Below are 72,089 nucleotides of genomic sequence, written 5' to 3' on the forward strand. Positions count from 1 at the left end.
CATGTGTAATTGGTGGGGGAGGGTATGAGACTTGTTTGGGTGGTGGAGCTTGAGAAGTATGTGAAGTGGCGCCATGGCATTGTTGGTAGAGGGGAAAGGCTGGAGATGAGTTCATAGTGAGAGGCTCCGGAGGTTGGGCTGATGGTGGGATATAAGCAGGGTTGTCGGGATAAACCGGTGGTGGATGCCCCTTCGCCCAGGCTTGGTACATTTCAGCCATCTGTTGCTTCAGCTTATACATTTCTTCCCTCATCGCATTAACGACCAAGTCTTCCACTTCTTTCGAAGGGTCGACAATACTTGTTTTCGGTTCCTGGTTGGCCATATACAGCCTGTCTTTCTATCGGGTGTTGTACGAGTGAGTTGTGAGAATGCCAATCAACTAACCACCTGCCTGGACTCAATGTATCAACAACAACATTGTTAGCGATTAGGTTTTAACAGATTGGCAACCGCATATTGGGCATGAATGCACCTAAACAACAAACTGACTCTATTATGTATTTGATCGGTTGCATGCGTCATCCCGGTCTTTTCTTAATTTCGATTGCAAACTTCCCCCTTTTCTTTCTTTTTCTTTTCCTTCCTTTCATTCTCTCTTGATTTTTATTTTCTCTCTTTTCTTTCTTGTTTTTCCGCTCTCTCTCCTTTCTTTTCTTTTTCTTTACTCTCTTGTTTTTCCTCTTATTTTCTTTCTCTCTCTTTTATTTGGTTATGGTCGAATCCTAGGGAGATTGCCTACGTATCATGACCCCGCATGAATCAGACCAAGCGTAGTTCTTGGGGATAAGTGTGAAATAAAGTAAAAAAACATTTTGGGATTTTCGGTTTTCATATATATATATAAAAAATGCTATTACAAAGACTGAAACTAACAGACTCGAAAGAAACTGACAGACTCTGATGAAAGAACGAGATACAAACTCAAAAAACAAACAACCCACATAGAAATACAGACTCCAGAACAACTGGCAGACTTTAATGGAAAGAAAATACAGACTCAAGAAATCACGAATACACCAGTGCCTCAATTGTCCCTGGGACTCGCGGGGCATCATTCGGCCTTTCTGCAGGCCGACTCGCTAAATCCCCCTGAAGGTGGTAGAGATCTTCCATTACCCGGCGAACAAAAATCATCACAGTAGCGAAGAACATAGATCTAGTCATATCCTCACAGCTACTGCACTTCATTGCGATATAGTTGGCGACCCTTTTGACTTGATCTCTTATGACGCCCTTCTCTTGCAACAAATTCCCAATTTGTTCGGTTCTGGCTTCCAAAGTTCGTTCGGCTACCTGGTTGTGCTCTTGGAGTTGTTGCAAGTCTCTTTCTAGCCGTGCCATTAAGGCGTAACAATGTTCTCTTTCAGCCTTAAAATTTTTGGCTTGTTTAGCCATTTCACCCTCGAGGTTGTCAATTGCCTTTTCCTAACCTGTGACCCCTTTCTCATATTTTTCTTTCATCTATTGAACGAAAGCTGCACGCCCTTCGGTGCTTTTAGCCAACCTAGCCCGTGCTTTTGCTAGTTCAGACTCAGCTTTCTACAGGTCATCTTCATAGTCACGTACCTTTTGAGTAAGGTTATAAATGAGCCTTTCATCTTTCCTGCTTCGGCCTGGGTTCTCGGCTTCAATTTTCAACTGTCGAACCTGAGCTTTGAGGGCTTCATTTTCCCGCACCAATCTTCTCCTTTCACCTTCGGCCTCTTGTGCCTGCAAATCATTGTTGAAGGTGACATTTCTCAACTCTTCTCGTAGACCATGGATGATGGCCTTATATTCCTTTTACTTCTCCCCCAAGCTAACCTCTCTTGAATTTTATCATCAAAGGCTAGAACATGAGGCCTTTTGGCGAGCCTTTCGGGCTCTGGCTCATCGTTTACATAAGACATTTTCTCAAACCAAGCAACATAATTTGGATCTACTTCCCCTTTGGCGATGTCTGGTACCTGGGTGCCATTTTTTAGATACCGACAGCTATTCCAATCCTGCCGAACTATAGCCTCGGGAAATGCAGCTTCTGGATGTAACTCTATGACCTAGGTGCGTAGATCTTCATCTTTAGGCACAATCTGATACCTTCCCAATTGCCTCAAGACCCTCTGCGGTGCATATGGCTGAATACTCCTTATGCCCATTAACCTCAGGTAGCCTTTGGTAGCAGTCATATAGATGTCTTCTGTCCTTGGGAGCCATCCTATTGTCCACTCGACCTGACTTGCGTTAAGAACTTTCAAGTGAGAGATCCATGCTTCAAACCCTTCTGGTGCGTTATAATCTTTTATCCTCTCCTCGTAACTAGTGATGAAGTTATTCGGGCTCGAACCATAACTCATGAATCTGGGATGATGGCGAAGGTGCTCGATCAACCACATTTGCAGAAGGATGCTGCAACCTTCAAAAAATTGAGCCCCTGCTTTGCATAGAGTCAATGGCCGATAAATATCCGCCAGCACCAACGAGGCAAGTGTATGATCTTCCTTGGTAGTGAGGATTTGTGCAATTCTAGCCATACGAATATCCACCGTCCCTTTCTCATTTGGAAAAACCATGATCCCCCAGAATGCCACAATAAATGCGAACCAGCGATGAATTTGCCAAAGGCCCTTGTTTTGTTTGTTGCTCAGACCCTTTTCATGCGTTTCAAAACCAGAAGAATGCCCAAACCTGAAGTATAAGAAATGGAAAACACAACACCCATTGCTCACACGTTCCTTATTCGTCTGTTTACTAATATTCAGGAGGTCAAAGAACTTGTGCACCGATGGAGCCCTTGGAAATATAAGTTGTTGCTTCCTCAAATCCCGTCCGAATTCAATGTACCTGGCTATCTCCTCCAAAGTAGGGGTGATCTCAAAATCCAAGAAATGAAAGACATTGTGGACAGGATCCCAGAAAGTTACCAAAGCTTTGATCAGATCTTCCCGTGGTTTGATCTCAAAGATGTCTATAAGAGCACCCAAGTGTTTTTTCACCCATTTCTGACCATCTTCGTCTAGATCATTCCACCACATACGCAAGTGTAGCCGAGCCTGTTCCCTGACCACTTCTAGCGGTTCCTGGATGGTATTCATTTGTTCCTGTGGAAGATTAAGGTTAGGGTTGACTCGAGTGGACCTTTTTGTAAACAGTTTTTGAAGAAGAAAAGAAAAGGAAAAAAAAAGAAGAAAAAAGAACCATAATTTCTTCCCCTATATGCCAACTTTAGCCAAGTGGCTGTTTTTTGCAAATGCGGCCCCTTCCCAATTTCACACGAATTTTGAGGCCGGGGGAAATTAATTTATGACCCTTCACAAGCTTGTCCGTTTTTTTACGAAAATATCCTTTCGACAATTGAAGAATACTCTGAGGCTATCTCGGCAAGAACGGTTCAAGACATTGCCAAAGCTGGATCGGCTTATTTTGACCAAAAATCAAGATTGCATTCACTCGACCACCAACTCTCTTTCTTGTTTTTCTTTCTCTTTTTTTTTTCAAAAATAAGGCCGAACCCTATGTAGGTTGCCTACATATCTCACATCCGGTGAGAATCAGACCTGCGTAGTTTGGTCAGTTTTGACACCTTCGAAAGAACACAGTGTTTGACTCTTTTGAAATAACTCTTTTTTGAAATATTTTGGGTAGAGTTTCAGGACACTTTTCAAATACAGGGATGTTAGAACCGGGTTTTATTTCCTTCCCTATATCACTCTTGGGTTTCCCTTTTTTTTTGCTTTATTTTCCCTGGCCGGTCAGCTTGCAAGCCAAAACAAATAAATGTTCACATAGCACGTAGAATGCATCAGGATGGTCTATTATTTCGGGCATACCTGTCCTGGACGGACCCAACCCCTGTGTTGAGCCCCCAAGTCAAATGCACATGATGCAAACAAACATTCCTACTAGGGATCCAGCATGAGGCTGTATTTTTTTAGGTTTAAATCCTGGGGTTTTGGTCTAGACTTGGGGTACCCAGCGGACAACTGGGGCCGAAGAGGGGGCGACGTACCGGGAGCAGTGAAGTCTACCCGGCCTTGTCGCTTGCCTAGCCTCATTCTATTTGGTATAATTTCTACGGAAAAAGCGGGCTACGCGAACGTATGCACCATTTCTAGAAGACTCAGATGGGTGGCGTAAGAAGACAGTTATATACAATTCAAATAATATTAAAGCGGTAAACAGATAGCATTTAGCACAAAAGATTCCTAGAATACAATAATATTAACAATAAAGCCAAACAAAATCATATTAACAAGCTCGAATTCTTGAACCCTGAACCAGAGATTCTGGGTTCGATCCTTAGTAGAGTCGCCAGAGCTGTCACACCTCCTTTTTACTACACCCCGTAAAGGATATAAATACAAGGGAGTTTTTCCAATTAAAGGACAATCGAAACAGGATTTGTTTATTTAAAGATTCAGAGTCGCCACTCGGGAGATTTATGGTGTCCCAAGTCACCGGTTGAATCCCGAATTGAGGAAAAGCTTGACTCTATTTAACAGTCCGTGAACCAGAAATCCGGGTAAGGAATGTTAACTCGGGAGAAGGTGTTAGGCATTTCCGAGTTCCGTGGTTCTAGCACGGTCGCTTTGATCATACTTGGCTTACTAAAATTGTTTAATTACTGATTTTAAAACCTAGGTGCATTTACCTTTTACCGCTTTTTAATTAAGAAAATTATCTTGAAACGAGTCATGCGTACGTGTACCCATTTATTTGGCACGTCAAAAGTTATGTCACGCGAACGTGTCCACAATTAATAATGCTTATTATTATTAAGAAAAATTTGGCCGAAGTTGCACGAACGCATACTCCAAATTAGTTTTAGAATCGTAATTATGTTACGCAAACGTATACACAATTACGGTGGTATATTAAACGGGCCTAAAACTAACTATGAACATTGGTTATTTTACGTCTATATTATGAAATTAACACGAGGGCCATTTGTTACGAAGTTTCTAATTATGGCTTGCCTCAAATTCCCTTTTCAAGACTCTAATTAATTAAACACTAAAGTACTACAAAATCCCTTCCAATCAACAAGGCTTTATTAAACCATTTTATTAGCGGAAGGGCCTGAATTAAACAGGCCCAAACTTCTGAGCAACGAGCCTGTTTTAACGTAGGGAGACTCTTTTGACTTAAGAGAATCCGATAATGTTCAGGCCCAAAGGCCCAAATATTTTGGCAACGCCGGCTGCAAGCATGGACTTCAGGATCGAATCCCTGAAGCCAAACCTAACAGTGATCTCTCATAATCTTTTCAACCATTGAGGAGGGGAGAAAAACGAGTTGGGGGCATGAATAAGAACCTGATACAACAATCAACAATAATCCCCTTTTAAACTAAACTAAGGTATAAACTATATGGAAACATCAATTGGTTACAGTTAAAACCAAGCAATCTATACATACATAGCCAAAATTTAAGCATCCTTCCAAATGACTAAAGAAAATTCAAACCCCTGAGCACGGCTGGAAAACTTAACACATGAATTATAACAAGAAAACAAAGGTATAAACAACAGAAGCTAATAGAATTTAACATTCAAACAAGACTTCTATTCAAATTCCAATTCGAACATCCAAACTATATACAAATTCAGTCTGGTTCCAACTTGTGGCACTTCATTTGTTAGCAAAGGGTATGAAGAAATACCTGAGAGCACAAATAAGAGAGGGGTAAGAAGATCAGCAAAGAGCAGTAACAAGAACAAGGGTCAGCAGCAAAAACCAACCAATAGAATCAACCAGCAGCTCCAAAATCAAATTTCAAACCCAAAATTGAAGTAAACGACCAGAAATTAGTTCAATCCAAACAATGGACCATAAAAACTTCAACCAAGCTGATTTTAATTCATTTCTAAGGTTAACTAGTCAGGACTTGTTGCATCACGAGGAAAATTGCAGAAATTGGCAGAAAAACTCAATGAAACAGTATTTTCTTAAGTTTTGCCGTCTAGAAATTTTAAGGATTTTTTAGCCCTTCAAATCTTGCCTTGAAAGGCAAGAATGCTACTTCTTATAGGCCCAGCCAATAGGGCAGCCCCCAGAACTTCTTATTTACCCTTTACCCCCTTTTTTGTTCTTGTTTTAGCTTAAGGGTCCTTAATGTACAATCTAGAATTTCAGAATAGCCCCAACCCCAGCTTCCTAGAAGCTTCCTAGTTAGTTAGAACAAGATTCCTTACCCGAATTCCTTAAATTACCCTTCAAGTTCCTTGTTTTTACTTTGAGAACCAAATGGGTCATATTGACCCAATAGCTCAACAGACATGGGCTCAGATTCAAACCAAATAGAATTCCTTTAACATGAGGTCTGAGACTGACCTCAGATCCCAAAGACGAAACCCAAATATATTCAGAAAACTTGACAACCAAACAAATCAACTAATTAACGATCACAAACAGACGGGGAACTAATTAAGCTAACTAATTAAGCTCAGTGACCAAACCAAAAATTCTAACAGGACAATCAACTAATAAATCAGAAAACGAATTAAAAGAGAGGAAAGGAACAGAAGTAACACATAGACGATTTTGAAAACAAAGATGAACGGGACTTACCAGCTAGACTTGAAATCAAAAACTGAGGCACTGGTTCGACCCAACACAGTGGCAAACATTTGTTCTTGGTGAGGAACAAACGATTGTCATTATTTTGTGTCAAACCGACTTGAAACAACCGAAAAATTCATGAAAATGCTTGCATGACTGATTCCGGCCTTAGGCTCTCATGGCTCGACTCTTCGATTTGATATTCGAGGAGTTCCAGAGATGTTTGAAGAAATCTGAGTGAGGATTTGGGATGAGGGAGAGAGGACGGTGCTAGGGTGTTAATTTGGGGTTGAACAGAGGTGGCGCCGCCACCGGAGAGAACAAGGGCGGCGACTAGGGTTTTGGAGTTTTGAGGGATTCCGGTAGGATTCGAAAGGAGCTGATGGTGGATTCATGATGAGGAAGGGGAAGGGGAGCTCTGGTGTGAATTTGGACCCGATTGGATGAATTAGGGTTTCGGTCATTCCCTTCGATTGTAGATTCAAGAAGTTTGGCTGGGATTCAAGGGAAGGGGTTTGGAGATTTGGAAAGAGGAGAAAGAGGGGAACTAATGGTGTAAAATTGGGGTTGATTGGAGCTCCGCCACCGGCGGAGGCGAATTCCGGCAGGCGGCGCACGACGGAGACGACGGGGTGTTCTCTGAGGGTGTGGAGACGATGAGTAGGGGGGCGTTCGGACAATTTTATACCTAGGAGTCCTAGATTCCCAACCGTCGGATCTTACAAACCTTGACGGCTGGGATTGATTCTAAGCCAAATGGGGTCGTTTCAGGGAAAGGGTGTCCGGACCGGGTTTCGGCTGGTCTGGGCCTGGACTAAGGGTATTTTGGGTGGGTGTGGATTTGGGCTTGGGGTAAATTTGGCCCAGAGTTGGATTTGCTCTTATTCCCCTTTCGTTTTTATTTTCTAATTTCTTTTAAAATCAAATTTAAAATTTAAAAATTAAAATAAGACCCAAATTAATTCCTAACCAAATTGTCCTATAAAATTGAATTAACTAACTCTAAATAATGTTCACCACCCCTAATTAAATGCCAAATTAAAGAAAACTAACAAAAATTCGAAAAATTATAATTAAAGTGCGAAAAATGAACTATTTTGTGATTTTCATATTTTATAAAACAAACTAATTTACGAGTTAATCTAAAAAAATATAAAATTAAATCCTAAATGTAGTGCGTGATATTTTTGCATTTTCATGAATTAAATAAAATAAACATGCACAGACAAATGCAAATAATTAACAGAAAATGCCACAAAATCCAACAAAATTGCAAACACTGAAAGAAATTATTTTGTTTTGAATTTGCTGGAATAATTCATATAGGGCAAAAATCACGTGCTCACAAGTTGGTGGATAAATTTATTGCAAAGGTTTTCTTGCCGGGACACATGGCAGCATTGAGGGATGAGATCTTAGCTTTCAAGCAGGAGCCCACCGAACCATTACATGAGATTTGGGAGCGATATAGAACCATGGTAAAGGAATGTCCCAACAATGATATGACTGAGGCAATGATACAACAGACTTTCTGCCGGGGCATTAACACAACAAATCAGTGCATAGTGAACCAACTTGCCGGGGGTAATTTCATGAAACTGTCTTATGATGATGCTTGTGATATTCTTGACGAGATGGCTGACACGTCCTTCACTTGGCAAAGTAGAGCCAATGTGCCACAGGGTGACCCCACGGTCACTCACTTGCACAAAGAGCAACATGATCATAGGTAGGCTATAGTAGAGCTGACAACAACAACGAACCAGCTAGCAAAGGCACAATTACAACAGGTTCAAAATCCACACCAATTAAATGCTATGGAGTGTATTAACATGCTAGTGAACAAAAGAAGACAAAGAGGTCAACAGAACCAAGGGAGTTCGGATCAATTTGACAATAATTGTGGTGGATTCCAAGATGATGGTTATGATGGGAAGAATGAAGAAGTGCAATATGTGAACAATTATCAGGGCCAAAGGGGAAATTCTTCCAACCAACAACAATGGAGACCCCAAGGCAATTGGGGCAATCAACAACAACAAGGGAATAGTAAACAATTAGGGTAATTGGAATGAAAACAACAACAACTAGGGTGGTAACAACAATCAGGGTGGTTGGAACAATGGGAACCAAGGAAATCGGGGGCAAGGCTTTCAAAGGCCCCCAATGTATCAACAACCGAACAATCCACCCCCATTTCCATCCCAAGGTCCTAGTTCTTCTAACAATGAAATGGGGATAATTGAAATGATGTTTGAATAGATGATGAAAAAGAATGCGGACTCTGATGCTTAGTTGGCTTCCACAATACTTCAATCAGGAACATGGAGGTTCAATTAGGCCAAATCTCACAATCCTTGAATACTCTCCCTAAGGGGGCTCTACCAAGTGATACGGTAGTTAATCTGAAGGGTGAGAACAATCATGTTATGGCGGTAACTACAAGAAGTGGATGAGGCGGTGATGTGAATGCCTCCAAGCAAAAAGAAATTTTGAGTGATGAAGTTGAGTTGCAAGAAGATGAGATTCCTTTGGTGGTTGAAAAATGTGATTGATGAGAACGTGAATGAGGAAGTGAGGATTGATATCCAAGATGCCGAGGTGGAAACTCAGAATGATGTGAACCCGTCTAGGGAACACGTACTAGACATGCCAGAAATGGTTGTGCCTAAAGTTAAGGCTCCTTTGCCAAGGACACCTCCACCTTATCCTCAAAGGTTTGCGAAGCAGAAAAATGAGAATCAGTTTAAAAAGTTTATTGACATGATGAAGAGCTTATCCATTAATGTGCCTTTAGTGGAGGCTCTATAGCAAATGCGGGGTTATGTTAAATTCATGAAGGACTTGGTGACAAAGAAAAAGATCCATGGATTGCGAAACTATCAAGATGACCCACCAAGTTAGTGCAATAGTGCAATCAATGTCCCCGAAGCTAGAAGATCCCGGTGCTTTCACCATTCCTTGCACTATTAGGAGTGCAGACTTTGCAAAAGCTCTATGTGATTTGGGGGCAAGTATCAACTTGATGCCCTACTCAGTTTTCAAGACTTTGGGTATTGGGCAACCGAGGCCGACTTCCATGAGATTGCAAATGGCAGATAGAACTATGAAGAGACCAATGGGTATTATTGATGATGTCCTTGTCCGGGTGGACAAATTTATCTTGCCAGCTAATTTTGTGATCTTGGATTATGAGGTAGATTATTAGGTTCCAATCATATTGGGAAGACCTTTTCTTACTACCGGGAAGGCCTTAGTTGATACAGAAGCAGGGGAACTCACTTTCCGAGTGGGTGATGAGAAAGTGGTCTTTCATGTGTGCAAGTCAATGAAGTAGCCCAACAGTTCTGAAGTGTGCTCTTTTGTGGACCTTTGTGATAATTGATGATACTAGTGCAATGATCAATGTGGAGGACCCTCTAGAGGTAGTATTGTTGAATCTTGATGTAAATGACGATTAAGGCCGAGTGGAGAGTGTGAATGCTTTACATGGAATGGGCTCTTACTCTTATGAGCCTAGGAAACTCTCATTGGATCTTGAAAATAGGAAGACTCCACCAACAAAACCTTCAATCTAGGAATCTCCGGTGTTGGAGTTGAATTCGTTGCCTCCACACCTCAGGTATGAGTTCGTAGGCCCTAGTTTAACTTTGCCAGTTATTCTTTCCTCTTGTCTTACTAACATGCAGGTTGATGCCACATTGGCGGTGCTCCAAAAGAGGAAGAAGGCAATTGGATTGACCTTAGCTGATATTCGAGGGGTAAGCCCCACATTCTGTATGCACAAGATTATTCTGGAAGATGATGCAAATCCCTCCTTGGAACAACAAAGGAGGTTGAACAACGCAATGCAAGAAGTTGTGAAAAAGGAGGTGATCAAGTGGTTGAATGCCGGGGTTGTGTACCCCATCTCTGATAGCTCTTGGACTTCGCCGGTGCAATGTGTGCCGAAGAAGGGTGGTATGACCGTGGTTACAAATTCACAAAATGAGTTGATTCCAACAAGGACTGTCACCGGGTGGAGGGTATGCATAGACAACCGCAAGTTGAATAAAGTGATCTATAAGGATCACTTTCCATTGCCTTTTCTTGATCAGATGTTAGATCGACTTGCTGGGCATGTCTTCTACTGTTTCTTGGATGGGTATTTTAGGTACAACCAAATCTTGATTGCTCCGGAAGATCAGGAGAAGACCACCTTCACTTGTCCATATGGCACCTTTGCCTTTTCTAGGATGCACTTTTAGGTTGTGTAATGCACCAGCTACATTTCAGCGGTGTATGATGGCCATTTTCACCGATATGTGGAAGATATTTTGGAGGTGATGACTTTAGTGTTGTGGGTGACTCGTTTGATGAATGCTTGAAAAATCTTGATAGAGTACTGGCCCATTGTGAAGAAACCTATCTTGTTCTTAATTGGGAGAAACGCCACTTCATGGTTAAGGAGGGCATAGTTCTTGGGCATAAAATTTCAAAGCATGGTATAGAGGTAGACAAAGCAAAAAATGATGTGATTTCAAAGCTCCCTCCCCCTACTTCTGTCAAGGGAGTTCGAAGTTTTCTTGGGCAGGCAAGGTTCTACCAGAGATTTATCAAAGACTTTTCGAAGGTAGTGAATCCCTTATGCAAGTTATTGAAAAAAGATGCCAAGTTCGTGTTCGATGAGAGATGTATACAAGCCTTTGGACTTCTCAAGCACAAGTTGACTACCACTCCTATTTTTACCGCACCCAATTGGAGCTTGCCTTTTGAGCTCATGTATGATGTGAGCGATGTTGCATTTGGGGCCATTTTGGGTCAAAGAGTGAATAAAATGTTTCATCCAGTGTACTACGCGAGCAAGACCATGAATGATGCTCAAGTGAACTACACGGTGACTGAGAAAGAGCTTTTGGCTATTGTGTTCGTAATGGAGAAATTTCGGCCATATCTTATGGGTGCCAAGATCATAGTTCATACCGATCATGCCACACTCCGGTACTTGATGATGAAGAAGGATTCCAAAGCTACACTGATGCGATGAGTCTTGTTACTTCAAGAGTTTGATTTTGAGATTGTGAACCGGAAGGGTAGTGAAAACCAAGTGGCGGACCACTTGTCATGCTTGGAGGAGGAGGGGAGACCTCGTGATGCCCTAGAGATCAATGATTCATTTCCCGATGAGCAACTCCTTTCGGTGTTAGTGAATGGTATGACATGGTTTGCGGACATTACTAATTTTCTTATGACTGGTATAATCCCATGTGAGCTCTCTTCTAACCAAAGGAAGAAGCTCAAACGGGATAGTTTGGACTTCTATTGGGATGAGCCGTACTTGTTCAAGATCTATACATATGGTGTAATCCAAAGGTGTGTCCCAGAAGAGGAGCAATTGAGTATCTTAGAAGCTTGTCATTCCTCTCCCTATGGTGGCCATCATGGCGAGGCGAGGACCGCTTCAAAAGTTCTTAGTTGCCGATTTTATTAGCCAACTTTGTACAAAGATGCAAGTGAACTTGTGAAGAGATGCGGCAAATGTCAAAGAGCGGGTGGAATTTCGAAGAAAGATGAGATGCCTCTCAATACCATTCTTGAAGTTGATATTTTTGATGTATGGGGCATTGATTTTATGGGCTCGTTTGTTAGCTCATGTGGGAACACATACATTCTTGTGGCAGTTGACTATGTTTCAAAGCGGGTTAAAGCCGTGGCTTTACCCAACAATGAGGCCCGGAGTGTTGTTGCATTTCTCAAGAAGAGCAGTTTTACAAGGTTTGGCACTCCTCGTGCAATCATAAGTGATTAGGGGGTCTCATTTTTATAATAGAGCTTTTGACACTTTGCTTGCAAAGTATGGTGTCAATCACAAAGTTTCTACTCCTTATCATCCTAAGGCGAGTGGCCAAGCTGAAGTCTCAAACAGGGAAATGAAGAGTATATTGTCAAAGACGGTCAATGCAAATATGACTGATTGGTCAAAGAAGTTGGATGATGATCTATGGGCTTATAGGACTGCTTACAAGACTCTGATTGGTATGTCTCCGTACTAGTTGGTGTTTGGGAAAGCTTGCCATCTACCGGTTGAGTTAGAGCACAAGGCCATGTGGTCTTTGAGGAAGCTGAATCTTGAATGGGATGTGGCAGCGAATTTTCGTGTGGAGCAACTTAATGAACTTGATGAATTCCGATTCCATGCCTACTCCAGTTCGTCCTTGTACAAGGACAAGATGAAGTACCTTCATGATAAATATGCTCGTGGAAAGGAGTTCAAAGCGGGTGATTTGGTTCTCTTGTTCAATTCTCGGTTTCATCTGTTCCTGGGAAAGCTTCAGTCGAAATGGAGTGGACCTTTTAAAGTGGTGTTTGTGCCTCCGTTTGGTGCACTTGACTTGAATAACAAAAATGGGGAGGTTTTCAAAGTTAATGGGCACAGGGTCAAGCACTACCTGGGCAAGATTGATGACAGCCATGTGGTGTCACCACTCCATCTAAAGTGATTTGATGGTAACCTGCGTCGTGCTGCGACGTTAAATCAGGCGCTTCTTGGGAGGCAACCCATGTGTCTTTCTTTTTGTTTTTCTTTGATTTTCTTTGTAGTATAGGATTTGCTTTTGGACTAACTGGTTGTGAGATGTGTAGGATTGTTTTGATGCAGTGCATGACCAAGTTGAAAAAATGCACACTCTCTAAAATTTGCACTGCGGCCACATTGCATTTTGTGTGGCCGCATTGCATTTTGTGCGGCCGCAAAGGCCTTAGTGTAGGGGAAACAATTCAATGCGGTCTGCAGAGTGGATTGGTCAAAAAGGAGGAGTCTCTGAAGTTTGCCACCGCGGCCACAATGCATTTTGTGCGGTCCGCGATGGACCTGCGGCCGCGAAGCATTTCTTGCGGTCCGCAGTGGACAACTCCCCTAAACTTCTGATTTGTGAGTATTGCGGACCACTGTGCAATTTTGTGCGGTCCACAATGGGTAGGTGAAGTGGGCCCTAGGTCTTTTTCTATAAATAGGGCCTGATGCCTTTATTTTAAACTTTTCGCTCTTTTGCACACTGAATAGAAAAAAATCACTGTTCATCACTCCTACTTGCTCGAATTCAACTACTGAGTCTCATTAATCTACATTGCATCTCACTTCTGGTATTTTTAATCTTTACTTAGATTTTAAATGTGTTTTATTTTCTTTTAAATTGTTAATTCTTCGATTCTTCTCCCCTTTTTCTTTAATTTTTTAGCTTAGGGTTTTATAAGTTATTTAGATTAGGACTAATTAGTTAAAAAGTTGATTGAACACCTAGAGGATCAATATTAGGTGAAATTAGACTAAAAATGTTAATAAAAGTGAAACCCTAGGTTGGTGTTGCTGGGTATAACTCACCGCAGTCCGCGATGGATTTATTGCAGTTTGCATTGATTCTCCGCGGTCCGCAATGCCATTTTGTGCGGACCGCATTGGTGAAACTTCAGCAACTTGAGGATTGAGGACTGCGACCACTGTGGATTTTGTGCAAACCACAATACATTTTCTGCGGTCCGCGGTGGCCTTTATCAGAGAGTGGGTAGTGTGACCCCCACCTCAGTGTGGACTGAGGTGCATTTTGTTCGGTCCACGGTAGCTTCTTTGCAGCCGCACTTCATTTTGTGTGGTCTGCGATCTGTAATTCTGCTTTTCATTTTCAACTATCTACAATTTTATTCTGCAATGCTTCATCTGATACTGGGATACTAACAAGAACAGAATGTATTTTCCTTGCAGATAATGGTGAAATCACGAGGCGGTGGCAAAAAACAGAAAGGAAAAGGAGAGTCCTCCCAGGGTAGGGGACGTGGCATAATTAGATTGACCCCGCAAGCCATCAAAAACACCAGAAGGATCATAAGGGATGCTTATAGGGTATTTCCCATTCGGGGAGTGAGTATGTACCCTCCCGGGAGGCATTCGACTCAGTCTCAGTGCCAGAATATGTTCCTAACTGGACGAAGAGGAATAGATTGAGAGATACACCTCCGGGCTCTCCTACTGCCCAAACGTCAGTGCAAATTTCTTCTGAGTCATCTGAGCGCTCAGTTGCGTGTAGTGACAGTGCCTCCTCTACCTTACCTACTACTTCAATACCCGGTGAGGATCTCATAAAAAAGGAGAGGGTGAGCCCCAAATAGGAGGAGTAGAGAGAACTAGGAACCCCGGAAGCATGGCAAGATAGATTCGTGAGTGAAGTGGCCTATCAGAGAATGGTAGCCCGAGTGGAAGTTGATACCTGAACGAAAATTCATCACACGAGACCTTTTGCCTCCCAACCCCAATGTACTGAGCCAGTTTAGAGAGAGAGCAGGCTGGGACTATATCATAGGCCATGTGGAGGATGCCAATGAGAACTTAGTCAAGGAGTTCTACACCAATGTTGCCCACATGAAAAAGGGCACTACAGTGACTAAGGTGTGGAACTTGAAAGTAAAGTTTTATGGCAAAACGATCAATAACTACCTGGGCTCCCGAAGGAGGATGAGACATTGTACTTAGACAAGGTAGCTTTGGGAGAGGATGCCCGTGCGTAGTTAGCTAAGTACATGGAAATCCCAGGTAGCACCCCAACATGGTTGACAACGGGAGTAAACATTCTGAGGAGAACCCTGAACTTTGAAGAAAAAGGGTGGGAGACATTTGTTTGTAGCAGGCAAGACCCCACCACTCACGACAAATCTCTTCCTATCTCTCGGGCTATATTGGTGGCATCTATTATGGCGGGGTACCCGATCAACATCGGGAATGTGATGTCCAGGGTGATTACGCAGGTGGTGAACGAAGGTGATAGATCCTACCCTTTCCCAAATTTCCTGACCATGTATTTTGACGATCTAGATGTGGAAAAGAGAAGATTTGATGTGAAAGTGATAGCCAAGTCACCTTTCTCCTGGTACAGCACCAAGGGTCCTAACAACCCCAAGGACCCTAAGGTCAAAGCCACTACTTCTACCAGCCAGTCTGAAGAGCCAGTAGTAGTAGTGGCTCCTACTCAGCCTCCTTCAGCCACACCAGACATGGCCCTAGGACCCTACACTTCTACAGTTCCAGATATCACCTCTTCCGCATCATATCCTTTGACTGCCTACCGCTTGAGCCAGACCCTTGCCAGTATCAACAATTGGATACAGACAACTACTTCTAAGCTGTCTGTACTTTCTACTTTGGTGGCAGCCCAGTCTGCACCTCCTCAACCACAGGTCCCACAGTCAGTAGAGGACATTCTCAAGGAGCTTATGGACAACCAGAAGAAGATCCTAGAGAACCAGAAATTGATCATGGATGCTATTGATTCTCATGGAAAGGCATTGAAGGAGCTTGCTAAGGAGACAAAGAAAATGAGAAGGACTTGTGCTTCCAAGGAGTCGGTGAAGGAGTTGAGGGTGGAGGTAGAGAATTTGAACAATCACTTGCCTTTGGATCTCTTATTTCATGGCCCCGCCCCAGCAGCCCAGCCTGAGTCGGAGCAGGAGTCAGAGAGTCTAGCAAAGAGGAAGAGGGTGAGTCCCCGTACTGATGATGTTGTTATAGAGTTGGAGGACCCGCAGGGAGGTTCCTCTAGCCAGTCCCAGATTCCAGTACAGGCCTAGGACCCTGTGCAAACACAGGTGACAGGGATCCAGTCACAGGTTCCCGAGCAATCCGAGGACCCAAGGACCCAGACTCATGATTCTATGCAGACGGAGGGTCGATAGGGATTTTCTTATTCCTCTCTATATTTTCTTGTGCTTATTTTGGTTAGTTAGCATTGAGGACAATGCTAGCTTTCATTTGAGGGGTACCCCTTTTTGGATGATTTGGGTTGTATACATGACATTACTTTCTTTTTATGCTTTCTTTTTACTTTTGGTATGTACATAATTTTATCATCTTATTGCACCTTTCGTAATTTTACTTTTGGTCTGTATATAAAGTTAAGTTCTAATGTATATATTCATTCTCCTTTATGTATATTCATCTAAATCCTCTCTTGTAAATATTCATTCTACCATCCGCATTTTCTCTTTCATAGCTTCTTATTTCTTTTTTATAGCTTCTTATTTTGAGTTTTTGCGTTCAATAAGCCTTTGTGTGAACCGGGTGGCTCTTCCCGATGATGGATGACATGACAACCTTCTTAAAGGTTTGAGTCTGTTTTTTTTTGCTTTTTTGTGTAAATAGTAGCTAGTGAATAAGGGTACCTCAAGCAAAGCTTCACTTGGGCCTAACACATTTGCCTTTGATCCTATGGTAAAAAAATAAAGTGTTGTGTATAGGATGGTAAAAGTTGTGACCTTGAGACTTTTGTGTTGGCCGATAATCATCAAGTGATTTTTCGGGACCATTGTGTTGTTAAAATTTTAACTGAGGTTGTGGGCCCCTGACTCTGTCTCTTTAGCAATTCCATAGCTTGTCTGGTGAGAATTTGTATTGCAAGTCTAAGTCCCGAGCCATTGGTCTAGAACTTGCCCTGAATGTTTGTCTAGGCAAAATTCTAAGTGTAATTTGAATTGAGATGTGACTATAGGCTCTCCTTGATCCGAATGATATCTTGAAAACTTCCATTAGCCTACCAATGATAATATCCCTAGTTAACCCTTTTGAGCTATAAACCTTTTTCTTTAAAAAAGCTATGATACAAGCCTTTACCCGTTCTAAAAAGACCCTCTCTTGGCACCCTCTCTTTCCTTAGCACAAGGCAAAAACATAAGTTTGGGGGAGAGACGAGGGATGCAACAAAGTGTTAAAAGGTACAAAATGAAGAAAAGGAAAGGCAATAAAAAAGAAAGAAAATCAAAAAATCAAAAAGAATGAACAATCTAAAAGAAATGAAGGGATTCAATAAAAGAAAAGAGATGAAAGGTATGGAATGTTTAGAAAGGAGAAAAAGGTTTGAAAAGAATAAGAAAGAGTGACAGTGTGTCTCTCTAACCCCTAAGAAAGAAGCAAATGACTTAAAAAGTCAAGAGAATATGTGCCAAAATAAAGCAAGTGAAGTGCTAAAGGGAAGATGGAACCTACTTAGACCACACATTTCCTACCTTGAACCAAAAGCCTTTACTATATCTCCACAAAAGCCCTATATGATCTTGAGTTGAATGAAACTTACATTAGTGGTGACTCACATAAGCGGCAACCTTATGGTACTTAGAGCCTGACTTGTGACCTTTCTTTGAGAGAGATGAGTATGTTTCCGCTATCCTCGTTCTGAGTGCTACAATCTAAAAGTGAGGTTTGCTTAGGGAGAGTGGAGGAGTATGAGTTTGGGTTCCACAATGACCAAAGTAGTAGAAAGATTTTCCTTGGTGGGTTGAGTCAATTCTTGATGCTCTTGTGTCGCACTAAAACCATAGTGCTTAAAAGAGTGAATGTTGTTAATGATTCATTTGAATTGAGAGCAATTGTTAGTCCTAATTGATGCTAAATGAGGTCACTTTAGGTCAGCTAAATTTTCTTGGATTTACTCTTAAGGAGGTGGGTATTATTTTGTTTGCTTGAGGACAAGCAAAAGCTTAAGTTTGGGGGAGTTGATAACTAGGGATTATGGTTCATTTTACACTCCTTCTTACTTGAGTTTTGATTAAAATATATACAAAATAGTCCTAAAGGCTTACATGTTGTACTTGTTTGCAGGGTTTGTCAAAAAGGTGACAATTAGTCAAAACCAGCTCAAAAAGGAGTGAAACATGCACAAGTACCAAGAACAAGCCCAAGCACAGTGCAACAGATCCACTACGGCCGCATTCCATTTAGTGCGGCCCACAGTGAGGAGATTCAGAGAGGTGCATATTTTGGAAAATCAAGCATTGCTGCTGTCACACCTCCTTTTTACACACCCGAAGGTAGTATAAGGGAGTTTTTCCATTTTAAGTGACATTATTCGAAATGAGATTATTTTATTTATTTTATCCAGAGTCGCCACATGGGATGGTTTGCTTTCTGGTGTCCCAAGTCACCGGTTTATTTTAAAATCCCAAATCGAGGAAAATTCGACTTTCCTTTTGAAGTCTGCGAATTAAAAATTCTGAATAAGGAATTCTGTTAACCCGAGGGAAGATGTTAGGCACCCCCAGATTCCGTGGTTCTAGCACGGTCACTTAAAATATTACAATTGGCCTATTATCTGATTTTAATACATGTTTTAGCCTATGGTACATTTTTAAACTTATTAACCGCTTTTAATTAATTTTAGGAAAATTCAACGTTATCTAATACACGTCTTGAACCACGCCACATGAAATGCACTTGCGGTCCACGACACATTTTATTTAACGTTGTTGAGATTTGGATTTGGGTCACATGAAATGCATACCCGAGTTTAAGGAAATTAATTTAAATTACGCGCCAAAAGCAACTACGCACTTTCAAATTTGTGAGGGTCACGAAAAATTCGACTAAATGGCACACCTCGATTTTTAAAGGGTTAAAATTAATTAAATGAGGGCCATGCATTTTAGGCTTTTATTAGGCATGGCACACCTCAAATTATTCTATCAAAGTATTTCTAAACTTAGTTTTTGAGAGGCCATAGACTATCTGCGTTATATAATATGGCTCACCTCAATTAATTGAGGACCTAATTAATTAAACTCTAAATGAATTCGGGGTTTTACTCAAAACTAGCTAAAAGGCTTGCATAAAAGAAAGGTTAATTATTTAAACAAGGGGTTTTGGGCCAACACAAACAATTAGCGGGAAGACAGGGTTCAACAAAGCGAAATGGGTCCAAGTCCCATTCGTAGGCGCCTTCAGGTTTGGGCCCAAGAGTGAGCCCCATTTTCGGGACCCTAAAGTTAACGAGTGCAGGACTCAATATCGAGTCCCCATAGCGCACAAGCAATGACTGAAGTCACAGGGGATCAACGTAAATCCAAATGGCTATCAGTGGAACCAGTGTATATACAATCAGCTTTTAAATCAACCTCCAACTACTCAATGGATAATTATATAAGATTTTAGCAATGACATAATTTTGAAAATAATTGAAAGTCCAATTTTGAGAACTATACAGTATGCAACTTTAGCTTTCAAAGCCCCCAAGCTAACTTGAAGTAATGACATGGGAATTTAAACCTCAACTAAATCTCATATTAACAGAACTTGTAGGATTGACATTAAACAACCATGATTTTAACACATCAGCCTAACCACATAATAGTCAAACAACAGCAAATAATTCAACAGTGGTCAAGATGTTACTGCAAATACAACCCTAAACATTTCTTTCACTTATAGCCACTTGCAAACAAAACTGATAACTTAAACAGAAGAATCTAAACGTTTAAAGCTTCAGTCTCGTGCTATGACATCTTTTCATGATCAATGTACTTAATTAAAGCATTTCTAGGGCTAAATATTACAGCTATAAATGAGATTGAAGGGACAATAAATAAGGTTAAACAACAAATAACATCAGCTTTTCATATTTCCAAGTCCCAACTTCATATTACAATTAAGTAAAGTCCATGGTTCCAAAATATACCTGGAAAATGCCAAAGAAAAGCCAAGAGTGTGAGAGAGCAGAAACAGCAGTGACAGCAACAGGAAACCAAAAAAACAAAACCAGCTCAAAGCAACCAATGGAACAGTGATACACGGCAAACCAAAATCCAGACTTCAGAAACCAGAATCCAAATGATTCAAACCCAAACTCTTAAACCCAAATTCGAGCCATTTTACTCAGATGCAAGACTTTGATATTTTCAGTTGTTTTAAACTAAGCAATGAGGATTAGAAAACCAAAAACCAAGCAGAATTTTGAGCAGTTTTCCACTAAGAATTGCAGGAAAATTCAGTATTATTTCAGAATTCTCAAGACTTAGCTGTTTCAGTTTTTTCAAGATTTTTCTTCTCTCCCCTTTCTGCCTTGAGCTTGAAGAAAAGGATGCCTTTATAGGCAAGCTTTTTGGGCAGCACAATAAATTCAGTTATTGCACTTTAAACCTTTTGATATTTCCATTTTTGCTCAAATACCCTTAGCTTAAAAAGTCAGTTTTCAAAATAGTCCCAACCCCCACCTTCTAGGCAGCTTCCTATTCAGTTATTAAAGATTCCCTCACCTAGAATTCCTAGACTACCCCTTGAACCCCTGCTTTTTACTTTAGGGACCCAAATGGGTCAAATTGACCCAACAGTTTAAACCAAAAATGAACGGGCTGCCTTTCTTTTTGCAAATGGGTCAGAAACGACCTAAAGCCCAAGAAAGAAGCTAATCCAACTACATTCTGTAAGCAACAGAAAAACACAAACACTGAAATGATTTCAACAATTAAAATCTGAATCAACTGACTGATTAATGAACACAAATGGGCATAGAATTAACTAGGTTATTAAATCAAAATAAACCTAATTAAAATAAACTAATGATACTAAAATCAAAGGGGAAAATCAGAGGTTTAAACGTGCCACTAATAACACTAAGCAGACCAGGAATCAAAGAAAGCTTTAAAGATGTGAAAAGGGAACGCGTGGAACAAACGAACACAAATCAATCTAGGCCCAGAAACTTGGTCGAGTTTCAATTAAGGTGAAAACTTTACCGAAGGAAAGGAGAAGAAAAGAAGAGGAATAAAATGTAAAAATAAAACAAAAATGGACAGAAAGATGGAGAGAACTCACCGCCTAAACTTGAAATCACACTTGATATCCTGACTTACACGAAACTTATGCTAATCACTTGTTTTTTGTCAAGAACAAACGAACAACATCAGTTTTGTAGTGAATCAACCTTCTAATCGTGAAAAACAAAGGTCTGAGTCGATGCATGCCACCTGGTTCAACGGAAATTGATTTTGAACTTTTAGGGTTCGAACTTAGATTTAAGATTCGAGAGGTTCTGGCAAGATTTGAGGGAAAAGGAGTGAGGGTACGGAAAGAGGAAGATGTGAGGCTTTTGGGGTGTTGATTTGTGGCTGGTCAGAGGTGGCGCCACCGGCCTGAGGTGGTGGGGAAATGGGGCGGCGCTAGGGTTTATAGGGACATATCTCTGAAGATGGGAGAGTGAAGAGAGATGAGTTTGGGGGGGGGGTAGGGCATTAGGACAATTAAATAGTAATATGGACCCCAGTTCCGGACCGTTCGATCAAATAAGATCAACGGTCCCGATCGAAGGCTATTAAAATGGGGTCGTTTGGTCTCTGCGTGGGGCATACTGGGTTGGGGCAGAAATTGGGCTGGTTTTAATGGGTTTCAGGTATTAAAACAAATGGGCTTGGGGAAATTAAGTGGATTTGGCACAAATCAGACTTCCCTTTTTTGTTTTTCCTTTTTCTTTTCAATTTTCAAAAATTATTTTAATTCCTTTTCTTTTACAAAAATAAAAATAAAAACCTAACTTAATTCCTAACCCAAATTATCCAACCAAATTAAATTAATTAACTAAAATAATTAACACAAATAATTAAATAACAAATAAAAAGAAAACTACCAAAATTCGAACTCAAAAATTAAAAATGCAAAAAAGAGTTATTTTTTGTGATTATTTCCATTTTTGTAAAACATACTAATTTACTAATTATTCTAAAAATGTAAAATTAAATCATAAATTAAAATGCAATGTATTTTTATATTTTTATGATTTAAATAAAATTAAACATGCACACAAAATGCAAACAAACAGAAAAATTCTATAATAATTCTTAAATAACAAATAATTAAAGGGAAAAATCTAATTTTAGGAGTTCTGTAGGAGTAGTTCATGTGAGGCAAAAATCACGTGCTCACAGCTGCCCCTCTTTGCTCGGAGACACGAAGGGTTTTCGGGCAAAGATAAAAATGAGCAATTATGAGGGATTTTTCCCGTTTGACACTCCATGAGAAGCATTTTGAAAAGAATCTGACCGAACCTTGCTTCAAAGGTTTCCTATATATCCTTGGCTATAAAGGAATCAGGTCAGTGTAGTTCTGGAAGTTTTGGTAGCTGGGACTACCGGGAAGCTGCAATTTCACTGTTGCTGCTGCTGCTGCTACTTGCTGAATTCCTTATTACACCAAAAATAAAAAGCTAAACTATCTAAGCCTATCAACTACGAGTTACAAGATTCCTATCTATAAACCTCTTGAATCTTGATCTTGAGTCTTGGCTGGTTCTTGCTGTGGACTCCGATCTGAATCTTGATGCTCGTCAGCTATAGGTACTGGTTCTTTCTTCAGCTTTGGATCAAGGCGGGACATGCAAAGCTTGTGACTTCAATCATATCTTGAGCAGTCTGCATCCTTCTCCGTTTCAACCTTTGAGTTCACTTCTTTTTTTTTCTTCTTTTCTTTGTTCTTGATTGTGACTTATTCTTTTGAACATCTCGAACCCTGTACCTCGAGGTAAAACCTGCTCAGACACCAAAACAAACAGACGAACGAAATTTTCTGCCCCAGTTTACACTAGGAAAATTTTGTGAGTTATTTGTAACTAACTTTTTGGAAAGAGATAACATAAGGATTGTGTGCCTTCAGGAGGAAGATATTAGGGAATGGAGCCCTATATCTAAAAAATTTCTACTTAGGGATTGGAGCCCTAATGTTGGCAAGAAGGGAGACTAGGGAATGGATGCCCTATGTCTAAAATCTCAACTCAGGTATTAGAGCCCTAATGTTGGCAAAAAAGGCGACTAGGGAATGGGGGCCCTATATCTAAAATCTCAACTCAGGGATTGGAGCCCTAATGTTGGCAAAAGGCGACTAGGGAATGGAGGCCCCATGTCTAGAAAATCTCAACTTAGGGATTAGAGCCCTAATGTTGGCAAAAAAGGCGACTAGGAAATGGGGGCCCTATGTCTAAAATCTCAACTCAGGGATTGGAGCCCTAATGTTGGCAAAAAAGCAACTAGGGAATGGGGGCCCTATGTCTAAAATCTCAACTCAGGGATTGGAGCCCTAATGTTGGCAAAAAAGGCGACTAGGGATTGGGTGCCCTATGTCTAAAATCTCAACTCGGGGATTGGAGCCCTAATGTTGGCCAAAAAGGCGACTAGGGAGTGTAGGCCCTATGTCTAAAAATATCAACTCAGGGATTGGAGCCCTAATGTTGGCAAAAGGTGACTAGGGAATGTAGGCCCTATGTCTAAAAATCTCAACTCAGGGATTGGAGCCCTAATATTGGCAAAAAAGGCGACTAGGGAATGGGGGCCATATGTCTAAAATCTCAACTCAGGGATTGGAGCCCTAGTATTGGCAAAAGGCAACTAGGGAATGGAGGCCCTATGTCTAAAATCTCAACTTAGGGATTAGAGCCCTAATGTTGGCAAAAGGCGACTAGGGAATGGAGACCCTATGTCTAGAAATCTCAACTCAGGGATTGGAGCCCTAATGTTGGCAAAAAGGCGACAAGGGAATGGAGACCCTATGTCTAAAATCTCAACTTAGGGATTGGAGCCCTAATGTTGGAAAAAAAGCGACTAGGGAATGGAGGCCCTTTGTCTAAAATCTCAACTTAGGGATTGGAGCCCTAATGTTGGCAAAAGGCGACTAGGGAATGGAGGCCCTATGTCAAAAAATCTCAACTTAGGGATTGGAGCCCTAATGTTGGCAAAAAAGGCGACTAGGGAATGAAGGCCCTATGTCTAAAATCTCAACTCAGGGATTGGAGCCCTGATATTGGTAAAGAGGTATAAAAGATTGAGATTGGGGATTCTGAACTATCATTTTGTTCGGATTTTCTTCTTTTCTTCTCTCTTTTTTTATTTTCCTTTTTCATTTCATTTTATTTCAATAAAATACAGGAAAGAATTTTGGAGGAAAACTTCCCTTTTGGATTGATTGTTACTGTGAAGCTGTTTCTAGCTTTTGCGCAGCTTTTCTTTTGGCTGCACCTGCTTTTGCACGGTTGCCTTGGACTGCACCTGTTTCAATTTTAAACAAAGAACAATTGTTAGTTTGAAACGGTGGTTGGTTTTGTGGCCTTGATTGTATCGATCACTAGATCTCGGCCTGAACCTTTGTTGAGAACCTCTACTGCTTGGTGGTTTTCTGAAGATTCATCTATCTTTCAAACCGAGGGACTCAACTTTTAAGATTTCATGACGGCTCGCCCGTATGGGGCTTCGACCCTTTCACTTTATTCCGCCTTTAGGGCTTTGCCTTTGGCTTTCTTTTCCTTTCAATAACTTTGATTTCAGAGCATCAGCCCTCATGGCCAGTCGGGATCGACTTGATGCACCCGCTGAGGCTGGGTACTTTTCTTTAGCTTTTGTTAGACAGAACCCTATAAAGCCAATCTTGCCACCTTTTCTTTGTATTAGTTTCGGAAATAGAGTTAGACTGAAAATGATTCAAGGAAAAGTAAACAAAAGGCAAGAAAATGAATTTAGAGAGAAGTTTCCCTTTCGAGAAGGGAGGAAGGACTTATCTTGGGTGCATACGGGCTTCAATAGACATGAGATGCTTCTTGGACTGGATGCCCAACTCGCACAAACTTTCCCAACTTCTCATAAACTCATTGTGAGCTACATTTCCAAATCGAAAAACCTGGCCAAAACTCCAATGGTGGTGAGGGGTGTCTTCTTCTCGATCGACGGCGCCCTTTGCGGGTTTTCGCCAATTGACCTCTCTCATTTCTCTTCTCACCATCGCCTGATAGTGCTCTTTACGAGTTTTCACTAACCAGGCTCTCTCATTTCCAATTTATCTCCTCACTGTCACCTTATGGTGCCCGTAGGTTTTCACCGATAAGACTCTCTCATTTTATTTCTCTTATTTTGATTGTATCAGATCCAAGATACTATGTTTTCTAATTCCGATGCCTTTGCTGATTAATCAGAAGGACTTGGACAAGGTTCGGGTAAAAGAGAATTGGATCGCATTACAACTTTGAAACCGTTCGGGCGGGATCATCGTCGAAGCATTATATCATCTACCCCTATTTCACCTTTTGGGGAAAGTTGAATTTTTGTTTTGGTGTGACTGAACCCCAGAGAGAGGATGCCTACGTATCCTTTCAGAATCAAGTCGAACGTAGTTCAGGAAAACATTTTGCTTTTTTTTTTTCGAGTTCCAAAGAGGGTAATGAAAGAAAGGAAACCGGCTCAAAGGGTTAGCAAAAGGATTGGAGTGTTTGGGGTAGCGAGAATGAAAGCCTTCGTCATCCCAATTGGATAGTGCTATTGCTGCAGAAGGACTAGACATAGTACCTTTTGACCGCGTCCGCGTTCACAGCTGCCTTGGGATCATTTCCTTTGATATCTCCCAGATATAACGCTCTTCTTGGTAGTATCTTTCGGATAATGTATGGGCCTTTCCAGTTAGGAGCAAATTTGCCTTTTGCTTCCTGATGATGAGGAAGAGTCACACCTCCTTTTTCCGCCCCGTGGGCGCGTAGGGAGTTTTTTCCAATTAAAGGACAATCGAAACGGAATTTGTTAATTTATTTCAGAGTCGCCACTTGGGAGATTTAGGGTGTACCAAGTCACTAATTTTAATCCCGAATCGAGGAAAAGAATGACTCCATATTACAGTCTGCGTACCAGAAATCCGGATAAGGAATTCTGTTAACCCGGGAGAAGGTGTTAGGCATTCCCGAGTTCCGTGGTTCTAGCACGGTCGCTCAACTGTTATATTCGGCTTGATTATCTGATTTTATACAAATATGAACTTATGTGCAAAATTTTATCTTTTTACCGCTTTCTTAATTATTGTTATTATTTTACGAGAATTGCAACGTCGTGGAAACATATCTTGCACCACGTTACATCAATGCGCCCGTGGTTGTCGACATATCTCAACTCGGTTGAGATTTGGATTTGGGTCACATAAATGTGCACCCGAGTTACGGAAAATAAATTATTAAAGGCGCGCCTAAAGCAACTAGCGTATTGTTATTTTGGGGAAGGCCGTAAAATTCGCTAAACGGCCTATCCTCGAATTCTAAGTATTTTAATATATACATTTAGAGGGGCCCGCAGCTTGTGCATTTTTTGTTTGTCGAGGCTCGTCTCATTCATTATTGAAAAAAAAAAAATTTGCAACGTCATGGAAATGCATCTCAGACCACGCCACAATCAATGTACCCGCGATTAGAGACACATTTCGATTCCGTTGAGATTTGGATTTGGGTCACATAAATGTGCACCCGAGTTTAAGGAGATAACATTATTAAATACGAGCCTAAAGCGACTAGCATATCATTATTTTGGGTAGGGCCGTGAAATTTGCGAAACGGCCCGTCCCGGAATCTAAGTATTTTTTATGACCAATTATTGAGGGCCCCGCAAATTGTATTTTTATTTGGCGAGGCTCGTCTCATTCTTATTTTTTAAAGGAATTTGCAATTTTTTAATACCTTTAACAATACCAAACCTTACAGCCACTTACAACTAAAATCTCATAACTTGTCAAAAGTTTAATAAAAGAAGTTAAGCGAATGAGTGTTTCGGGCGTAGTAACAACAGGTACTAATACTAATTTTGTCCAAATGAACAAAGAAAATGAAGGGACGAACAAATTAACGTCAACTGTGTCATAGAACACCTAATACAACTTAATCAAATGACATCAAATAAACAAGAATAACATAACGCAAAAATGAACCAAAATGCATACGGTGAAACATATGCGGAAAATTACCATACCGATTTCTATATTGCATCTTTGAACATTCAACGTAACGTTTCCTTATCTAATACATTGAGGTTTACTAACCTGAACAAACAGAAACAGATAGAGCCATGGACCAGCCCTCAACATCGACCTCAATGGATAACCTCAAACGGGAGCCCATGGAAACAGTCATCAAAGCTCAGATGGAATAGCTCGCGCCAGAAACTCGAACACGAACGTACTGAAAAAGAGTCATGACTGCTACTGGTTTTTCCAGATGGTCATTTTGACGCTCGTTACTTTTAAGGGCTGGGTTCGACGGAGTGCCGATTGAGGGTCATTTGGCAAAGCCGGAGTTCAGTGGTCGTTTGATTCACTGCTGGGCACGAGGAAACGACGGGGAGGCTGGTTGTGGCGTGAGGTTGAGCTGGAGGTTTGGTGGGCGATAAGGCAGTAATGGTGGTTTCACGGAGGCAGAAGGCGATGGGGAAGTTTGGAAGGGTGACGACGCGACTGGAGAAGAGTGAAACAACAATGGTGGACTGCCGGTGGTTGTTCGGGCTGTGCGTGGGGTTGGACGATGAAGAAGGTGATGGGGAGGCTGGTAGCTTGGCGTCAGTTATGGCGTTTGGACGTGAGAGAGTGGGTCGCGACTGGTTTTTGGGTTATGACGGGAAGGTGACGGAGAGGTTTTGGGCTATGGTCGCCGGACGTGAAGGAGAGTTGGACAACGCAGCAGCAGTTGCTGCTGCTTGACGTGGAATGAGGGGTCATTTGGGCAAGATGGTGAGGCTGCAGTGATGGTTGTTTTGGTGGAGCTGGAGTTCGCTGGCTGGGGGGTAGGGTGGTTGACGGGCAGTGACGACGAGCAGGAGCTGGTGGTTTGACTGTGTGAGACAACGAGGGAGTTGGGCTGATTATGGCGTTTGGACGTGGGGTCGACGGGCAGTGACGACGAGCAGGTGCCAGACTGGTGCGTGGAGGCTACTGGAAGGGTCGTTTGGTGGTGGTTCAGGCATTGGGGGGGGGGTTGCGACTGGTTTCTGTTAGGTTTTTTCTAGGGCTTTCGTTCCTTTTTAGAAGGAAGAAGATGAACAGTGCTCCTATTTTTTCAAAAAAATCTGTCCCCCTGTCCCCTTCACTTCTGTTTTCCCCGTGCATTTTTGTAACCTTCGCCAAGAAAATGGACCCCACGCGTGTAGGGGTCCAAGACATGTGTTCCCCATGCGTGGTGGGGTTCCCCGTGTGTCGTGTTCCGTCCGTGTTCCCCACGCGTGTCCCCCATGTGTGCTGGACTCGGATTATTATGGGCTAGGCCCGAAAATTAGGCCTAAAAAACGGGTAGTTTGAACCCGAATATTATTCTTTTGCCCGGACCCGAGATTAAGAACACGACGTTGCTCAACTAATCCTATGTAAGCAAAATAACTACCAAAGGACTAATATTTAAAACAAAACTATATCTTTTTTAATATTTTTTTAAAACTATTTTTGTAATTTTAGTTTTTTATATAAAGATAAATATGAAGTAATCTTTTTTTGTATTTTTCCAAAATTAAAATGACTACAAAACATTAATAGAACTATATTTTTTGGTAATTTTCGAAATTATATAAAGTACAAAATTAAAGTACAGTTTTTTTGTATTTTTTCAAGTTTATGAGAAATACATAAACTAAAATTCATATATATATATTTTTTGAATTTTTCTTTTGCGACAAAATAAAGTAAAATAGTTAAAATAGCTATATTAGACCCAATTTCAAATATTCACGCTAAAAATGTGAAAATTCTCGGGGAGAGTCAAAATCACGCGTCTACAGCTGCCCCTCTTTGACTGGAAACACGAAGAGTTTTCCGACAAAGAACGACTAGACATGTTTTTGACCCGATCATTATTTGGAGGGACTACACTAAGGAAAGGAAGGGGGATGTGACCGAGCCCTGGTATCTGAGCTGCCTACATATCCTTGGTTATACAGGAATCAGGCCATGTGTAATTCGGAAATGAGAGATGGTAGATTGTACCGAGGTGAAGAGCCGATCGAGATGCCGTTCCGTTGAGGTTACGGTCCGCCGTCCTGTCATTACATCAAAAATGAAAACTGAAAAAGACTAACTAAGCCTATCAGCTACTAGTTACAAGGATTCCTATCTTTATGTCTTCTGAAACTTGGTCTTGAGTCTTGAATGGTGCTTCATACAGACTTTGGATTTGAACCTTGATACTTGCTAGTTGTAGGTACTAGTTCTTGAGCAAACCACATATGTTCTCCACTTCCGTACTTTGGATTCATTTTTTCTCTTTTTTTTTCTTTTCTTGTTTTTTTTTGTGACTAGCTTTTGTTGACCATCTCAGACTGTTGACTCGCATTCTTGAGGCGAGCTTCTGCTATTTATAACTTGGTTGAATGCTGGGGATTTTTGTTGTAGCCTTCTGCTTCCCGGTGCTGGGGATTTTTATTGTTTCCTGCTGGGGATTTCTGTTGTAACCTTCTACCTTCCGGTGGGGTTACTGATTTCCAAAATCTGCAGTATAAGACTAAAAGGTATTCCTCTTGTTATACAGGTGGGCGCCTGAAACATGAAATGTAAAGACTGAAATGTATTCCTCTCGTTATGTAGGTGGGCTCCTGACATGAAATGTAAAGACTGAAAAGTATTCCTCTCGTTATACAGGTGGGCACCTGGCAAGAAATTTAAAGACTGAAAAGTATTCCTCTCGTTATACAGGTGGGCGCCTGGCTTCAACACTTGTAATGAAAAGACTGAAATGTATGCCTCTGTTCTATGGGCGGGCTCCCAACTTCAACACTTGAAATGAAAAGACTGAAATGTATGCCTCTGTTCTATGGGCGGGCTCCCAACTTCAAACACTGGTAATGAAAAGACTGAAATGTATGCCTCTGTTCTATGGGCGGGCTCCCAACTCCAACACTTGTAATGAAAAGACTGAAATGTATGCCTCTCGTTATACAGGTGGGCGCCTGGCTTTAGGAAAAACTAAACATTGATAATCTTAAGAAAACTAAAAATGACTTTTTTTTTCAAATTCAAACGTTGTTTTGTTTTTCAAATTATCCTAGGAGAAAATTCGTCAGACTAGTTTTTTTTTTTGGTATCTTAGGAGAAAGATTCATCAGACTAAGATTTTGATCCTAGGAGAAGGTTCATCAAACTAGGTATTTTTGTTTTGGTATCTTAGGAGAAAGATTCATCAGACTAAGATTTTGATCCTAGGAGAAGGTTCATCAGACTAGGTCTCTATCTTAGGAGAAAAATTCATCAGACTAAGATTTTTGATCCTAGGAGAAGGTTCATCAGACTAGGTTTTTTTTTGGTATCTTAGGAGAAAGATTCATCAGACTAAGATTTTGATCCTAGGAGAAGGTTCATCAGACTAGGTCTTTTTGTTATCTTAGGAGAAAGATTCATCAGGCTAAGATTTTGATCCTAGGAGAAGGTTTCATCAGACTAGGTCTTTTTGTTATCTTAGGAGAAAGATTCATCAGACTAAGATTTTGATCCTAGGAGAAGGTTCATCAGACTAGGTCTTTTTGTTATCTTAGGAGAAAGATTCATTAGACTAAGATTTTGATCCTAGGAGAAGGTTCATCAGACTAGGTCTTTTTTTTGGTATCTTAGGAGAAAGATTCATCAGACTAAGATTTTGATCCTAGGAGAAGGTTCATCAGACTAGGTCTCTATCTTAGGAGAAAAATTCATCAGACTAAGATTTTTGATCCTAGGAGAAGGTTCATCAGACTAGGTCTCTTTTTTTGCTATCTTAGGAGAAAGATTCATCAGACTAAGATTTTGATCCTAGGAGAAGGTTCATCCGACTAGGTCTCTATCTTAGGAGACAAATTCCTCAGACTAAGATTTTGATCCTATGAGAAGGTTCATCGGACTAGGTCTTTTTTGTTATCTTAGGAGAAAGATTCATCAGACTAAGATTTTGATCCTAGGAGAAGGTTCATCAGACTAGGTCTCTATCTTAGGAGAAAAATTCATCAGACTAAGATTTTGATCCTAGGAGAAGGTTCATCAGACTAGGTCTTTTTTTTTGGTATCTTAGGAGAAAGATTCATCAGACTAAGATTTTGATCCTAGGAGAAGGTTCATCAGACTAGGTCTCTTTGCTATCTTAGGAGAAAGATTCATCAGACTAAGATTTTGATCCTAGGAGAAGGTTCATAAGATTTTGATCCTAGGAGAAGGTTCATCAGACTAGGTATTTTTTGTTATCTTAGGAGAAAGATTCATCAGACTAAGATTTTGATCCTAGGAGAAGGTTCATCAGACTAGGTCTTTTTTGGTATCTTAGAAGAAAGATTCATCAGACTAGGATTTTGATAACAACTTAGGAGGAAATGCCTCTCTTTATGGGAAAAACAAACTTAGGAGGAAATGCATCTCCTATGAGTGAAACAAACTTAGGAGGAAATGCATCTCCTATGGGTAAAACTTAAACTTAGGAGGAAATGCGTCTCCTATGGGTAAAAGTAAACTTAGGAGGAAATGCATCTCCTATGGGTAAAACAAACTTAGGAGGAAATGCATCTCCTATGGGTAAAACAAACTTAGGAGAAAATGCATCTCCTATGGGTAAAACTCTAATGATTTCAAACTAGGAAGTGCGTCTCCTATTAGTGAAATCTTCGCTTAGGAAGTGCGTCTCCTATGCGTGAACCATTTCCTTCTTCCTGAATTATTTACTTACCTGTGTTGTCTTCCCTCGAAACTGCTGGGGATTATTTTGATGGGGATGACTTTTCCCCCTTTTTTTCTTACCCACTCTGGGTTGCCCGAAACTCTGTCGAGGATGCTTCTACATCTCGATGATCTGCTGGGGATAACACTGCTGAGGATAACTCTGCTGAGTAAATATGTTATCTTACTCCTTCCAAAATTACTTCCTTTTAAGTAGGATGTTTCATTCCTCTACAAACTGCTTCCCTTTTTTTCTTTTTTTTTTTATTCTTTTTTTTTTTTTGCATAGCTTCTTCCTTCGAAGACTACCTCCCTTAAGACTCGTTTTGCCTTTCCCCGAAAGGAACAGCTGAGGATACCGACTTTCACCAAACTTGGGTTGGACTCCTCGAAACTGCTGGGGATAACACTGTTGGGGAATTATTTACTTACCTGTTGGGGGATAAAATGTTATCAGCTGGGGATAACTAGTGCTTCACTCCTCGGAAGGCTGTTGGGAATGATACCGGCCTTCTGCTTTTTCTGAGCTCAAGTTTCATCCCTTTGCTGGGGAACAACTTCCTCCATTGAAACTTATTATGTTTGGGGCAACACTGGTTCTAAGACCACTTCCCTTGAGACTGACGTTATCTTTATTCTTCCCCGAATGAGTACCTGACTTCCAGAAAATTTTCTAAATGGAAGGAAAATTTTCTGCCCCAGTTTGATAATATCCCTTGTGGCATGCATTTCTGGAATCAATGCCATTTCCTTTACCTGCTTCAAATCAAACAAAATTTGTTAGTTTAAAACATGGTGGTTGGTTGTGATACTCCTACTGGGATGACTTTTCCTTTTCTCCTTCCTTGCTCTGCGTTCAACAACTTGTTGGGGATGATATTATTTGTTGGGGATAATCCCTTCCTGTTGGGGATATCCCTCTTCTTTTGTGGCATAGCTCGGAAACTGGCATTTCCCCGACCTTTTAGTCTAGTATGAATTTCCCAAATCCAGCTCACTGCTTTCCTTGCTTTGTTCACGGGCCTTTTGCTGGGGATATATATTTTTGACACTGGCCTTGCGCTTGTTCCTTGCTGACTATACCACTTGGATGTACTAGTCAGATCTCATCTTGCATGATTGGAAAGTTGATGGCCTATTTTGAAGTCATTTCTCACTTGTTCTGACCCAACAGACTCTACTGGGGAATTTTCTATGCAATGAGAAAGATAAAAAGGAACAGAATAAAAGACAAAGGAAAAAGATGACTCTTTTTTTTAAAAAAAACTATAAATAAAAACCTATCAAACGCAGATACCGACTCTAATGGTCATGACATGCACATGTGGCCTATCCTCTACCGTCAATCATCTTTCAAGATCTTCAATTGGCGATTCCCCATCTGATTCTCAATCTTATTCGACTTGTAGTGCCCAAAGGGTTTTCACTATCAAGTCTCTCTCATTTTGGTTTGTCTCTCAGCTTTCATCGCCTTATGGTGCCTGTGAAGGTTTTCACCGATAAGACTCTCTCATTTGTATCACTTTCCAGCTGGGGATTTGGAGTGTTGCCGGTATGACTCTTTCTGTTGGAGATTAGAGTCCTTTCTGCTGTGGAACAGAATGTTATGTTCGCCGGTAAGACTCTTCATTTGTCTGACTTGGCATCTTTTGAAGACTGATCAGAAGGTCTTTCTTTGGACCGTAATGTGGGTTTTGGATAGGGCTAGAAAGAAAGGGTATTAAAGGCTCAAAAATGCATCGATTTTGGGTTATTAATTACAACCTTCAGAACTAGATTTATTTACAACAAACGCAACATCTGCCCCAGTTTCTTGCTTGGGGATATTTTAATTAATTGATTTTTTTCATTTTTCAAAACTATGACCGAGCCGTGAAGCGCCTACGTATCCTCTTTGAGGAATCAGGTCAAACGTAGTTCCCAATTCCTCTGTTTCATTTGACTTTCTTTTGTTTTCTTTTTTTTTCATCTCTCCTTTCTTTTCGTCGTTTTTTTTTATCTTCCATGTTTTGTGTTTCTAATCTGTTGTTACCGATTCCGAATGAGGGGTATGAAAGGAAAATAAATAAGGCTCAAAAGGGGTTAACGAAGGATAAAGTGTTTAGGTAGTAGAACAAAATGCCTTTGTCATTCCAGTCTTCAAAACATGCCAAATGCAAACAACACAATTTAAACAAGGATTTGTAGCCTCTTCCGATGGTGTTGGACTTGACAATTATGTTAAACATTTGCTTTTTCATTTGTCATTTCTAAAGCACTGTTGGGCGACACTCTCACTCTCATGAACGACCCTCATTGCATTTAACGGTTTTCTTTATGTTTTACTTGCCCCATTTCCACATGACACGGGATCCAAATAATCTCAAACCGTTCTTATTTCCTTTAAATGCTTTGATCACCTTCCCAGGGTTTTATGATTAACTTTTAAGATTAGGCCCAAACTGTGTGCGCATGTCATGTCCCTAGAATCAGCATTGAACAAAAATGAAAAAAAGGACTAAACAAAAAGATGACTGGAAATAACAAAAGACCGGCTTTTGTATTAGACTACCGGCGAAATGGTTTGAATAATAAAACAAACAAAACAACCAGAATAAAATCCTAACACAGCCTCGACAAAACTTAAACAAACTGATATGACAAAATGGAAAGATAGGAAGGTTTGACACAAGACAATATTCGGATTACAACCCTAAGAATAATCCGGACAACAGAAATGACAACAAAATAAGCCACCACCAGCTTCTCTTTTGCTAACCAAGGAACGGAGCGTCCTCCCATTTTATCAAACTTGGCATCTTAGCCACTGAGCTTCGCATCAGTATTGCCTAGACCATTACCGACTACAATATCATCAACCTTAGTCAACAAGTCCCCAATAGGATTCAAGTGCTTCTGTTATCAGGCCTGATCCTAGCAGAGTGTGTATCATGAGGTGCAAGTAAAGGATTCTAGGTGTCATTGTCTGGCTTACCACAAACCAACCACCTTAACTTTCTTTGCAAAACAAACAGGTTAGAATGGACTAAGTCGGTCCTCATTATTAACAACATCTTTCTTTTCTTTTCTTTTTTCTTTCTTTTTTTCTTTCTTTTTTTTCGATTTTTTTTTCTTTTTCTCGATTTTTTCATTTTTTCGTTTTTTTTCCATTTTTTTCATTCTTTTTTTTCATTCTTTTCCTTTTTTTCCCGTGGTCGAATCTTATGGAGATTGCCTACGTATCATGACCTCGCATGAATCAGACCTTGCGTAGTTCGGACCAATAAAAGATAAACAATACTCAACATTTTTTTTTAAATTTTCATATTAAAACAGACTGGGTTTCAAAGGTTTGAAGATGACCTACAAACTCGAAAATCAAACAACCCACGTATTCTAATTAAAAGATTTACAAACTCCAAAGCAAATGGCCAGCTTCCTTTCTCCGTTTGACAAATGCAACCGAACGGTTATTTTTGCAAACGTGGCCCCTTCCAAATTCCACATGAATTTTGAGGCCGGGGAGGATTATTTTATGACACTTTTACAAACTTGTCCGTTCTTTTACGAAAATAACCTTTTGACAATTGAAAGATACTATAAGGCTATTTCGGCAAGAACGATTTAAGACACTGCCGAAGCTGTCTCGGCTTATTTTTGACTAAAAAAATTCAAACGGTATTCATCTGACTGCTGACTCTTTGTTTTTTTTCAAATTACAGTGAAAAACGTAGTGTTGCAAAGACGGCCCTTCAGCGCCTCGGGGACGAAGATTTTTAAGGCTGTGTGGGTCAACTGAACCAAACTCCTAAACATGACCCAACGGTGGCTGTTTATGCAAAGTCAGCCTTCCGGCGTCCCTTTCGGGAACATTCGGCTATTTTTGACAAAAAACAGAATCACCCTGACTTATTTATGACTCTTTTTATCATTTTCTAAAAATAGAAAACTCAACATTGCAAACACGGCCTTTCAACGCTTCGGGGACGAAGATTTTTAAGGCTTTGTGGGTCAACTAAACCAAATCTTAACCTGACCCAAAAGTGGCCGTTTATGCAAAGTCAGCCTTCCGGCGTCCCTTTCGGGAACATTCGGCTATGTCTTGATAAAACAGCGTCACCCGACTTCTTAGAAATTTGACATATATATTTTTGCAATTTTTTTTGTAAAAGGGGAAGTTGGACATCACCCGACTTATTTATGACAAAATTAAAAATCTTGACATGTTTTTTTTTGTTTATTTATTTGTTTTTGGCTATTTTAGCAAAAGGTGGGGTTGGACCCGATAAGGGTTGCCTACGTATCTCACATCCGGTGAGAATCAAACCCGCGTAGTTCGGGCAGGTCATAAATAAACTAATTTTAAATTATTATTTTTTTGAATTTGTAAAAGAACTGCTTTAAAAGAAGAAAGGAAGTATTTTTTTTTTGGATTTTGATTGATTTTCTTTTTAAAAGAAAGACTTCTAAGAATTCCTTTTCTTTTGATTTGAACTTTGAGAATTTCAAAAGTAAAAGGAAGATGTTTTTTTTCTGAATTTTCAATTGTTTTTTCTTATTCTAAAGAAAAAAGAAAATATTTTTTGGAATTTTACCTTTAATAAAATAAATGCTTCTAAAAAAATATTTTTTGAATTTTGAATTTTCTTTTCAATTTGAAAGAAGAAGGAAAGTATTTTCGGATTTTTTTTATTATATATATATATATATATATATATATATATATTTATTATATGTTTTTTTTAATAATTAAAAAGACTTTCTAAAGAAGTCAATAATAGAAAATATTTTTGGATTTTTTGTATTGAAAATTGGGGGTCTAAAAAAAAAAAATTCTAGACTTTTGGCAAGACAAATATTTTTGCAACAAATAAAGATATATATATATATTTGTTGGAAATAAAGAAAACTTTTTGGATTTATATATATATATTTGCAACAAATAATGAAAATCACTTCAACGCCCGGCTCTTTTTTTATTTTTTTTATTTTTGGCATTTTTATAAACAAATAAATAAATAAAAAATCATTTTAAAAACAAGACTTTTTTTTTATTTTCATTTTCATGGAAAGACAAACTATTTTTTTTCTATATTTTTTTTTGAAAAACAAGATAGAACAACGACTTTTTTTTCTTCGATTTTCCCTTTGCTTTTAATAAAACAAACTAATAAGACATTGTTTTTTTTCCATTTTCTCAAAATTTCGGCAGAGTTTTGACAGTATTTTTGCATTGGGTTTTTCAAAAATAAACAATTAACTCCCTAACCGCTATTTCCTTTTTTTTTTAATTTCACAATATTCATAATATTCAAACACCGGTCAGCATGCGAGCGCGAGACAAATAAATGCACGGAAAACAAATAGGATGTATTAGGATGGTCCTTTCATATCAGGTTGCTAGTCCTAGACGGACTCAACCCCTGTGTTGAGTCCCCTAAGTCAAATGCAACGTGATGCAAATAAGCGTTCCTACTAGGGATCCGGCATGAAGTCACGTTATTCTATGTTCAAAACCTGGGTCGGTGTTCTAGACAGTGTACCCGAGCGGACAACTCGAGCTGAGGAAGGAGCTCCTTTCCGGGAACCAAAAGGCCAGCCGGCTTAGAAACTTTCCGAGCCTCTTTTATTTAGGGTATGACACTAACAGAATAGGGAGTCTCAACCAGTAAGCACATCCCCGGAGGTAAGAAGAGAAAGGTTTCGGCACAGTTTATATACAGTTCAAATAATATCAAAGCGGTAAAAGCAGCATTTAGCACATTAGGCTCAAAACATGTAATAATCAGATAATAAATAAAGCCAAATAATAACAATTATTCTAAGCTCGAATTCTTAACCCTGAACCAGTGGTTCTGGGTTACTAGTCCCCAGCAGAGTCGCCAGAGCTGTCACACCTCATTTTTCCGCCCCGTGGGGGCGTAGGGAGTTTTTTCCAATTAAAGGACAATTGAAACGGGATTTGTTAATTTATTTCAGAGTCGCCACTTGGGAGATTTATGGTGTCCCAAGTCACCAATTTTAATCCCGAATTGAGGAAAAGAATGACTCCATATTACAGTCTGCGTACCAGAAATCCGGATAAGGAATTCTGTTAACCCGGGAGAAGGTGTTAGGCATTCCCGAGTTCCGTGGTTCTAGCACGGTCGCTCAACTGTTATATTCGGCTTATGATTATCTGATTTTATACAAATATGAACTTATGTGCAAAATTTTATCTTTTTACCGCTTTCTTAATTATTGTTATTATTTTACGAGAATTGCAACGTCGTGGAAACATATCTCGAACCACGTTACATCAATGCGCCCGTGGTTGTCGACATATCTCAACTCGGTTGAGATTTGGATTTGGGTCACATAAATGTGCACCCGAGTTAAGGAAAATAAATTATTAAAGGCGCGCCTAAAGCAACTAGCGTATTGTTATTTTGGGGAAGGCCGTAAAATTCGCTAAACGGCCTATCCTCGAATTCTAAGTATTTTAATATATACATTTAGAGGGCCCCACAGCTTGTGCATTTTTTGTTTATCGAGGCTCGTCTCATTCATTATTAAAAAAAAAGAATTTGCAACGTCATGGAAATGCATCTCAGACCACGCCACAATCAATGTACCCGCGATTAGAGACACATTTCGATTCCGTTGAGCTTTGGATTTGGGTCACACAAATGTGCACCCGAGTTTAAGGAGATAACATTATTAAATACGCGCCTAAAGCGACTAGCGTATCATTATTTTGGGTAGGGCCGTGAAATTTGCGAAACGGCCCATCCCGGAATCTAAGTATTTATTATGACCAATTATTGAGGGCCCCGCAAATTGTATTTTTATTTGGTGAGACTTGTCTCAATCTTATTTTTTAAAGGAATTTGCAATTTTTTAATACCTTTAACAATACCAAACCTTACAGCCACTTACAACTAAAATCTCATAACTTGTCAAAAGTTTAATAAAAGAAGTTAAGCGAATGAGTGTTTCGGGCGTAGTAACAACATGTACTAATACTAATTTTGTCCAAATGAACTAAGAAAATGAAGGGACGAACAAATTAACGTCAACTGTGTCATAGAACACCTAATACAACTTAATCAAATGACATCAAATAAACAAGAATAACATAACGCAAAAAATGAACCAAAATGCATACGGTGAAACATAAGCGGAAAATTACCATACCGATTTCTATATTGCATCTTTGAACATTCAACGTAACGTTTCCTTATCTAATACATTGAGGTTTACTAACCTGAACAAACAGAAATGGATAGAGCCATGGACCAGCCCTCAACATCGACCTCAACGGATAACCTCAAACGGGAGCCCATGGAAACAGTCATCAAAGCTCAGACGGAATAGCTCGCGCCAGAAACTCGAACACGAACGGAATGAAAACGAGTCATGGCTGCTACTGGTTTTTCCAGATGGTCATTTTGACGCTCGTTACTTTTAAGGGCTGGGTTCGACGGAGTGCCGATTGAGGGTCATTTGGCAAAGCCGGAGTTTAGTGGTCGTTTGATTCACTGCTGGGCACGAGGAAACGACGGGGAGGCTGGTTGTGGCATGAGGTTGAGTTGGAGGTTTGGTGGGCGATAAGGCAGTAATGGTGGTTTCACGGAGGAAGAAGGCGATGGGGAAGTTTGGAAGGGTGATGACGCGACTGGAGAAGAGTGAAGCAGCAATGGTGGACTGCCGGTGGTTGTTCAGGCTGTGCGTGGGGTTGGACGACGAAGAAGGTGATGGGGAGGCTGGTAGCTTGGCGTCAGTTATGGCGTTTGGACGTGAGAGAGTGGGTCGCGACTGGTTTTTGGGTTACGACGGGAAGGTGACGGAGAGGTTTTGGGCTATGGTCGCCGGACGTGAAGGAGAGTTGGACAACGCAGCAGCAGTTGCTGCTGCTTGACGTGGAATGAGGGGTCGTTTGGGCAAGATGGTGAGGCTGCAATGATGGGTTTTTTGGTGGAGCTGGAGTTTGCTGGCTGGGGGGTAGGGTGGTTGACGGGCAGTGACGACGAGCAGGAGCTGGTGGTTTGACTGTGTGAGACAACGAGGGAGTTGGGCTGATTATGGCGTTTGGACGTGGGGTCGACGGGCAGTGACGACGAGTAGGTGCCGGACTGGTGCGTGGATGGCTGCTGGAAGGGTCGTTTGGTGGTGGTTCAGGCGTTGGGGGGGTTGCGACTGGTTTCTGTTAGGTTTTTTCTAGGGCTTTCGTTCCTTTTTAGAAGGAAGAAGATGAACAGTGCTCCTATTTTTTCAAAAAAATCTGTCCCCCTGTCCCCTTCACTTCTGTTTTCCCCGTGCATTTTGTAACCTTCGCCACGAAAATGGACCCCACACGTGTAGGGGTCCAAGACATGTGTTCCCCATGCGTGGTGGGGTTCCGCGTGTGTCGTGTTCCGTCCGTGTTCCCCACGCGTGTCCCCCATGTGTGGTGGACTCGGATTATTATGGGCTAGGCCCGAAAATTAGGCCTAAAAAACGGGTAGTTTGAACCCGAATATTATTCTTTTGCCCGGACCCGAGATTAAGAACATGACATTGCTCAACTAATCCTATGTAAGCAAAATAACTACCAAAAGACTAATATTTAAAACAAAACTATATCTTTTTTAATATTTTTTTAAAACTATTTTTGTAATTTTCGTTTTTTATATAAAGATAAAATATGAAGTAATCTTTTTTTGTATTTTTCCAAAATTAAAATGACTACAAAACATTAATAGAACTATATTTTTTGGTATTTTTCGAAATTATATAAAGTACAGTTTTTTTGTATTTTTTCAAGTTTATGAGAAATACATAAACTAAAATTCATATATATATTTTTTGTAATTTTTCTTTTGCGACGAAATAAAGTAAAATAGTTAAAATAGCTATATTAGACCCAATTTCAAATATTCACGCTAAAAATGTGAAAATTCTCGGGGAGGGTCAAAAATCACGCGTCTACAGGAAGAATACGCCTTAAAACAAGTTGTCCCACTTCAAAATTTCTGGGCCGTACTTTCTTGTTGTAGGCACGGTCCATTCTTCGTTGGTACAACTGCCCGTGGCAGACTGCGGCTATTCTCTTTTCATCTATCAGGGTTAACTATTCCAGATGGGCTTTGACCCACTCACTATCTTCAATTTCAACTTCAACAATGATCCGAAGAGAAGGGATTTCAACTTCCGCAGGTATTACGGCTTCAGTGCCATAAACCAAAAGGTACGGGGTTGCTCCGACCGACGTGTGCAAAGTAGTGCGATACCCCAACAATGCAAAAGGCAACTTTTCATGCCACTGCCTGGAACTTTGAGTCATCTTTCTCAAAATCTTTTTTATGTTCTTGTTTGCTGCTTCGACGGCACCATTGGCTTTAGGCCGATAAGGCGTAGAGTTTTGATGCGTTATCTTGAATTGTTCGCATATCTCCCCCATCAAATGACTATTCAAGTTTGCAGTATTGTCTGTGATAATAGTTGTAGGAATGCCAAAACGACAGATAAGATTGGAGTGCACGAAATCTACCACAGATTTCTTGGTGACAGATTTGAGAGTGATTGCTTCAACCCATTTCGTGAAATAGTCGATGGCGACCAATATGAATCTGTGCCCATTTGAGGCTTTTGGCTCGATTGGCCCAATGACGTCCATGCCCCAAGCAACAAATGGCCAAGGCGCTGACATGGGATGTAGTTCTGTGGGAGGTGCATGAATCAAATCACCGTGCACCTGACACTGATGACATTTCCGAACAAAACTGAAGCAGTCTTTTTCCATGGTCATCCAGTAATAACCCGCTCGAAGGATTTTATTTGCCAAAACATACCCGTTCATGTGGGGTCTACACACTCCTCTGTGCACTTCGTACATGATTCTTCCAGCTTTTCGGCGTCAAAACATCTTAACAAGTTGAGGTCCGGGGGTCCTTTTGCACAAGACATCACCACTCAAAAAGAAATCACTTGCATGACGTCTAATGGTTCTCTTTTGGTCTCCACTGGCTTGCTCGGGGTATTCTTTGATTTTTAAGAATCTTTTGATGTCATGATACCATAGCTGAATATTTGGTTTTTCCTCAACTGTATTACAGTAGTCATGCCTTTCCTTGATTTGGATTTCCAAGGGATCAATGTGGGTATTGTCTGGGTATGGCAACATCGAGGCCAAAGTAGCAAGCGCATCAGCCAGTTCGTTATGGAAACGAGGGATGTACCTGAACTCTATTGACTTGAATCGCTTGCCAAGATCTTCCACATATTGCCTATAAGGAATAAGCTTGACATCTCGGGTTTCCTATTCTCCTTGAGCTTGTCGGATAATCAGATCTGAGTCTCCCATGATTACCAGCTCTTCGACATCTTGGTCGATTGCCATGTTCGTACCCATAATACAGGATTCATACTCGGTGATGTTGTTTGTGTAGAAAAATCGAAGCCTAGCTGTGGCCGGATAATGCTGACCAGTGGGTGAGATCAAGATTGCCCCAATTCCAACACCATTTGCGTTTACTGCTCCATCAAAGAACATTTTCCAAGCATTGGTGTCTTCAGATATTGCCTCAACTGAATTTACCTCTTCATCTGGGAAGTAAGTGTTCAAAGGTTGGTATTCATTATCGACCAGATTTTCAGCCAAATGATCTGCTAACGCCTGGGCTTTCATTGCAGTGCGAGTGACATAGACTATGTCAAATTCCGCGAGCAGGATATGCCACTTTGCTAACCTCCCAGTGGGCATTGGCTTCTGGAATATGTATTTTAAAGGATCCAACCTGGTTATGAGGTAAATGGTGTAGGCTTGCAAATAATGCCTCAGCTTCTGAGCGACCCAAGTTAAAGCGCAGCAAGTTCTTTCTAGTAAAGTGTACTTGGCTTTATAACTGGTAAACTTCTTGCTTAAATAGTAAATGGTCTGCTCTCTCTTTCCAGTCACATCATGTTGCCCGAGGACACAATCGAAAGAATTTTCCAAGACTGTCAGATACAGGAACAGAGGCCTCCCTGGCTCATGTGGGACCAATACTGGTGGATTCGATAGATATTCTTTGATTTTATCAAAAGCTTCTTGGCACTCATTTGTCCATTTGATTGCCGCATCTTTCTTCAGCAATTTGAGTATGGGTTCACACATGGATGTCAACTGAGCAATGAATCGGCTGATGTAGTTCAATCTTCCCAACAAACTCATAACATCTTTCTTGGTTCTTGGAGGAGGCAAATCTCGAATAGACTTTATCTTTGTTGGGTCCAACTCAATGCCCCTCCGACTGACTATGAATCCCAAGAGTTTGTCGGATGGTACCCCAAATGCACATTTGGCTGGGTTCAGCTTCAAATCATATTTGCACAACCGCTCAAAGAATTTTCTCAAGTCCCAAACGTGGTTGTCATGGGTTTTGGATTTGATGATTACATCGTCCACATACACCTCTATCTCTTGGTGCATCATATCATGAAAAATGGCAGTCATGGCCCTCATATAGGTTGCCCCGGTGTTGTTCCGACCAAATGGCATAACTCTGTAACAGTATATACCCCAAGGTGTGGTAAAAGCTGTCTTTTCTACATCTTCTTCATCCATTAACACTTGGTGATATCCTACGTAACAATCCACGAAGGACTGTATCTCATGTTTGGCGCAATTATCAACAAGGATGTGGACGTTCGGCAAAGGGAAGTTATCTTTGGGACTTGCCTTGTTTAAATCTCTGTAATCCACACACACCCGGGTTTTTCCGTCTTTCTTCGGTACTGGGACCACATTGGCTAACCATGTAGTGTATTGAACTACCCGGATTACCCCTAATTTCAACTGTTTCGTGACCTCTTCTTTGATCTTATCACTGATATCAGTTTTAAACTTTCTTTGCTTTTGCTGGAAAGGGGGGCAATCGGGGTAAGTTGGCAACTTATGAACCACCAAATCAACACTTAGCCCTAGCATGTCATCATATGACCAAGCGAACACATCTTTGAACTCAAACAAAAGTTGGATTAATGCGTCCCGGGTTTTCTCATCTGTGTGAATGCTTATCTTGGTTTCCCTGACTTCTTCAGAACTACCCAAATTAACCAGCTCAGTATCATTCAAGTTCAGCTTAGGTTTATTCTCAAATTATTCCAATTCTCGATTTATTTTCCTAAAAGCGTCCTCTTCATCGTATTCTGGCTCTTGGTTCATTATCTCACAGTTAGACAACGTGTTTGAATCTGGGCATGAAGTCCATAAGCATGTCATGTTATTTAAAGCCGCATTATTAGAACTTAATGAATAAATAAAAGAGAAAATAATGAAGATCAGAAGGAATAGAGGAAAATGCACGATGAAATATTGATTTCATTTCATTGAATTTGAAGATAACAGGGTTTACATTGGAAATTAAAAGACAAGAAACTAAAGAAAACATCGGAGTTATACCCTGGAATAACTCGTGATGCAGAAAAAGTGACAGGACTGGTCTACCGGGACTCCTGCCTGATTGGGAATGGCGTAGCCTTCCAATTCTGCAGTTTGGCATTAGGTCCCATATACAGCACCTCAGCGGTGCTTGAGCCTTCCCCTGGTTGAACCATGTGGGCTTCATAAAGTATTTTCCTCATGGCCCCATAGATTTCTTCGACTTCTTCGGTCGTAAAGGACTTATCTTCCTCTTCCTCATTGTATTTCGGTTTGACAAATGTTCTGTACAGATGCGGAACCGGCTGAGGCAAGACTCAACCATCATTCTTTCTATCATCTGCCCATCTTACATCAGCTGGAATAGGTCGGAAGCCTACCCCAAAGAACCTTTCACTTGCGGTCAGGGTGATAGGTTCAGCTATTCCTTGCAACGATTTCCCAAGCCCTTTCCCAGGTTTGTAGCTGTGCCTGATCATTTATTTGGCCACCATGATTGATGCATTAGAAAGGAAAGGTTGAGGGCAAGATTTTCCTTCTTCGCACTGATCAGCGACCACGATTTCAAAGGCCCGATAGACTATGTGCTCACTCCCCTCTCTTGCTTCAAGACACGGGACTGATGGGTCCCGATAAATTGATTTCTCATCTTCCCCGTGGACCACAATCTCTTGATCCTCGTGCTCGAACTTCACCATCTGGTGAAGATTAGAGGGTACAGCCCCCGCTGTATGGATCCACGGCCTCCCAAAAGAAATTTGTAGGATGTGTCCATGTCTAGAACCTGGAAGGTTACTTCAAAGTCTACTGGGCCGATGGTCAGAATCAGATCAATCTCTCCAATTGTGTCCCTTTTGATACCATCGAAGACACGTACACAGACTTGTTGGGTCGAATTCTTTCGGTACCGATTTCCATACGCTACAGAGTTGAGAGTGCGCAAATGTCTACCCTAGAGCCTCCATCCAACATAACCCTTTTCACGTAGTACCCTTCGCACTTGACTGTCAGGTGCAGGGCTTTGTTATGTGCGGCCCCTTTTGGGGGCAAGTCATTTTTGCTGAAGGAGATCTGGTTGATTGCAAAAAATATTTCGTCCATTCTCTCCAACTGCTCTACAGAAGTCTCAACAGGCACATATGCTTCGTTAAGGGTCTTGATCAATACCTTTTGATGTTTGGTGGAGTTCATCAACAGAGATAACAAGGAGACTTGTGCGGGAAATTTTCGAAGCTGGTCGATCACCTCATAATCCGCCATTTTCATCTTTTGAAAAAAGGCCTCCGCTTCTTCGGCACTCACGAGCTTCTTAGATGGGAAGCGCTTTCTAGTGGCATTGTTCACCTCTTCTAATTTGAAATACTTTTCAGCTGGGTTATTTTCTTGAACTTCTCCCGAGATTTCATTGCCTTTGTAAGTCACCACTAATTTGTTGTAGTTCCAGGGCACAGCGGTAGGATCCGTTATGGGTTTTTGTGGTGCGTGGCCAATAACCACAGGCTCACTCAGCCTTGGTGGATTAATTGGCCCCCGCATCACATAATCTCCCTTGGGCACATACATTTGGGTTGTCTTATTCAGCTCAAATCTCCTAGGAGGACTCAAAGTCATCTGCCTTTCTTTGCGGCCTCGAGGGATATAGAGGACAACATCTTTGGGAGGCGTTGCCCCAGTTTCAATTTCAACTTTCTTCTCTGACTTTGGAGGGGTGGTTTTGTTCTCTTTCTCCCCTTTGTCTTGCTTCGGGGAAGCCTTTGGTTTATTTTATACATCAACGATGGCAATTATGGCCTTCAACGCTGGGTCAAATTCCTTGTCCTCACAAATCATTCAGAATACCAGCTCGTTGTTGTGGGTCGGCAGTGGGTTGTTAGTCACATTGGGAATATCTTCATCCATTAGCACTATCTTCCTTTGTTCTATCAAGTTCTCTACGGCTCTCTTCAGATTCCGGCAATCATCCATGTCGTGCCCTTCTGCCCCTAAGTGATAGGTGCATTGGGTACCGACTCTGTAAGCGGGTGATGCTGGGTTTTGCCTGGTTTGAGGAATAGTCTGTAGCAGACCCATTTGAACAAGCTTTGGTAACAGGCTGGAGTAGGGTTTGCCAATTGGTGTAAACTTTGGCCTCTTGGGCAGTTCACGAGGGTGGAAATTGTTTTGTGGAGGTCGGGGGTTGTAGTGGTTTTGGTAAGGAGGCTGGTTTCTAGAAAATGGAGCTTGGTTCCGATTGGCTTGTTGTTGTGGCCAGACATAAGGTTGAGCATTCATAACCGTGTATGGCTGAGGAGCATAGGCTACGTCTTGGTGGGGGTAATAGTGCTGCGGGGTTCTTTCTAAGAAAAGGGATCTAGGAGTACGGTGTTTTCTTGAACCCGACGCTGCCATGGATGTTTCTTCCTTTTTCTTGCCCTTCGCTACTCCTCCAAACCCACCCTGAATGGCTTGGGAGATAGATCTGATGGCGGATTGGCTCAAGATTCGCCCTGTTTTCAACCCGTTTTGAACCATTTTGCCAATTTTGATGTCTTCGGCGAACGGCTTACCCATTGCGGACATCATGTTTTGAAAATAATCAGCCTCTTGGGCTTGGAGGAAGACCGTGACCATTTCAATCTCATCCATTGGAGGCTTTACCCTGGAGGCTTTCTCACGCCATTTGACAGCGTACTCTCGGAAGCTTTCCGAGGATTTCTTCTTTAGATTTGTCAATGAGTTCCTATTAGGGGCAATATCAATGTTGTATTGAAACTACCTGACGAAGTCACAAGCAAGGTCATCCCAGATATGCCAACGGGATATATCTTGATCCATATACCATTCAGACACAATTCCGGCCAAACTCTCTCCAAAGTAAGCCATGAGGAGCTCCTTTTTTCTGCCCGCTCCTCGCAACTGGTTGCAATACCTTTTGAGGTGGGCAATGAGATCTTTGTGCCCGTCATATTTCTTAAACTTCGGGGTTTTAAATCCCAATGGTAGATGCACGTGAGGGAACATACATAAGTTGGCATAGGATATACTTTTTTGTCCACTCAAACCCTGTATGTTTTTGAGACTCTGCTCCATGCTTCTCATCTTTCTCACCATATCCTTTTGCTCAGGGGTTTTGGTGGCTTTCTCTTGACCTGCGGTGAACTCATACCGGGGTGGTTGAGAGTAAGTATAGGTAGGAAACTGTGTAGGTTCTAGTGGGAAAGATGGTGTTTGGAAGGTGAAGGATAATGGGTCAAAGTTAGGCCTGGGCAGTGTAGGCTGTGCCGAAGCCGAGCAAGGCGGAGCTGTGAAGATATTCGAAGCTGCACCTGAAGATAACACCTGGGGGCGAGCCTCAGAAGGTGTTCCCACAAAGTTGGCAGAAATAGTAGGGTATCCTAGTGGGGTATTTGGATAGTTTATGGGGATGTTGGAGGTCCCACTTGCCCTGGGAAAAAGCTCGGGAAATCCAGGGATTGCACTTGGTGGTTCTCTTCCGTTTGCCCAAGCATCCCATATTTCCATCATGCGGAGACGCAGTAACCTATTTTCTTCGGCAGCTGCCGATTCTGAAGTTGGGATGCCCGAGATCGGACTCTCATCCTCAATAGGAACTATTGGCAGAGTCATTTCTGAAGACATTTCAATGCTTCCCTTCGACCTCGTGAAGTATGGATGCAAAGCCAGACTACCACAAAACCAACCACCTTTCTATAAAACCTGAGCTTAACAGTAGACAACAAACCGGTCAGTTTGAAGCAAATAACACATAGGTAATCGCACATTGGGGTGTGATGCACCTATACAGTCAAATGTGTTTCTACGTGTTTTGCAAAGATTACATGTTTCATCCCGGCTTTACTTATTTTCCCCGATTTTCTCTTTTTTCCACTTCCCAATCTTCCACTTTTTTTTCTTTTTTTTTTCTCGCTCTCTTTTCTCATTTTTCCTTTGATTTTCCTTTGGCTCTCTTTTCTTCTTTTTTGGGTTTTTCTTCTGGGTCTTTCTTTTCACATCCCTCTCTTATTGGAATTATTTACAAAATCATGATCGGATCTAATGAGGATTGCCTACGTATCACGACGCCGCGTGAATCAGATCATTACGTAGTTCAAGAAAATAAGTGCGAAAAAAAAAGAAACAAATTTTTTTAGGGGAATTTTTGATTTTCATTAATAAAAACTCCTAAACTTTCTATACAAAAGACTTCAAACTGCTCATTTTCTTGGAAAACCTGCGAACAGACTCAAAATAAACCAAAATACAGACTCGATAAGTGAAAAATCAGGAATACATTAAGACTTCGACTCCTGGGGCCCGTGGGATATCATTCGGTCTCGCCATGGGCCTATATGCGAGATCCCCTTAAAGTCGCTCCAAATCACTCATTATCTGGCGGACGAATGTCATCACTGCAGCGAAGAAAGTGGTTCGAGTCATGCCCTCACATGCTTGGCATTTCATGACAAGGTAGTCGGCAATGGCTCTAACCCTCTCTAGGATTCTACCCTTTTCCTGAAGCAGACGCCTGACCTGCTGTTTCCTGGCTTCTAATACCTGAGTGTCGTGATGGTTTTAATTTTGCAATTGTTACATTTCTTCCTCCATCTGAGCCATCAAAGCATAGCAATGTTCCCTATCAGCTTTAAAGTCCTTGACCTGCTCGGCTGCCTCATTCTCAAGGGTAGTTAACTTTCTCTTCAGATTGGTGATTGTCCCTTCATATTTTCTTTTCATTTGATGCACAAACTGTGCCTGCCCTTCTGCGTTCTTTGCCAATTGGGCCCGGACTTTTGCTAGACTGGCTCAGACTTTTCTAGGTCATCTTGACACTCAAGTGCTTTCTTTCTCAGACTGTTTATAAGCCTTTCGTCCGCTCGGCTTCTTTTCGGGTTTCTAGCAGCTATTCTCATTTTCTGGATTTGAGCTTTGAGGGATTCATTTTCTTGAGTTAGTTTTTTCTTTTCCCCTTCATCTGTGGCAGCCTATATACTATTGCCAAATTTGAGGTCCCTGATTTGTCCCTCTAGTTTACTTATTTTGGCCCTGAAGCTTTCTTCTTTTACCAACCAGCCCACTGCTCTTGCGAGTCGTTGGTGAATTGTTGAACATGAGCTCTCTTAGCAGGTCTCTCAGGAATCTGGAACATTTTACCAAACCAAATAATGTACTTGGGGTCTACTTTGCCTCTAGCTAGATCCCACACCATAGTCTTAGGTTCAATAAATCTACATTCATTCCACACTTGTCGAACTCTTCCTTCCGGAAATACGGCCTTTAGGCCCAATTCGACGACATGTCCACTCAAATCTTCATCATAGGGGACAGTTTGAAATCTGCCCAATTGACGCAAAACCCTATGAGGAGCATATGGCTGGATGCTCCGGATGCCCATCATGAGAAGATAACATACTTCGGCTGACATGTACACAACTTCGGTGATAGGGAGCCATCCGAACACCCATTCAATTTTATCAGAAGTCAAAGAGCTCAAACGTTCCAACCAAGCCTCGATACCCTCGGGAAATCCAACACCCACCACTCGGCTTTCAAATTCTTCGATGCAGTTCAAACCGGTCATGCCATAATTCATATACCCGGCCCGGTGGCAGAGATGTTCCTGTATCCACAATTGTAGTAATAAGTTGCAACCTTGGAAGAACTTTCCGCCTTCTCGACAGATGGTCAAAGCTCGGTAAATTTCAGACAAAATCAAGGGATCCAGAGTTCCATTAGCTTTCTTGATTGCGACATCAGCCATTCCCACTTGGCCCAGTTTTATGTTGCGGTCTTTTCGCGGACAGATTATAACTCCCAAGAAGGCTACTATAAAGACCAAGCCTCGCCTTGCCTCCCATTTATCTTTATTTCCAACATGAGTCAAACCAGTATTCGGTGCTTCAAAGCCTTGAGGGTTACCATAATGTTGGTACAAGAACTGAAAAGTGCATGACCCTTCAGATAAATTCTTATCCTGGATATCCCGGCTAACACTCAACATATCCAGAAACTGGTGGGGAGATACCGGCCTTGGTGACACCGGATACCGACTTCAAATATTTCCATTGAGGCCGGCGTAACCCGCAATTTCTTCTAGTGTGGGTGTGAGCTCAAAATCAGAAAAGCGGAACACATTTCAAGTCGGATCCCAAAAGGGTATCAAGGCTTCAATTATGTCCAATCTTGGCTTGATGTTCAACTGTCCGACAAGACCACCCAATACTTTAATCACAGTTCCTCTACTACCTTTTCCTAAATCATTCCACCACATATGAAGTTGTAAAGGAATTTCCTCAAGAGCTGCGAAGGGTTCATTTTCGTTTGTGCTCATCCTGCACATTTAATAGGGTGATTTAATAACTCATTTTGACTCAAGAAAAGATTAACACACTTCATTTTTTCCCCAAAAGTTTTCATTCCAAAAACAAACATCCAGCTTAGCAAATACGGCCTTTCAGCACTTCGGGGAAGAAGATTTTAAAACTGTACTCGACAACCGGTCAAAAAATTGAAAAAGAGACCACATGCAGCTGTTCTTTCCCTTCTGGCGCTCTTTTGGGGACATTCGACTATTTTAGACAAGAATAACATCACCTTACTTATTCACAGTAAAAACAATAATATTTTTGTTCTTTTTGGGCTATTTTTGCAAAAGGAGAAGTTGGACCCGATGAGGGTTGCCTACGTATCCCACATCCGGTGAGAATCATACTGGCGTAGTTCAAGCAGATTTGAAAAAATGAAACAAAGCCAACTATTTTCAAAAACAAAATTCTCTTCTTTTTCTTTTCAGAATTTCGGCAGACAAACAATTATCTTTCTTAGCCCTCACATTGACTTTTCCTTTTTCCAACTTTTCTCCTATTATCCATAAGCCGGTCAACAGCAAATCCGAAGCAAATAAATGCATAAGTGGCAAGTAAGATGCATCAGGATGGTCTTTTCATTTCGGGTGCACCTATCCTAGACAGACCCAACCCCTGTGTTGAGTCTCCAAAGTCAAATGTTCGTGATGCAAACAAATGTTCCTACTAGGGATCCGGCATGAAGTTTTGTTATACTAGGTTTAAAACCTGGGTGTATTGTTCTAGACCTCGCTTACCCGAGCGGACAACTCGAGCCGAGGGGGCAGCGTACCGGGAATACAGAAGCTTCACCGGCTTTGCAACTTGTCCGAACCTTGTTCTAAAATGGGATAAGACTCTAGACAGAAGAGAAGTCACACGAAGTGCACCCTTATCCATGATTTAGAAGACTCACAAAGAGGAAGGGTTTCATAGTAGTTTATATACAATTCATAAAATATCAAAGCGGTAAAAACATTAGGCTCAAACATGTACAAAATTTAGATAATAGACAAAGCCGACTACAACAGCTATTCTAAGCTCGAATTCTTAAACCCTGAACCGGAGTTCTGGGTTCGATTCCCAGCGGAGTCGCCAGAGCTGTCACACCTCCTTCTTACACACCCGAAGGTAGTACAAGGGAGTTTTCCCATTTTAAGTGACATTATTCGAAATGAGATTATTTTATTTATTTTATTCAGAGTCGCCACTTGGGATGGTTTGCTTTCTGGTGTCCCAAGTCACCGGTTTATTTTAAAATCCCAAATCAAGGAAAATTCGACTTTCCTTTTGAAGTCTGCGAACCAGAAATTCCGAATAAAGAATTCTGTTAACCCGAGGGAAGGTGTTAGGCACCCCAGGATTCCGTGGTTCTAGCACGGTCGCTTAAACTATTACAATTGGCCTATTATATGATTTTAATACATGTTTTAGCCTATGGTACACTTTAAACTTATTAACCGCTTTTAATTAATTTTAGGAAAATTCAACGTTATCTAATACACGTCTTGAACCACACCACATGAATTCACCTGCGGTTCACGACACATTTTATTTAACGTTGTTGAGATTTGGATTTGGGTCACATGAAATGCACATCCGAGTTTAAGGAAATTAATTTAAATTACGCGCCTAAAGCAACTACGCACTTTCAAATTTGTGAGGGCCAAGGAAAATTCGACTAAATGGCACACCTCGATTTCTAAAGTGTTAAAATTAATTAAATGAGGACCATGCATTTTAGCCTTTTATTTGGCACGGCGCACCTCAAATTATTCTATCAAAGTATTTCTAAACTTAGTTTTTGAGGGGCCATATACTATTTGCGTTATATAATATGGCTCACCTCAATTAATTGAGGACCTAATTAATTAAACGCTAAATGAATTCGGGGTTTTACTCAAAACTAACTAAAAGGCTTGCATAAAAGAAAGGTTAATTATTTAAACAAGGGGTTTTGGGCCAACACAAACAATTAGCGGGAAGACAGGTTTCAACAAAGGCGAAATGGGTCCAAGTCCCATTCGCAGGCGCCTTCAGGTTTGGGCCCAAGAGTGAGCCCCATTTTCGGTACCCTGAAGTTAACGAGTGTAGGACTCAACATCGAGTCCCTATTGCGCACAAGCAATGACTGAAGTCGCAGGGGATCAACGTAAATCCAAATGGCTATCAGTGGAACTAGTGTATATACAATCAGCTTTTAAATCAACCTCTAATTACTCAATGGACAATTATATAAGATTTTAGCAATGACATGATTTTTAAAACAATTGAAAGTCCAATTTTGAGAACTATACAATATGCAACTTTAGCTTTCAAAGCCCCCAAGCTAACTTGAAGTAATGACATGGGAATTTAAACCTCAACTAAATCTCATATTAACAGAACCTGTAGGATTGACATTAAACAACCATGATTTTAACACATCAGCCTAACCACATAATAGTCAAACAACAACAAATAATTCAATAGTGGCCAAGATGTTATTGCAAATACAACCCTGAACATTTCTTTCACTTATAGCCACTTTCAAACAAAACTAATAATGTAAATAGAAGAATCTAAATGTTTAAAGCTTCAGTCTCGTGCTATGACATCTTTTCATGATCAATGTACTTAATCAAAACATTTCTAGGGCTAAATATTACAGCTATACATGAGATTGAAGGGAGAAGAAATAAGGTTAAACAACAAATAACATCAGCTTTTCATATTTCCAAGTCCCAACTTCATATTACAATTAAGTGAAGTCCATGGTTCCAAAATATACCTGGAAAATGCCAAAGAAAATCCAAGAGTGTGAGAGAGCAGCAAACAACAATGACAGCAATAGGAAACCAAAAAAACAAAACCAGTTCAAAGCAAGCAATGGAACAGTGATACACGACAAACCAAAATCCATACTTCAGAAACCAGAATCCAAATGATTCAAACCCAAACTCTTAAACCCAAATTCGATCCATTTTACTCAGATGCAAGACTTTGATATTTTCAGTTGTTTTAAACTAAACAATGAGGATCAGAAAACCAAAAACCAAACATAATTTTGAGCAGTTTTCAACTAAGAATTGCAGGAAAATTTAGTATTATTTTAGAATTCTCAAGACTTAGTTGTTTCAGTTTTTTCAAGATTTTTCTTCTCTCTCCTTTCTGCCTTGAGCTTGAAGAAAAGGATGCCTTTATAGGCAAGCTTTTTGGGCAGCAGAATAAATTCTGTTATTGCACTTTAAACCTTTTGATATTTCCATTTTTGCTCAAATACCCTTAGCTTAAAAAGTCAGTTTCAAAATAGTCCCAACCCCCACCTTCTAGGAAGCTTCCCATTCAGTTATTAAAGATTCCCTCACCTAGAATTCCTAGAATACCCCTTGAACCCCTGCTTTTTACTTCAGGGACCCAAATGGGTCAAATTGACCCAACAGCTTAAACCAAAAATGAACGGGCTACCTTTCTATTTGCAAATGGGTCAAAAACGACCTAAAGCCCAAACAAGAAGCTAATCCAACTACATTCTGTAAGCAACAGAAAAACACAAACACTGAAATGATTTCAACAATTAAAATCTGAATCAACTGACTAATTAATGAACACAAATGGGCATAGAATAAACTAGGTTATTAAATAAAAATAAACCTAATTAAAATAAACTAATGAGACTAAAATCAAAGGGGAAAATCAGAGGTTTAAACGTGCCACTAATAACACTAAGCGGACCAGGAATCAAAGAAAGCTTTAAAGATGTGAAAAGGGAACGCGTGGAACAAACGAACACAAATCAATCTAGGCCCAAAAACTTGGTCGAGTTTCAATTCAGGTGAAAACTTAACCAAAGGAAAAGAGAAGAAAAGAAGAGGAATAAAAAGTAAAAATAAAACAAAAATGGACAGAAAGATGGAGAGAACTCACCGCCTAAACTTGAAATCACACTTGATATCCTGACTTACACGAAACTGATGCTAATCACTTGTTTTTTGTCAAGAAAAAACGAACAACATCAGTTTTGTAGTGAATCAACCTTCTAATCGTGAAAAACAAAGGCCTGAGTCGATGCATGCCACCGGGTTCAACGGAAATTGATTTTGAACTTTTAGAGTTCGAACTTAGATTTAACATTCGAGAGGTTCTAGCAAGATTCGAGGGAAAAGGAGTGAGGGTTCGGAAAGAGGAGGATGTGAGGCTTTTAGGGTGTTGATTTGGGGCCAGTTAGAGGTGGCGCCGCCGACCTGAGGTGGTGGGGAAATGGGGCGGCGCTAGGGTTTATAGGGACAGATCTCTGAAGATAGGAGAGTGAAGAGAGATGAGTTTGAGGGAGGGTAGGGCTTTAGGACAATTAAATAGTAATATGGACCCCAGTTCCGGACCGTTCGATCAAATAAGATCAACGGTCCTGATCGAAGGCTATTAAAACAGGGTCGTTTAGTCTCTGCGTGAGGCAGACCGGGTTGGGGAGGAAATTGGGCCGGTTTTAATGGGTTTCAAGTATTAAAACAAATGAGCTTGGGGAAATTAAGTGGATTTGGCCCAAATCAGACTTCCCTCTTTTGTTTTTCCTTTTTCTTTCTATTTTCAAAAATTATTTTAATTCCTTTTCTTTTACAAAATAAAAATAAAAACCTAACTTAATTCCTAACCCAAATTATCCAACCAAATTAAATTAATTAACTAAAATAATTAACACAATTAATTAAATAACAAATAAAAAGAAAAAACTACCAAAATTCGAACTCAAAAATTAAAAATGCAAAAAGAGTTATTTTTTGTGATTTTTTCCATTTTTTGTAAAACATACTAATTTACTAATTAATCTAAAAATATATAATTAAATCCTAAATGCAAATGCAATGTATTTTTGTATTTTTATGATTTAAATAAAATTAAACATGCACACAAAATGCAAACAAACAGAAAAATTCTACAATAATTATTAAATAAAAAATAATTAAAAGGAAAAATCTAATTTTGAGAGTTCTGTAGGAGTAGTTCATGTGAGGCAAAAATCATGTGCTCATAGCGGCTGCGAAGCATTTTGTGCGGACCGCAATGGCCTCACTGTTGATACTCAATTTTTTCTTATATATTTGCTAATAATCAAAATACCTTCAAAATATCATCTGTATGCATATAAGTATGTCCTAATATTTTATTATTTTTTCTTAATTTTTAAAGATTTTTAAACCAATTTATTTCCCTATTTTATTCATAAAAAACTAATAATAATTTCCAAAAATTATCATTTTGGTGATTCATTTATTGGATTCTTATATTTATACTAAAATATAGCTAATGTAATTTTTGCATATTTTTACAAATTTATTTAGTATTTTCAAGCTAAATTGCATACAGTTGCAATATTAGCCTCTTTTAGGATTTAATTGCGTTTATATTCATAAAATGAGGTCCAGTATTTTTTAAATTGATAATTTTATGTTATAAATCATTTTAGTACTTTTAATTTATATTCAAAAATTAATTTATTTTCAAAAATTAATTTACTATTTTTTATAAAATGAAAGGGGAAAATTGGCTATTTAAAATCTAGCCCAATTGCATTTCAATTATAGCCTGAATTCTACCCCAATTTAAACCCAATTACCCCGACCCAATTCCTATTCATATCTTACTCCTAACCCATTTAACCGACCCAAACCCAGACCTCTACCTACCCGCTTTAATCTGAGCCGTTGATCATTCAGATCAAAGGCCAGTATTCACCCTTACCTTAATTAATCCTAAACGACCCCCCAAAACCCTATCATTTGATACAATCCATCGCCTTAGAATCCCCTTCTTCTCAAACCCTCTATGCAACACCACCTGGACCCTAGCCGCCGCCCTCTCACCCCACCCTAATACCTACCTAATCCATGGCCTTCCGTGGTCATTTGAGGCATATACCAGCTTTCCATGGCTTCTATGTATTTATTCTTATGGTTTCAAGGCCAGACCTTGAAGGAGTCTGGTCCAGTCCTTATTCGATTTCAGTTCATGGCTCTTCTCCGGTCATCCTTAACCTTTCTCCGGCCAACAATGGCCGCTCGAGTCAGATCATTGACTTTCCTAGTTAGATCGGTAAATTTCAAGACCTTTCTCACCTTTTTTGGGTTTTCTGAAACCCTAATCTCTAAGATCTTTTCGATTTCTTTCAGTTCTGCCTTAGATCTGTGCTTACCTTGAACTTTTAAGCATTTTCTCGAAGTTTCTTTAACTTTGCTCTCAAAACGACTCTTTATCTTTTCTGATTAGGGTTCTTCTTTTAAGTTATTTCAAAATCTATTCTCTGATTTTAACGTATTTCTGATCTTGCTATGTTTTGCTCATGTTGTTCTTCTATCTGAGTTAGCATGTTTAAAAAACCCTAATTTCTTTTGGCTGTTTGTTAGATGAGTGCTTGTTTGGTTAAGTTTTTGTTCGATTTATTTGTTTATCATCTTATAAGCTCGACTATTGTTGAAAAAAAACCTATTTCTTGGGTCTGAAACTTTTCGTTTAAATACCTAACTCAATTTGAAGTTCCTTGCTTCAGAATCTCTTTTTCTTTATATGATACTTCTGATTCTAGGTTTTATTATCTTTAAAACTCGACTATGATTGAAACCCTAACTTTTCAAAAGGTTTTCTCGTCTGCTACTGTGAGACCTTTGCATATTTCTGATACTTTGTTTTCTCCATTGTTGACTCAATGTGACTTGACCTACTTGATTACTATGCTTCGAATGTTTGCTTTACTATTGAACCTTATGCCTATTTCTGTATGATGTTTCTTTTACCAATGGGTTTGGCCTCATATGTCTGGTGTCTCTACTCACTCTGTTTAAATACTAAAGTGCAGAAGCATGTTACTTCCTTGATTGATCTCGATTTTGTGACTGATTTCAGAACTTTTCTTTTAGGAACTCTAATTTCACTCTCCTATTTAAAGCTAATTGATTCTTTTCCTTTATTACGATATTTTGCCTTAATGAATCCTTTCCCAAAATAAGCATATTTCTTTACTTAGACTTGATTGCTTACTTAATGCTTTTACTACCCGTTTTATGGCAATAATCAGTCTGCCTACAAACTGATTCGTCTTTCCTTATTTTTGAATCTGTTACCGCCGTTAAACAAGTGATCTCTTGATTAAAGGGGAATCACTTGATTAATTGATTCTGACTATTGTTATTTCTATATTTGTATTGAAACTTTACTTAATACCTTATTTCTTACATGTTTTCAAAACTATAAATACCTTGCACCCCTCTTCTTTCAAAAATAGGAACACTTGAGTTCAGAACACATACTTCACTCAAAACTCTCTTTTCTCTGTTGCTACTTGTGTTGCTGCCTTACCTAGCCAGGTGAAAGCCAAGGCTAGGCCATGGGAAATTTGCTTACTTTCTTTTGCCATTTGCTTCTTTACTGGTATGTTCTAATTAATCTTCAGCATCAACAACAACATGTTTCTTTACTATTTCTTGCACTCTTGCCTGTTTCCTGCTTGTGTTTAATCAAGTTCCATTATTAAGCATGTTGTAATCTGCCCTTTTCCCTTCTGAATTAATGTTTTTCCTTATGTATGAATTCTGTCAGTCACTTATTATGACTTATGAATCCCAAACCCCTATATCCCCTATGTGTTTGTATTATTTGGTTGGTTTGAGGGCATGTCAGCATTAGACATTGTTGTGCATGACCCGAACCTGACCCTCCCTAGGGTCATATCGTTCATATCCCCTCTATGTGTTGTATTCTCTGGCTGGTTTATGGGCATGCCAGCATCATCTATTGTTGTGCATGTCCAAAACCTGACTCCCTCCTAGGGTCATATGCTCCCTGTAATGAACTCCCAAACCCCTGACCCCTTTGTATCAAAATGCTGATTCTGTAGTGTTAACCTTATTACTACTATTTTCAAATTACCCTTACCCCTTACTATTCTCAACTCAGTTTAAACAACTCTCTGCTTCTGCACTTCCACTATACTCTTAGACTTAGGTTCTGCCCTCTTGTGTGAGCCTTGCCTTGGGACCCATGAGCTCCCTCTGAACTTGGACACATAAGGGCTGGCCCTTCCACACTGCACGCATTCTGGTTATGCAAACTTGGGTGTAAGCACTGTCTGGGGTCCCTTGAGACCCTTAGGGAACTTTGACACACCCAAGTCTGAGAAAGGCTTTGAAACAAATGGCATTTGAGGTGGTTTATTCCATAACTCAGAGAGAAGTCAAGAATCAGGCTTCCTCTGGTTGTAACTTTTTTTCTTTTTACACTTTTCTGATGTAATTCGTTATTCAGTTTGTAATAATTTGTAATAAACGTTGGGGTTTGGCTAGTGAAAAGGGGTGGGTAATTGTGCATGCTTAAGGGTAGATATCATGCCTATATGATCTAAAATTCTGCATATTTAACTCTGCAATTTAGATTTCATTCCTATAAGATCTGTTTTCACTAAAATTCTGCATGTTCTACATCTAGAGAATATTCCTATAAGACCTAAAGTCTGCATGTTTAACTCTGCATTTAGAGAACTTGTCTATAGGGCTCGTTTAAATTCTGCATGCTTAACTCTACATTTAGAGAACCTGTCTAGAGGACTTGTCTTAGATTCTGCATTACCACACTTAGACACCATATTCTTAGGATCTAACTGGTTATTATCTGGCATCATGTCTAGTAGTTTAAAATTAGTACCCTTTTATAAAAATCATGCCTATAGGAATTGCGAGTAAATTCTAACTGCTTCATTACACGTTCAACTAGATATCATGTCTATAGGAATTAAATCAGCAATAATAGATATCATGCCTACAGGATCTGAAACCAGTCTAGTTTAAAATCAGCCTAATTCATACTGTTCTCAACTAGTTTTTTAAACAACTCTCTCACCTTCTGTTAATATGGTTTAGAAAGCATACCTGTAGGATCTCAAATCATTTGTTTTAAAATGGTTACTACTTTGACACATTCTGAATCAGTAATAGATATCATGTTTATAGGATCTCACCCAAACACTTAGGCAAGCCTTAGGTGATAACAACAATAAAACGGAATCCTCCTTTGTTAATTGGTAATTACTACAACCAGCAGGCAGGCCTGATTCGGATTTCTTATCTGAGTTATGTAATAAATTGGTTTGGTTCAACGATTAGAACTCCCCTAGCCTTTAGTATTTTTAAATTCAGACCCTAAATGTATGTTTAAGTCATGCTATTTATGTGTTTTGCTTGAGGAGGTATACATGAGCCTTTTATTTGTTTACATGCTTCCCCTAATGTGCAGTACTATGTGAATTTGTATGTCGCCTTAGATTTTTCACCTTTTGAAACCTAAAGTCAGCCTAATATCCCTCCCGTTTAGGAATAGTAGTCTTAAATTCCTCTGGGACTGATAGGAAGGGACAGGTAACAACATGCAATAGAGGTCGAGACCAATCCGCTCTTTAATACCTTCACGGGGTGGGAAGGGTAGCTATGGATATGATGACTGGTGCGCTAATACCACGTGTATCCCCTATTCTGAGGAGTGTCATACTGGGTATCGCATTGGTGTGATCCATATTATAAATAAATCTAGGACTCCCCTTTTTTCCTCTTTTATATTTTCAAGTATTTGTAGAACTATAACTCTTTCTTTTCTAAATCCTCCTTCTAACTGTTTTCAAACTATTATGTGTTTAAATCCCCTACTATTTGAGCCTATACCTGTTTGTTTGCTAAATTGCACAAATTCACAAAAACTGTCTGCTCGGGAACCACACTAGTGGATCCTGAGGGGTGTCTAACACCTTCCCCTTAGGATAATTTCAAGCCCTTACCCAATCTCTGGTTATCAAACAAACTTAGAAGTAAACCCTATAGGTGTCCTAATGCACCTTATATCATTAGGTGGCGACTCTCCAAATGCAAAAACCCAGTTCTCAAAAGGAGTGAGTTGTCCTATACCTAAAAATATCATAACCCGATCTCCCGATGCAAAGAGGGAAAAAGGGGGCGCGCACTCACCGCGGCCGCAATCGAAATTGTGCGGTTTGCAAAGATGGGGTTCAGAGAGTTCGGAGTTTTGGAGATTAATGCCAATGCGGTCTGCGGTCCTTTTTGTGCGGACCACAATAGAAGCCACCGCAGCCACGGTGCATTTTATGCGGCCAGTGCTGGCCAAGTTCAAAGAGAAAAATAAGAAACAAAAAGCCTCACCGCGACCGCACTCCATTTCTTGTGGTCCGCGGTACCCCCGCAGGGGCATTTTTGTCCAGAAAATTCGGCACTTTCTTTTCCTATTTTTAGGTCATCTTTTGTAATCTGACTTAGGGTTGAGCATGTGAACGGCTGTTCTTAACCATTTTGAGTACTTTTATAGTGGTTTTATCATTGAATCTTCAATTATTAGCTTGTAATTAAATCTTATGGGTTTTTCTTCATCTATTTCTTTATTTTCTTCCATTATTATGAGTAGCTAGACCCATTAGCTAGGGTTGTGGCTCAACCCTAGTGTGGGAATTTGATGGGTCTTGAGTTTTAAGGCTTGAATGTCTATGGGTGTTTGATATTTGGACTAATTTGTGTTTGCTATGTTGAATTAGTGTTTGAAAATACTAATTTGTGCCTTTTTGACTTGGGCTCTTCTTGAGAAAGAGAACTTGAGTCTAGGAAAATTAGTCCAACAAGGAATTGGGGCGTATTCAAGAGATTGATAGCTCCAATTAAAGGGTTAAACCTAGATATAGTAATACCCAACTTGAACCTAAATTGCTTGTACAATTATCATACCCAATTGGTCTTGAGAAAGTCAATTAGGGAAAAATCACTCAAATTACTGAGAGGTATAGAGTGAGAAGAATCGTGTATTGGTTATATCGTAATCCCCAACATGACAACCTTACCTTAGATTCGAGAATCCGTCAAGTATTCACCTAGGAGAAAGTCACTTCCTTAGTGCCTCTTTAACCATTTAGACAACCTTTCAAGTATCTTACTCTTAGCTTAATTTAGCATCTTATTAGCATAATATTAGAAGTAATCAAAAGACCAAAGATGATTGGAAGAGTTATTAAGAGCACTACGCACCTCTAGTTTAGATAGGAATCCAATTCCCACTTCTAGCTTCCTGTGGATTTGATCCCGACAATCTCGGGTAAAAGCTGCTTCAACCACTCTCGCTACTTTGCAGTGGTGTAGGGTTGGCTCTGATCATCTGGTCATTGAGGAGGACCAAGCCAAAATGGACACGGTAAATGTTGCCTGCTTGTTCAATGAGGCCCAACATACCCTGAGTCGGGTAAGTCCAGGGGTCATTGTCTTTACATGATTTTTGTCTCATAAATATTCCTAGCATTACTTCTTTTCTTACAGGCTTTGGTGTTGCATCACGAGGCCTTTATTTGAACCCGAGAGGAATGCAAGGTCAAGGTTCAAGGCCTTACTGAGAAGTGCAATACTTATAAAATTCTTAGTGAGAAGCTTTAGGTGGACATGTTGGAGGCCCGGAACGCACATGAAGAGATGACTGAGCAGGTATTCCACATTCTTCATGATAGTGAGGATGAATTGGAGATAACAACTAACAAACCTATTTTGCAGGCTCGATAGAGGCTCGAACAGATCAAAGGTTTTTAGGGGAAATAGACGAAGTGTGAGCTGAGGCCGAGCGGTTTAAGGGGTGTATGTACATCCTAGCTGCACAAAAGGAGACCGTTTTGGCAGAGCTAGATTCTGCCAAGTCGCAACCTCATCAAGCAAAGGACAAAGCCTCGGTCGAAGTGAAGAAAGTTGAGGAACTCAAAACCAACCTAGCCAAGTTGGCCGAGGAACTCGATGTTGCCAAATCCAAAGTGGATGGGGCAAATAATAAGGCCCAGGTTATCGTGGATCAATACAAAGCTGATGTTAAAGCCACCCTTGAGCAGGCTAAGGTCATGGTTAATCATTCAAAGTGGCAGGCTCGAAGGGAGGTTCTCGAATACATCCTAGTTCGTAGTGTCGACATATCCGCTGAGCTTGAGATCGCCAAGGCTGAGGAAGCAACGACTCGTAAGTTAGCGTTCCCTGATGAGGATTCCGAGGACGCGAGCAGATCTGGTGGAGAAGATTCTGAGGGCGAAGGAACTGCCTCCGAAGAAAGCTAGGCCCTTAGGATTAGTAGTATTTCTTTTTAGGTTGTTCCTAGCCTTTGTATAAAGTTTTAGATTGGACCAATGGTGCTTGTAAGAAAATTTTTGGTATAAAAATTCCCCTTTCTGAATTTCCTTTGTTTCATTTTGACTTATTTTATTTCAATTTCTACCTCGTACGAATTTTGTTTTGATCATGTCTCGGAAATTTTTGCAAGTGTGAGGCTTGGGCAGTTTGATCTAAATCGGACTAGTATAGTCTCTATAATCGAGTGAGTAGTTGCTAGAACTAGGAGTAGAAAAAACCCTTAGGTTTCGGTTGAACGAGGGTGAATTCTCGAACCCAAAAATATAGTGGACCTTAGGCTTTTTCAATTGGGTCGATATGGCCTTAAAAGAGTGGCTTCTTTCCCTTTCGACTTAAGAAGTTTAATCATATAAGAAATTATTATGCCTTAGCACGAGCTAGCCTTGTACCCATCTGGATTCTCAAGGTTTAGAGTTAATCAAAAACTTTGTTATGTCTTAGCATAAGTTTGTTCGAGAGTCCGAACAATTTAGTACCCCTTAAGATTTTTGAGGGTTGATGTTATCTAAACCCTTTGTAAATTTGCCAAGGGTAGCCCCTTTTAACCGGTTTTATAAGAATATTTGAAGGCCTGTTTGACTATGGAATTAGGACGTCTCTGAACCGTGTTAGTTTGGCTGTAGCCTTAAACTTGAGATTTTCCCTTTGGGCTTGTTTCTCAATAGTACTTCGAACTTGTTCGAAGTAACAGTCCCCGAGTAGGATGGTCGTGGCTTGTAAAATCGAGAGTTGCCTTTATAAGGTCTTAGGATTTCGGACAGCAGTCCCCAAGTACGGAGTTAATTTCTTGAGCTTTAGTTATGATTGGCTCTTGAGCCATGTCACGACCCGAATTTCCCACCCTCGGAAGTCATGATGGCGCCTACTAGAGAAAGCTAGGTAAGCCAAACATTCCAAATATTTTACCTTTTACATTTTTAATCCTTTAATAGTTGTGAATTAACATTATATAAACAACGAAAATTATAAAGCATAAGAATGTAATAATTTAATAATAATACCGATACCAATCTATAAACAAAAGCTACCCAAAACTGGTGTCACAATCTCACAGATTGTCTAGGAATACTACAAATAGGGGATCAAAAGATAAATACAAAACTGTTTCTAAAATACATAAAAGAAACAGTATGGAAAGATAGAAGGAGACGCAAGGCTTGCGGACGCCTGCAGGACTGCCTCGGGTCACCTGATGGACTGAAAGCAGCAACCTTACTGTGGTCCGAAAGTTGTACCACCGGGATCTGCACACAGTGCAGAGTGTAGTATCAACACAACCGACTTCATGTGATGGTAAGTTCCTAGCCTAACATCGGCGAAGTAGTGACGAGGCTAGGACAAGACTACCAAATAAACCTGTGTAGTTAAATCATATACTACAGAAAATAAAGGCAGAAATTTACAGTTAAGGATAGGAGGGGGGAAACATGTTGCGGGGAAACATCAAGTAACAACAGAAAACCAATAGATAAATGTAAAGAACACCATAACTCAATCATCAGCAAGAATCAGGAAACCAAAGACAAGTGCACGACATCACCCTTCGTGCTTTTACTCTCGTCCTCACTATAAGAATCAATATAATCGGCACGATATCACCCTTCGTGCTTTTATCTCACATAATCATGGCACGGAATTATCCTTCGTGCATTATCACTCATATCATGGCACGACATTATACATTGTGCGGCATGGCATTACCCTTCGTGCTTTTACCTCACAATATCGGCACGGCATCACCCTTCGTGCTTTACACTCTTCCTCACCCAAGAAACAATCACAAAGCAATTTGGGCAATGGAATCAATAATATCACAACAAAATCCCGGCAAGGGAACAATAGCATAACCACAATATCCCGGTAAGGGAAACAATATCATAAGTAATAACATCCCGGCAAGGGAGATAATATCATAAACCTCTTCTCTTTTCCACATTTACTTCACAACTCAATTCTTAACTTGAGTCAATGCTCTACAATGTTCAATTACCAATAATACTTCCACAAGCCTTTTTCAACAATAGAAATTATCATATAAAGCATGAACAATACGAAACGGAGTCACATTAATCATAGTGTAAGACTCACGGGCATGCTTGACACCGACGTATAGATACTCGTTACCATGCCTATACGTTGTACTCAACTATTAACACATAGCAAATAAGACTCAACTCCTAATCCCTCAAGCTAAGGTTAGACCAAACACTTACTTCAACGCCACGAACACAATTCAAGCCTCAACTACCGCTTTACCTCTTGTTTCCACCACCAATTTGCTTGTATCTAGCCACAATTTACTTAATGATTTCAATAAATGCTAAATAAATAAATTCTAATGCATGAAAATAGGTTTTCTAAAGATTTCACCAAAAAGTCAAAAATCGACCCCAGGCCCACATGGTCAAAATCCGAGGTTCGAACCAAAATCCGATTACCCATTCACCTACGAACTCAAATATATAATTTGTTTTGAAACCAGACCTCAAATCGAGGTCCAAATTAGGGGTGGGCATCGGTCGGTTCGGTTATGAATATTATCAGTTTAGCATATCGGTTATCAGTTTACAAATTTGATAAACCGATACGATATCGGTTATCGGTTAATTGGTTATCGATTATTATCGGTTCGATTATCGGTATACCCGATAAGATAACTCAATCTAAAGTTAAGCAAAAAAGAGAAGACAATTCATTGGAGTTAAGCAAAAAAAGAGAAGAATTCACATATAGTATACTACCCATTTCTGCATTATGTCCCATAGCCACAACTGGAGTAGTACTAATTCTTCAACAATAGTTGTCCAAATACATTAATAATAATACAAAGTAGTATGCAATTATACCTTAAAATTAACAAGTCCAAACATATAACACTAACAGTCCAAGATAAACTGGATATTGTTTGTCAAATGCCTAGCCTGAAAAAAGAAACCATAGAGCAAAACCTTGATCTGTGCATGGGCAATACTAATACAGAAATGAAAAACACCTGGAAGACAAGAAAATGTTGTCTTGTTGTCAAAGCTCTGCATATTGTACATAAGAATAATGTTCAAAAATATACCCGAAACTGACGAAGATTGTCGATTGAGAATTGATAAGTGTGAAGAGAATTTGGTAGTAGGTATAGGTTGTACAATTTGAGCTCACAAAATTAAGAAACAAAAATAAAAAAAAATAAAGAATTATTAACAATTAAAAATACCAATATGAAGATGAATTTTGTTAAAGAAATTAAATGCCTAATGTATAAGACTAAAGATTTATGCTATGAGTAACTAGTAAGGTCTATGAATAATGAAGATGAAGCAACAGAAGAGTGTGGCTGAGAAAGAGTAGGAGAGAATGAACTGAAGCCCTAGCATATGTATATACTTAAGGGTAAAGTCATTATTTTATTAATTCTTATTGGGTTATCGGTTAACCCAATTAACAAAATTGGCAAACCGAGGCCGAATCAATAACCCAATAGTGAAATTTTTTTAAACCGTTACCGAACCGTTAACCCAATAACCTGATACCAATAACCCAATAAATAATTAACGGTTCGGGTTATCGGTTTTACCCGATATATGCCCAGCCCTAGTCCAAATCCCCAAAATTTGAAAATCCTAAGTTCTACCCAAAACACCCAATTTTCCCCATGAAAACCCTTGATTTTGAATTGAAATCATGTGAAAAGACGTTATAGATTAAAGAAAATGAGTTAGAAATGACTTACAATCGATTTGGAGAAGAACTTTTCTGTAGAAAATCGCCCAAGAGAGCTTAGGGTTTGAGAGAGTTTGAAAAATGAAGAATAATGTGTCTAAGTCCCAATTAACTGGTCGCAGATGCCGCAATTGTAAAGCTCGCAAATGTGAACAAGGCCTCACATTTTCAAACCTGCGCATTTTCTGCTAACCTCGCAATTGCGACCAAATAGTCGAAATTGCGATACTGTCCCTCCCCTGATGACTTCACATTTGCGAAGGGTGGTTCGTAATTGCGAACACTGGCAGGCAAGGATTTCTTCACAAATGCAATCAAGCCATTGCAATTGTCAAGCCTGTTGGGCTCGCAATTGCGAAGCCTGACCTCGCAATTGCGAGATCAGAGCCTGCAACATAGCTGAACCTGCAACATCCATTTCTCTAAGTCCAAATTCACTCCGTGGCCTATCCAAAACTCATCCGAGCCCTCGGGGCTCCAAACCAAACATGCACGCAAGTCCAAAAATATTATATGGGCTTGCTCATGCGATCAAATCATCAAAATAACATCAAAAACTATGAATTAAACCTTAAATTCATGAAATCACTCAAGAACATCAAAATTTGCATTTTCTCAAATTAAGGTTCGATTCATACCAAACGAACTCCGATTTTTATCAAACTTCATAGATTGAACTTAATTATTATTTCAAACTTTTACCGGGCTCCAAAACCAAGATACGGTCCCGATAACATCAAGAATTTACACCAATTCACTTCTAAAAACCTTTATATATTCCAGAAAATAATTTTCTTTAAAAATTTATTTTTCAGGTTTGGGACCTCGGAATTCGATTTCGGGCATATGCTCAAGTCCCAAATTTTAATACAGACTCTACGAGACCATCGGATTACGATTCCGGGTCTGTTTACCAAGAATGTTGACCAAAGTCAATTTTATTCAATTTTTAAAAGTCAATTTCCATACTTTACCTAGTTTTTCACATAAAAGCTTTCTGGCAACGTGCTTGGACTGCGCACACAAATTGAGGTAAGACAAAAAGAGGTTTTTAAGACCTCGAAACATAGAATTTACTTTCAAAATGAGTGATGACCTTTTGGGTCATCACAAGCCAGTTTCCGTAAAAAATATCGTAAGTACGAAATTGTAAAGTAGAAATTCCACTAAGGGAAAAAGTACTTCTTTCAATAGATCATTCAAGCGTACATGTTTTTTCATTAGGGCTCGGGCAATCTACATGGGTACGATTCATTTAACTGTTTGACCCTTTACAAAATTTTCCTATCAAAACACCGTTGACACGAAACATCTTCTTTGAAAACATAACATCTGAGGGTGATGCCCCCCCAGTATTCAAGGTTGATTGTAAAGAAGCCTCAGAAACTATTGAATTGTCTCCATGTAGCACATATAATTGTTGCCTCATTAAAAACCTCGCCAAAAAAATCCATTTGGGATAAAAACCGATCTAAGGGAAAAAAGAGTGCAACGTGTGCTTTAAAACCTAAGGTCCTCGTGTTGAAGAGCTTTTCGACGTCTTTGATCGAACACCTACAATAAGTTAGCACCAGATACAAATGAAAAGGGAGAAAGTCATACCTTAGCAATAATATCATTTGAGTAGTGATATGTTCCAATTGTTTGGCAATTGTTCGCCCTCCATTGTGCCAAGTTTATAAGATCCTTTTCCTATGACACCGAGGACCTGGTATGGTCCTTCCCAATTTGGGTCGAGCTTCCCTTTATTCGGGTCTCGAGTATTGAGGGTGACTTTTCTCAGGACTAAGTCCCCCATTTTGAAGTGTTGAAAATTGGCCCTTCAATTATAATATCTTTTGATTCGCTATTTCTGGGCAACCATTCGAATGAAGGTGGCTTCCCATTTTTCGTCTAACAATTCGAGGCTTGTGTTCATAGCCCCGTGGTTTGATTCTTCCATTGTGTATCAAAATCTAACACTTGGTTCCCCGACTTTGATCGGGATTAGATCATCGGTGCCATATACTAAGGAGAACAGTGTAGCCCTCGTACTGGATTTTGTCGTTGTTTGATATGCCTAGAGGACTTCGGGCAAAATTTCTCTCCATTTCCCCTTAGCGTCGTTCAACTTTTTCTTTAGGTTTTGAATGATGGTCTTGTTTGTCGATCCGGCCTATCCGTTTCCACTAGGATAATATGGCATAGATAATATCCTTTTTATTTTGTGATCCTCGAGGAACTTTGTTTCTTTGCTGCCAATAGATTATTTTTCATTGTCGCACACTATCTCGGCGGGTATCCCGAATCGGCATACGAATGTGATCCCAGATGAAGTTTATAACTTCTTTCTCTTTGACTTTCTCAAAAGCCTGTGCCTCAATCCATTTAGAGAATTAGTCAGTCATAAATAAAATGAACTTAGCTTTACCTAGGGCCGATAGCAGAGGGCCAACAATATCCATCCCCCATTTCATGAATGGCCATGGGGATAGGACTGAATGAAGTTGTTCTCCGGGCTGATGGATCATTGGTGCATACCTTTGGCATTTATCACATGTTTGAACAAACTCCTTAGTACCTTTTTCCATACTATCCCAATAGTATCCTGATCTGATGATCTTGTGAACTAGTGATTCGGCACTGGAGTGGTTCCCACAAATGCCCTCGTGAATTTCTCGTAGGACGTCGTCGATGTCTCCCGGACCCAAGCATATTGCCAATGGCCCATCGAACACACTCCTATACAATGTTCCGTCTTTGGCAAATATAAATCGTGCAGCTTTTATTTGCAAAGATCTCGATTCCTTAGAGTCCGATGGAAGCTTCCCATCCTTCAAATAATCGATATATTTGTCCCTACAATCCGATGTTAGGCTTGTGGAGTTTATTTTGGCGTGGCCCTCTTCGACCACCGACTTTGAAAGCTGTACGACTGTCCCCGAGCTAATTTCATCATCTTCGACTGATGACCCTAAGTATGCAAGGGCGTCAGCCTCACCATTCTGTTCTCGAGGTACATGTTGTAGGGACCATTCTTTGAACCGATGTAAGGTTACCTGCAATTTATCCAAGTACCTTTGCATTCGATCTTCTCGGACTTCGAAGGTTTTGTTGACTTGGTTAACCACGAGCTGGAAATCACACTTGGCCTCGATGACCTCAGCTCCCAAAATTTTAGCCAGCTCGAGACCTACAATCATGGCCTCATATTCGACCTCATTGTTAGTCAACTTAGGGGTTTTGATAGATTGCCTAATCGTATTGCCTGTAGGTGACTTCAAAATGATGCCTAATCCGGACCCTTTCACATTCAAAGCCCCGTATGTGAAAAGGGTCCAAACCCCCAATGATGTATTTGATTTTAATAGGAGTTCCTTCTTGACTTTGGGTACGAGGGTTGGCGTGAAATTGGCCACGAAGCCTGCTAAAATTTGAGACTTGATGGTCGTTCGGGGATGATATTCGATATCGTACCCACTGAGTTCGACAACCCATTTGGCCAATTGGCCTGATAGTCCGGGCTTATGCAAAATATTTCGAAGTGAGTCAAGTGGTTAATACACATATGGGGTGACATTAAAAATATGGTTTTAGCTTTCTAGAGGCGCTTATTAGTGCAAGTGCCAATTTCTCTAAGTGTGGATATCTAGTTTCTGCTTCTCCTAGAGTTCGATTTACACAATAAACAGGGAATTGCGTACTTTGCTCTTCTCGAACCAGGACATCACTTACCATGATCTCCGACACTGCCAAGTACAAGTAGAGTTTTTCATCTGCCTTTGAAGTATGAAGCAATGGTGGGCTCGAGAGGCATCGCTTCAATTCTTCTAACACCTGTTGGCATTCCGAGGTCCAGGCAAAATCGTTCTTCTTTTTTAGTAGAGAGAAGAATCTATTTACACTGATCCGATGATCTTGATATAAATCGGCCTAAAGCGGCTATTCGCCATGTCAGCCTTTGTACGGCTTTAACGATGTCCACGATGGTGATGTCTTCAATAGCCTTGATTTTATGGGCATTAATCTCGATTCTCCAATTTGATACCATGAAGCCAAGGAAGACTCTGAAAGCACATTTTTCGAGGTTGAGATTCATGTTTTATTTTCTCAGTATCTCGAATGTTTCATGCAATGTCAAATGGTCCTCTGCGTGCAGGGACTTAACTATAATGTCATCAATATATACTTCCATTGTCTTACCTATCTGTTCTTCGAACATTTTATTTACCAGGCGTCGGCAGGTAGCTCCTCCATTTTTAGCCCAAAGGGCATTACATTATAACAATATGTTCCATACTTGGTGATAAATGAAGTCTTTTCTTGGTCTTCCTAGTTCATTTGAATTTGATTATACCCGAAATAGGCATCGAGAAAACTAAGGATTTCATGGCCGGTCGTGGCGTCGATCATGTGATCGATGTTAGGCAGTGGAAAAGATTCTTTGGAACATGCCTTGTTTAAATCCTTATAATCTGCACACATCCTAAGTTTGTTCCATTTTTTAGGGACTACGACTATATTGGCTAACTATTTGGGATATTTCACTTCCCGAATGGACCCTATTTTGAGAAGTTTAGTAACCTCGTCCTTTATGAATGCATGTTTTACCTTGGACTGTTGTCTTCTCTTTTGCTTTACCGGTCTGAACTTCGGGTCTAAACTCAGACGATGAGTGGTGATCTCCGGTGAGATCACGCTCATGTCAAGGTGGGACCAAGCAAAACAATCTATATTTTTAATAAGGAATTTAATGAGTTTTTCCCTAAGCTCGGGAGTTAACCTCGTGCCCAGGTATACCTTTCGATCGGGCAGGTGCTCAATCAGTATGACTTTTTCTAGCTCTTTGACCATTGATTTTAGGACATCGGAATCATCGGGGGTTATGTAGGTTTGAGGTATTATACAATTATCGTCCTCGATGATTTCTTGTTGTTCCGATCTGGTCGAAGCCGACGACTGTGGTTGCCATTTGACCTTCTATTTTTCCTTTGATTCTATTCCCTTTGTTGATGTTAGAGTTGACACAAGAATCACCTCATCGATTACAAACATCTCTTTGGCTGTTGGTTGCTCGCCGTACACCGTTTTGACTCCTTCTGGTGTTGGAAATTTCAAGAGTTGATGAAGCGTTGAAGGTACTGCCCTCATATTATGGATCCAAGGTCTTCCGAATAGTGCATTATACCTCATATCTTCTTTGATCACGTGGAACTTCTTTTCTTGGATAATTCTGGCCATGTTTACCGGCAACATGATTTCCTCTTTGGTGGTTTCACTCGCCATGTTGAAACCGTTGAGCACTCGAGCTGCAGGCATGATCTGATCCTGAAGGCCGAGTTTCTCCACGACCCTTGATCGAATAATATTCGCCTAGCTGGCTGGATTAACCAACACACATTTAACTTGAATTTTATTCATAAGGATAGAAATTACCATTGTATCATTGTGAGGCCGTTCGATCCCTTCTGCGTCCTCGTCGTTGAAGGATAAGGTATCTTTTGGTAAGTAATCTCGGGTACGTTTCTCCCTTGTGATTATGACTTTGGTGCGTTGAAATGTCGGACCCTTAGGGATATCGACCCCATCGGCGATCATATGAATCACGTGTTGCGGTTCCTCCTGTTCGTTCTTTCTGTTCGCATCCCCCTCTCTGAAGTGATTTTTGCTTGGTCACTCAAGAACTCTCGAAGATGACCCTCATTAAACAAGCGAGCTACCTCCTCCCTTAACTGTCTATAGTCTTCGGTTCTGTGACCATGTGTTCCATGGTACTTGCA

The 72,089-nt window shown here is 40.2% G+C and overlaps 3 protein-coding genes across 3 annotated transcripts; 1 reads left to right on the forward strand and 2 right to left on the reverse strand.

Moving 5' to 3' along the window:
• Window positions 1–42,020: 42,020 nt before the first annotated feature.
• On the reverse strand, window positions 42,021–46,733 carry LOC138879636 (uncharacterized). The gene is made up of 5 exons (XM_070159255.1): window positions 45,963–46,733; window positions 45,115–45,875; window positions 44,514–44,594; window positions 43,029–43,785; window positions 42,021–42,866 (listed from the first exon to the last, which is right to left on the reverse strand). The coding sequence occupies exons 1-5, from the start codon at window positions 46,731–46,733 to the stop codon at window positions 42,021–42,023; spliced, it is 3,216 nt and encodes a 1,071-aa protein (XP_070015356.1).
• Window positions 46,734–46,874: 141 nt separating this feature from the next.
• On the reverse strand, window positions 46,875–47,741 carry LOC138879637 (uncharacterized). Its single transcript, XM_070159256.1, has one exon. It carries the CDS (start codon window positions 47,739–47,741, stop codon window positions 46,875–46,877), a length of 867 nt encoding a protein of 288 aa, XP_070015357.1.
• Window positions 47,742–62,081: 14,340 nt separating this feature from the next.
• LOC138879638 (uncharacterized) lies at window positions 62,082–62,543 on the forward strand. Its single transcript, XM_070159257.1, has one exon. It carries the CDS (start codon window positions 62,082–62,084, stop codon window positions 62,541–62,543), a length of 462 nt encoding a protein of 153 aa, XP_070015358.1.
• The last annotated feature ends 9,546 nt before the right edge of the window (window positions 62,544–72,089 follow it).

This window comes from Nicotiana sylvestris, chromosome 10 (assembly GCF_000393655.2).
Source record: "Nicotiana sylvestris chromosome 10, ASM39365v2, whole genome shotgun sequence".
Classification (NCBI taxonomy): Eukaryota; Viridiplantae; Streptophyta; class Magnoliopsida; order Solanales; family Solanaceae; genus Nicotiana; species Nicotiana sylvestris.

Excerpts from the sequence above, each read along its gene's own strand:
- LOC138879636 (XM_070159255.1), bottom strand. The coding sequence starts at position 46,733 with ATGGTCACGGTCTTCCTCCAAGCCCAAGAGGCTGATTATTTTCAAAAC. Across the intron at positions 45,876-45,962 it reads CGACCCACAACAACGAGCTG|GCTTCCCCGAAGCAAGACAA; the intron begins GTATTCTGAATG and ends AATAAACCAAAG. Across the intron at positions 43,786-44,513 it reads ACCCTGACCGCAAGTGAAAG|TTCTGAAGAAGTCAGGGAAA; the intron begins GTTCTTTGGGGT and ends TAATTTGGGTAG.
- LOC138879637 (XM_070159256.1), bottom strand. The coding sequence starts at position 47,741 with ATGTCTTCAGAAATGACTCTGCCAATAGTTCCTATTGAGGATGAGAGT.
- LOC138879638 (XM_070159257.1), top strand. The coding sequence starts at position 62,082 with ATGTACATCCTAGCTGCACAAAAGGAGACCGTTTTGGCAGAGCTAGAT.